The sequence below is a fragment of the Cnephaeus nilssonii genome (assembly GCF_951640355.1).
Source record: "Cnephaeus nilssonii genome assembly, chromosome: 16".
Classification (NCBI taxonomy): domain Eukaryota; kingdom Metazoa; phylum Chordata; class Mammalia; order Chiroptera; family Vespertilionidae; genus Cnephaeus; species Cnephaeus nilssonii.
Window position 1 is genome coordinate 30,707,327 of NC_137087.1, and position 72,089 is coordinate 30,779,415.

The following is a 72,089-nucleotide window of genomic DNA, read 5'->3' on the forward strand; positions in this document are numbered from 1 at the left end:
ATAACTGAGTTGTCACAAAAGATCTAGGTCTATTTGAAATTTTTTAAAATTATCTTTGATAATTATAACATTCTGATAGGGCAAGGGTGGGGAACCCTTTTTCTGCCAAGGGCCATTTAGATATTTATAACCTTTGTGGGCCATACAAAATTACCAACTTAAAAATGAGCCTGCTATATTTGGTCAAACATTTAATTAACTCACCCCTAATGCCTTGGCAGCGCTGGAGCAAATGATTTCATGGGCTCTTATCTGCCTGCAGGGTAGATGTTCCCCACCCCTGTAATAGGGTATTACTTTCAATCAAAAAGTGTCCAAGTGATAAAACCAGTAATTCTTTTCCTCAGAGGGATACTTGAAAAATCTCTATATATAAAAGCCTAAGCGACTGGCTGACTGGCCAACCGTTTGACCATCCAACCGGTAGCTATGATGCACACTGACCACCAGGCAGCAGCCGCTCAATGCAGGAGCTGCCAAGCTGCTGTGACTTGGCAGCTGCGGTTCTTGGGTGACGCCCCTGGAACCAGAGAGGAGGGAGCCCAATTCCAAGGTGCATCACGAGAACCACCCTCTTGCAATCCAGGACCCCTTGGGATGTTGGAGAGCTGGTTTCATTCAGCCCTATCCCCGCAGGCCAGGCCGAGTGATCCCCCTGGTGCACGAAACCATGCACTGGGCCTCTAGCCCATTGGCTCCCCACTTCAGGTCTGGCTCCCCACTGGGCCTCTAGCCCATTGCAGAGGTCGTGGGTCTGGCCCTTATAGAAACTTTTCGACTCGATTAGCTAAATGATAAGACGTGTAGGACCTACTGGCTGCGGCTCCGACATCTGATGCCCATGCCAGCCCATCGCTTAATATCAGTTTCCAGTGGAGGCAGCGAATTTTTCCCACTACAACTCTCAGCTGGGAAGCGGTTCACAGTTTCCCTTCTTCCGGGTGGACAGTAGTGCCAGTGGGCAACCTCCAGGGAGGGAAGGAGCCGAAGGAGCAGCTCAGGTGGGAAGAAGGAGGTCACTCCCCTCTGCCCCGCCCCGCCACAGGACTCTGCCTGGGCAGAAGTGCCTGGGCTGGAGCCTGACACTGAGCAGGGTCCTGTCCTAGGCAGACTAGATTCCAGGCTAAATAAATCCTGTTTGCTAAATAATTGCATTTTGCAGCTAAATGCCCACAAGTCGTCAGTTACCTCCAAACTTAAGATAAAGTGAGATGAAAGAAGCAAGACAGATACAGAGAGAAAGTGACATAATATTGGGAGAAGAGAGGAGGGAGCCTGATCCTGGGGTAGGTCACCTGAGAACCAACCTCTTGTAATTCAGGACCCCTCGGGGAAGTCAGAGAGCTGATTTCGACCTGATCCCCACAGTCCAGGCCTAGGGACCCCACCTAGTATTACAATAAAGACATGAGGGCAGGGGTTGTCATATTTTTCTTATGTGTTGCCTTGAAAAGGCATTTAAAAATATATGAGTATCTTGATTGCAGCAAGTCATGGAATTCCTCTAACCCAGCCATACAAACTTCCCATATTAAACAGGTAGGATTGACACAAATAAATGTGTGTTCTCCCAATTCTTTGTGAGTAGATATCTATTGCATTTCTGTTATTTGTGATAGAGAAAAGGGGAACTTAATATTTATTTCAGTTTTTAATTACAAAGATACAATGCATTTTTAGCAAATTGAAGTATAACCAACCTTAGTAAACATCACATATAACAATTAAACCAATAGTTGGCCTCCCTTTAGGGAAAAAAATTAGAAATTAGTGAGAACTATGGTAATATGGTGATTATCATATAGGAAAAAAGCCCAGTCCTATCATATTTAATTCTCTAAATAAAGAAAGAAACATATCAATTTATGAGACTTCTCCTAAAATTTCTATGTAATGTGCAGTCTTTCATCTATAAATCACAGCATAAAAAATGTGCTCAAGAAATTTCTTTTTTGTTTGTTTCTCATGTGGAGGTAATTTTTGGGCTCTGTCACTTGGAAGACAGAGATAAAACATGTAAAATTGATTTATGAAAGCTATTTTTAATATCCTTTATTGATTGGTTTTAAAGAGAGAAGAAGGGAGAGAAACATTGATTTATTGTTCCACTTATTTATTATTCCACTTATGCATTCATTGGTTGATTCTTGTATGTGCCCTGACTGACTGGGATTGAACCCGCAACCTTGAAATATCAGGATAACACTCTAATCAGCTGAGCTACCTGACCAGGATGATTTATGAAAGTTATTTTTCTTTGCCTTTTTTTGTTATAGATACAGAAGGAGTGATTGATCATTTACTCTTCACTTTAAACATGTACCTAAACTAGTTTATTTGGTAGAAACACATTAAATTAATAATCTTGAATGTAGAGGGCATTTGGATGGATTTGGCCAGAGCTACCCAGTCCTACCTCTCCTTTGCTCATTCAAGAGGAACAGGGCATCTGGGTTGTGAAGACAGGGCCTCTCGGGGTTATAGTAAGATCGCAGGACTGACTGAAGGTGAACCAGCATCTGTGCAAGCTTAAAACTACACAGGTGCCAAGTTGCAAAAGATAAAAGAAGAATCACAATATTGGTCAAATTAGGTTGGTCAAGGCAGTTGAAGAGGCAATTTTCAAAGCTGAAAGTGTAAATAGGTGAGGATCAAAAGGCAGATAATTCAGGAATCTGCTATAATCCTGAGTAAAACCAGAACTGTTTAGGCTGTTAAGAATGGACATCACCCAGTCAGATCAGGAGTATGGTGCAAGGCAGACCCAGAAATAAATGTGCAAATTAAAAACCCTCACATACAGGCTGATAAAGGATTTGGGACAAATTGTCAAATTTGAGCAGATCTCAAAGCATCCCCTGAGAAGCAAGATGTACACCCAAGGTTCTCTCAGGGGTGATGCCCTATTGTAGCAGAGATATGTACATTTTGCTTATTGGCTCATTACCAAATTGCTGTATTAAAAATGGGTTTATTTTTCGATAAACTTATTTTCTCTTTTAAGTTTCTGTCAGAGTGGTTCAAATACTTTACTTGACTTAAAAAATAAGCTTACAACATAAAATTCTCTTTAGGACTCACATTTTTTTTTTGGAAAAGTTATCTTTCACTCATTGTATATTTTAAATTTAAGGCTGCTCAATCCCTAAGCCTTAAACATAATAGCATGATTTTTTCTTTTGTGTTTTCCAAGAAGAAAAATCCTTCATGTCATCTAAAAGAAAATCCCATACACAGGTGGATATTTGCTTTACAATTTCCATCCCAAACTACATATAAAATCTGAAGAACTATTCTTCACATACGGAAATGAACAAGAGATTAAGCAAAGCTGATTTAGAAGGTGATTGTGTCTACGAAGTTATAAACATCCTACTTTTGAGTTGGAATCCTACATAATAAAAAGGCAATATGCAAATTGCATCACTCCGCTATGCCCACGATTGGGCCGGCTGGAGGCGCGGGGGGCGGGACTCAGGGTGGCCGATTGGCTGGCGGTAGGAGCGGGGGGCGGGGACTCGCGAGTCCCTGACTCCCGCTCCTCCCACCGGCCGTTAGGCCAACGCTGCGGAAGGACCCATGGGGCCTGCGGAAGACGCTGGTGGTGGCCGATTGTGTGGCTGCTGGCAGCAGTTTTCCGCCAGCACCAGTTTTCCTCTGGCCACCCGCCGGGGTAGCCTATCGCGCTGGCGGGAGGCGCTCTGATCGGCGGGTGGCCAGAGGAAAACTGCTGCTGGTGGAAAACTGCTGCCAGCAGCCAGGTGAAAGTCTATTGCACGAAACTTCGTGCAACGGGTTTCTAGTTACAAAATAATAGCATTGGAAGGAGCCTTGAATGTCTAAGAACTAGAAAGATGAAGTACTTAACCCATGATTACCCTGCTATTGTTAGTATTAGCAACTGGATGTCAGATTCCCGGTGTCCTAAATGCTACTCTGCTTTTCTTCTCTTCTTTATATTAGAGTTCAGTGAGGTGGCTAAGAACATGAATTGCAACTTCTGACGAACATGGTTCAGATTCGTTTTTTGTATCTCATGAACCACATGGATATGTTACATAAACTTTCTGAAATCAATCTATTTGTAAAATAGGGATAATATTAGTGTCTGATTTATTATAAATGGGATGTGCTTGATAAGTATCTGGCCCATGTTATGTAATTAATAACAGTTAGTGATTGCTTAATACAGCATGTTACATCATTACAAGAAATGATATAGCAAGAAATATCAGGGTATGACAATATTATTGTCCTCAAACAAGCTGAGTATACATGCTTGGGACTATATTCTTCTTAATGGCAGTGCAATTTGGATACCATGCTCAGATTATATCTTAGAGTCAGTGCTACATATTCAATTGGAAAAGTCAGAAACTCTGATTTAATCTTATCCCTCAAATCTCAGTGGCTTAAGATTGTATATTCTTCTCACGCAAAAATCCATAATCAGCATGTGAGCTCTTATTCATGAAGTTATCAAAGATTTAAGCTCCTTCAACCTGTTGTCTACAGTATCCCCTAGTGCCATGTAGACCTCCACTTACGTATAATAAAGTCTAATGAAGGCAACTGAGTAATCATAAAGAATTTTAAGTGTCTGAATGAACATTTGAATGCAATAGTTTGGTTTCATTTCCATTGCCAGAACACAGTCCCATAGCTCTTTAAAAATGCAGGGGAGGCTTGGAAATGTAATACTTTACTTGTCTACTCAGGAGGCAAAGGGCTTTAGCAAGCAACTTAAGATTGTCTCAATCACAGGAAATATTCAGAGTGTAAACACTGGATTGATTCTTGTAAAAGAAAATATCAAAAACAAAGTTGTGGTGAGGTTACCTTTATTGTTAGCTAAAGCTTGTAAAACTCCTCTGTAGGCCAATATTGATAGTTACTGATAAATAATGATGTTATAAACCTCAGACTCCTTGTGGCAAGAAACTGTGGGAGCAGCAGAATCCATGAAAAGCAGGGAACAGATAATAGCAAAACATTTTAAAAATGTATGTTGCGTCACTTTAGCATTTGACTTCAGTGGTTTTGTGCTTCCTTATACAGTTGGGAAGTAAAAATACATATAAAACAATTAGAACATATTAAATTTATCCTAATTCTTCTGCTTATTAAAAATCTTGATTTGTAGGTCCATGGATTAATATGGATAATATAGAACTTTAAGCAAATGCTATTTATGTTAAACTAATTATTTTTAAAAATGGAGATTTTAAAATAATAAGGTAGTACTTATGACGTTTCACATACCTTTTATTATTATTTATGAAATGTGGGGTTAGGGGTGCAGATTGTTCTCATGGGTTCTTGTCCAACAAAGTTGAAGAATAAATTCATGGACTAACAGATTTCTTTAATAAAAATGTAGACATTTATTAGAAGCATATACAAACTCCATCTGGACAGGGGTATCCCCAAAGGGAAACCCCTGGGGAGGGGCCCCCAAATGGGAAAGGCCTGCGCACGCGCGCGTTCTCTCTCTCTCTCTCTCTCTCTCTCTCATGGGAAAAAGTCTAAATAATCGGACTCTACTGAGTTTATTAGAAACTGTAACTCTTTGTCTGAACATGACCTTTTCTAATTGGTCCCTTTCCTGAATTTGGGACTCCCATGCTTTCCTCATTGGTCACTCTGCTACACAGTATTAGATTCAAAGCTCAAAGCCCACATGATGCCCCTTCTTTCTCTCCGCTTATCTTGCATCATTCCTCTATCCTCTGTGAAAATATGTTTCCTTCTTCCTGATATCCTGTGACTTTTCTTTATCCTTTGTGATTGTGTTTTCCTCTCCCATTATCCTGTGGCATTTCTCTAGCCTCTGTACAAGGAAGATAAGCATTTTGTTGTCTCCAAGCCCCCATCTATGCATTCCTCTCCCATGGACCCTCTCTCAGTTGTCCTGGCCGGAGATGTTTTATTACCCCTTATGACTCAGCTGCTCAGGTCAGGACTGCTATTAATTGCTCAAGTCAGAGATACCTCTGTCCTTGGTTTATGGATATTTCAATTGCTAAGGCCAGAAATGCCTCCATCCTAGCTGGATCCTTTCCCACCCCCTTCCCTGTCTGCCTAATTAATCTAGCTAGCTAACTCTTATTAAATTTTTTGCATCACCATTTATCTCCTCTATGCCCTCTTCCACCTCCACCCACCATCACCACAGTGTTGTCCAGGTCCATGAGTTCTTTTTTTTTATTCTAAGAAGTTTCACATATTTTTGGATGAAGATATTAGCACCTGACAACTCTTAAATTTTATGTCACAGATTCAGTCACACTTCCAAAAAAATTGTCTGTGTTTCCGAGTCTAATTTCCCAAAGTTTGGAAAAAGGACTGATTGGTCCAATTCAGGCCTAGAACTTAGATTAATACAAGATTTTTTACTAGACTATGGGGTTTATGTTGGAACAGAGATAGCTGGCCTACAAAGTGAGCAAGGAAAGGGGAGAGATTCAGAACAGGTTTCTATAGAGGAAAACATAGAAGGGGGTGGGAATGACAGCCACAGTTGTGCTTTTAGTATCTGGCTCTTGCTGAGGCACAGCTTCTTTGTTCTCCTCAGGTTATCGGAGATATAACAGCTTCCTTATAATTAACACTAGTGTCCTGGTGCCCCGACCCGCGGGGCAACAACACGGACACCAGAGACGAACCTAAGAGAAAGAAACAAACAAGGAACGCAAAGAATGGAGGCAAGACAAATGGGTTTCTGATCAAGCCTCGAAATTTTATTCTTACAGCGGTGCCTTATATCCAAGTCAGGAAGTGGGAGGTGGGGCGCGGGGAGTGAACTGTGGACCTATCAGTGCTTGCCAGCAGGGGCTGCAGGCAGGGGAGGGGGTATGAGGAAGTTCTAGAAGGGGAGATGTCTAGGAGGGATGGGGGCTGAGCGGATCATGTGGACTTAGATAATTTGGCTAAGGTCGTAAAGGGTGTTGACTAAAGATAAAGGATGGGGCGGTTGAAGGGCAGCTATGCGAAGAATGCTTTGTCCTCAGGCATGAGGAAATAAGCCAATGGTGAGGACCAAGTTTCCATGAGGTTCTGTTTCATTAGCTTACAGAAATAATGTTAGAATTAATTTGTCATTGACTCTTGGCTCCTGACATCCTGGGGCATGGATTCATGCACATTGAAAGGAAATTAATTAGAAGCAATATTTTAATATCACTATTCACCCTTTCTCTATAATAGAAGTGTCAACCAAATTCACAATTGACAATCACAAATCAAAACACACGCGTGCAATTAGCGCCAGCTAGAGCTATATAATAAGCACACACAAGTAAAATTAGCCTATTATATATATAGAATAAACTTGCTTAATTAGGCCTGCTTTCTGATTTAGCTAAACTTTTTCCGGCCCAGTGAAGCACCCCAACTTCACTTTCAAGTAATTGCCAGCAACACAGCAGTATTTAAATATCAACACAAAGCAGATTATTATTGTACTAGTAGATCATGCAGGGAGAACAAAGGGTGAAATATATAACTGCAGCAGTGTTTGACTATATTCTGTGCAGTGAGAAAACCTGAAGTCATTTTCAAGGTCCACAATTTCTTCTTTTCATTCAGGTCAAGTCTCTAAGCTTTCTAAATCTCTGTTTTCCAGCTAATGAAAAGAAAATACGATTCCACTGAGTCTCCTATCTACCTACTCCAGGACTTCTGTAAGGATCAAATGAGATGAGGCACATGTAAACACTTCACAGACATTTGGTTAAAGTGTAAAATGTTTGCACCTGGCTATAAAGCAAGTAGTGTTCCTGGTCTAAAGAAACTCCAAGGAGGCTAGTCATCGCTAGGGAGAGGAAGCCAGGTGTTGCTATGTGACATTACCCGCCACCCACAGCCACTGTTTCTAGGCTGGGCTGGGCTGGGGGCCGCATTTTGCGCCATGGAGTCTTGGCAGCATTGGCTGAGATTTGGTGGGCTATTGCTCAGGGGCAGGGGAAGCGGGGGTGGATGGCGAGACCTGTGTTGCTTTGTGGGCTCCAGGTCCGCAGTTCTGTTTCTCTGTAAATGGCCAGTGGGCTTCATGGCAGCTCCTGTGTTGAGCATGTGCCCCCTGTGGTCAGTGTGTGTCATAGCTACCAGTCGGACCCATGGACACTTAGTCCTTTATATATATATAGTTATTTTTGCCTAAGCAAAATGCATGCATGCCATTTGAAAACAAAAGATTATTTTAATATAGTTCCTATTGTATGTTTACCAACCTGTAGAATTCATTGTAATTATCTGCAGGATGAATATATCCCTTGTTTTGTACTTGGACAATATGCCCTAATTAGATCACCTCTTCTATCCCTTGAGGGAAATGAGTCTATATTAATCTGACTGAAAGAATTGCTAGTGTGGGAAGACCTTGGGCATTTTGCCTAGCCATTTGCCACTGAGATAAAATGATGATTTTCTCTTAAACCTTCAGAAGAGCATGTCTTATTTTGCTGAGAACAATTGGCACCATTGAAAATAAATATATCTAGTTGGAAACAATATGTTCTAACTATATTTGGAAACCAATATGTTTTATAAAATACTGCTACAAGTATATTGTGGCTGTAAATCCAGAAGGAGCTGCTCTCTGACACTGTATCTATATAGAATGAAGTTTTTTATAAGCTTTGCCCTTTTTATAGCTCAGCAAATCTAAATTCTTTTTTTCCTGCAGAATAAACCATTTCTGCAGAATATCAGGATTAATGAGTATGTTTTTATGAGCTCCAACATGAAGTTAGAATTGTCCATGTAACACAAAGAAGTGACAAAATTAGTTAGCCCACTTTCCATTTAAGGTGCTATAATATGAACTCACATGTTTTAAAACTACATATCTAATATGCTATCAGTATGTTTCATTAATGATGTGGGCACTTTTTACATGGGTAAACTAAAGTAAAACCTCTTGATCATGCATTAATTCTTAGCCCACTCATATCTTAGGTGAGAAAACAAATGAACACACTATAAAAATTGTATTACAGTTTTTAAAATAAAAAGTAGGCCTTTTAACTGAAATTTATGAGTTTTAATAATGGAAGACTTTAATAAAGCAAATGGCTAAATTAAATAAACATATAGAGTTACTGGAAAGTTTTAAAATCTATCTTTACTGTAGTTGGTTGAGAGAAAATGAACGTTTTCTCATAGATTCTCCCACAGAGTACCTTTCTTAAAGATGAATTAAAAGAGGCTTTTCCCAAAACCCAAACTTCAATCTAAATGCCTTTACGTTAAAAAATGAGATATTGTCAGTTTGTCAAATTCTACATTCTGAAGAGAGTATTTTATCTGGCATCAGGAAACTAGGGCACTAGTAATAAAATAATAGAAGACTAGCATTTTAGGAAATGTTTAAAAAATACTCTAGGTCAGTGGTCGGCAAACTCATTAGTCAACAGAGCCAAATATCAACAGTACAATGATTGAAATTTCTTTTGAGAGCCACATTTTTTAAACTTAAACTTCTTCTAACGCCACTTCTTTAAAATAGACTCGCCCAGGCCGTGGTATTTTGTGGAAGAGCCACACTCAAGGGGCCAAAGAGCCGCATGTGGCTCGCGAGCCGCAGTTTGCCGACCACGGCTCTTGGTTTATAAAGATAGTAAAATGTTTTTCTTTCTTTGCTCTCTCTAGCATACGTGTAACTTTATCCTAAAATCACAATTGGTAAATAACTTTTGGGCAGCAGCCCATGCTTTCAGACTCCTTTTCAGCAAAGAGGACCTCTATGTTTCTTTCAGATCCTGTCTGTTATATTTCTTGGTAAGCTGGGCTATCCTAAAGAGGTGATTTATAAGTTTGTTTCGGGTACTTTAATATTTCCACTTCTTGTATGTCATTTGAGGAATTTATTTAGCATATACCTATAGTCATATCAAAATTGTAATTTTAAAATTAAGATAAAACATTCCCATCTGAATCAGGCTGAATTTTACTTTCTTTTTCTGTTCAAGAAGTAATCCTGGTATCTTTTGATGATCCAAGCAGGTTTTTGCATAAAATTTGAAGGTTCAGGTGAAATGGATTGTGGCATTTCTTAGCTGTTTCTCCCTGTAAAAAATGGTTGATAGTTTGAGAAACTGAATGTTCACTGCATCAAATGATGATGAATGTTCTGAGTAATAACACTTCTAGGTTTCTCCCTGAAGAGTCCATGTTTATATCTTCTTTGTGCTACTCTTGATATTTTGAATCTGTTGCTGTCAGAAACAAACACCCCAAAAGCATGCTCAGAGACATTTTTAGTCTCTATTGTAAATCGTGTTGCGTTAATATGGTACACGCAGAGACAAGTGGTGTGTGGAGGGAATCGTCCTCAGGTCTTCAGAAAGAGGAGAAAGAAAAATGACTGGCGACTGGCAGGGATGCAGCACATTGATATGATTAATATGATTGTGTTTGCTGTCCACATAGCATTTTGCACAAATAACGCACGGGGAGAAAGGCATTGCTGCTTTAATTTTGAATTGGTAATATTACTTATTGCTTGTTGGCATTGAGAAAAAGGAATGAAATAAAAATAGAGGAACTATAAGCAAGTAAGACTGTCCATAATATACTCTAGTGTTAATACCGTAGAACGATGGTGAAGTGACTTAATATGTTCTTAGTGCAAGAGTCCTGGTATATATTACTATGCTATACTCACTTGAGTAGATATTTCTCCATATTAATAATTGTTTCTTTACTCTAGCTGAGCCCAATTCTTTAGGGAAGGATTGGAAATAAAACCACTTGAGGTATGAGAATATGGAGATCATAATAGTAACTAAACACTTTATATAATTAAATGTACATAAATATTGAAGCTGAATAGAAGAAATGATAATTCAAAACAAGAGGGATAAAATAAGCCAAACTATTCAAGAGACAAAATCCCCACAACTCTTTAATGAGTCAGAAAATTTTTGACATTACAATGAATTGCCATTACATACATTATTATTCTTATTCAAACAAGTTTTATATCAAAACATTTTCTTTTCTTTCCATGCGTATCTCTTTACAAAATAATATATATAAATGCCATACTGGCAGAATCAGTCAATTCATGCATTTAACTATAATTAGAAATCAATTACATTTTCTAATTCTTACTAATCACAGGTCTCATAAACTAAGCATAAGTGTAATCTGCTCTTATAAAGAGACAATTCAATTAAAATCGGTTACAGTTATTCCAATTATCGTGTTTTCTGAAATATAGCATCATTTCATTTTGGAAATCACGGTCAAAGCAAGCAAGCAAGATAAAACATACAAAATAACACATACAGATAAAAAGAGCTGGGTGAATTACTTGTTTTGCTTAAAGAATACAAGTTCCATAATAGTAAAAAATTTCTTGTCCACTATTAAACGCATATCACATCGATTGTGTGTGTCCCTCAGAAGATGCTTAAAATATGTTATAAAATTGTTTTCTTATTTTGTTATTTAATTTCATCATTAACTTTTGCAAGATATTTAGGATAGATATAGAATTTCCAGTTGACCTTTTCTTCCAGAAATTTGAATATATAGCAAAAGGCTTTTAGCTATTATTATTTATTTGAGAAATCAACTCAGTATTTTTGTTGCTCATTTTTAAAGTAATTTGATTTTGCTTTAGATTTAATTAATGTTTTCTATTTTTGTTTGATATTTATTCATTTATTTGATATGTATAAGTATATTTTTAAAAAATTATCTTGCTGTTTTCCATATTGCTTCTGTAATCTGGTAGTTTTCATTAGTTTTTGAACATGAAACCATGTCTTTTAATATTGCTCCTCTTCCATTTGATCTAACTTCTTTTGGAACTATAATTTCATGTATTAGGAGTGAGCAAGCTTTTTTGTATAAAATATGAAGCAATAAGTAATTTAGACATTTCAGGACTCATAAGGTCTCTATCACATATTCTTTTAAAACTCTAAAAAATGTGAAAAGCTTTCTTGCCTCAAGGGCTGTACAAATACAGGCCACATGCTGTATTTATTTCTAGGATTTTTTTGTCTTCCTGGTTTCTGAAAATTTTTGTGTTTTTAATGACTTTTATTTTTGTTTGAATGCCAAACATTGTTTATAAAAACGTAGAGATGATATAAAAAACCTCTTAATGAAATGCGTATACATGGAATGTGCCTCAACATAATAAAGGTCATATGTGACAAACACATAACTGAACTAATGCTCAATGATGAAAGTCTGAAAGCTTTTCCTGTAAGATCAGAGGCAAGATAAGAATGTCCACTCTCACCACCTTTATTCAATATAGTACTGGGAGTCCTGGCCTGATCAATTAGATGAACATAAATTGACAAATAAACAAACAAACAAAAACCATACACATCCAAATCAGAAAGGAAGATAAAATTGTTATTATTTGCAGGTAATATGATATTATATATAGAAACCCTAAAGACTCCTTACACACAAAAAATGCTATTAAAACTAATAAATGAATTCAGTAAAGTTGTAGGATAAAAATTTGATATACAGAAATCTGTTGCATTTCTGTACACTAATAACAAACTATCTGGGATAAAATAAAACATTTATATTTACAATTGCATCAAAAATAATAAAATAACTAGGACTATCTTTAACCAAGGAGGTGAAAGACCTGAAGACTGGAAACTATAGGACATTGATGAAAGAAAGAAATTGAAGAAGACACAAATAAATATAAAGATATTCTGTGATCATGGATTGGAAGAATTAATCTTAAAATTTCTATACCACTCAAAGCAATCTAAAAATTCAATACAATACCTATCAAAATTCTAATGACACTTTTCATATAAAATAGAACAAACAATCTTAAAATTTTTATGGGACCACAAGAGACCCCAAATAGCCAAAGCAATCATTGGCTTTTAATATCCCAATATTTATAACTCTATCTTCTTTCTATATTTAATATCATAAAATCAGTTCTCCTCTAAAGAAATTACTTGTGTGGGGCTCCTGATAGTAGTAGTTATTAATATCTCATCCAGATATTTATTAATCTCTACTTATAATTACCTCCATTTTGTTATAGTGTTTTAAATTGTTTTAAAAGCATAACAGAGAATTAAATAACATAAAATTTAATTTAAATAATGAGTTATTTAACTGACTTTATTTAAATGACTTATGAGGAAGAAAATCAAAGTTGGGATTTATATGAATATAAATAACACTAATGGAAGAAAATAATTGGAATGATCAAAGCAAATAATTAGCCAAAGGTGCAAAGGATTCTAAATTTTCTGGAATATTGCCTATTTTGCATTCAATCTGTTTCATTTGTATAACTTGTGAAGCTACACTCTGACAAAATTGCTTATGTAAGGAAATTATCATTAAAAAAGTAAATTTGTAAAATTTGAAATTGCAATGAAAATTCTTTTGATCAAACTAGTTCTTCAATCTGCTATGGCTAGATGAATTTGGCTCATGTTCTGAGAGCTGAGTGAAAGTCATACAAAAAAAATAAAAGCATTAATTAAATCAATGTTAATATAAACAGAAAGAGAGTGTGAGTCTAGAGAACCTTACAAGTTTTACTGGCATCCTGTAATGAAGTAGAATTCCAGCTGGTATCTTTTTTATCCAGCTGTGACTAATTATCATTCTTAATTATATTAAAATATTGAATGCAGATTCATTTTCAATGACACTAAAGGTCTAACTTAGCTATTAAAATCCCAATAATGACACCTACAACTGTCTAACAATCATGATATTCTCACAATGAAGGAGTAAAAGAGGTAATGGTACACAAAAGGTAATGAGTCACATATTCTCTTGTTCCTCCTAGATGGTTTCAGGCATAATACTTTCGTGAGAAATCCAGGGAAACAACAACATCAAATTCCCCTTCAAATACACACACACACACACACACACACACACACTCACACACACACACACACGACAAGATCTTGACTTTTAAATTCTAATGCTGATCTCTTTTAATAGGATGCTGATGCCTTTAAAAGCAGTCTTTATGTATCAATTGTTTATTGCAAGTATGAAGGAAAGTACATATGTGCATGCATTTGTGTGTGTGTTTGGGTGGACTTCGGGGTTGGAGGTTTTATGGAGGAGACTAAGACTTATTTAGAAATTTAGATATCATTTTTTATCTATATATATATAAAAGGCTAATATGCTAAGTGTTTGACCAGTTGCTATGATGTGCACTGACCATCAGGGGGCAGACATTCCACACAGGAGCTGCCGTGATGTGCTGGCCATTTACAAAGAAACAGCACCACAGACCTGGCGCCCACAAAGCAACACTCGGCTTACCCCAAGTGGGACACAGGCCCCACCACCACCCCAGAGCAACAGCCCACCAAATTGCAGCCAACGCTGCCAAGACCCCATGGTGCAAAATGCAACCCATAGCCCAGCCCAGCCCGGAAATGGTGGCTGTGAGCACCAGGTAGTGACATTACATAGCAACACCCAGCTTTTTCTCCCTAGCGACTAGCCTCCTTGCAGTTTCTTCAGACCAGGAACACAGCTTGCTTTATAGCCAGGTGCAAACATTTTACACTTTAACCAAATATCTGTGAAGCGTTTTCACGTGCCTCATCTCGTTTGATCCTTACAGAAATCCTGGAGTAGGTAGATAGAAGACTCGGTGGAATCCTGTTTTCTTTTCATTAACTGGAAAACAGAGATTTAGAAAGCTTAGAGACTTGACCTGAATGAAAACAAGTAAGAAATTGTGGACCTTAAAAATGACTTCAGGTTTTCTCACTGTGCAGACTATAGTCAAACGCTGTTGCAGTTAAATATTTTACCCTTTGTTCTCCCTGCGTGATTTACAATAATAATCTGCTTTGTGTTGATATTTATTGCTGTGTTGCTGGCAATTACCTGAAAGAGAAGTTGGGGTGCTTCACTGGGCTGGAAAAAATTTAGCTAAATCAGAAAGCAGGCCTAATTAAGCAAGTTTATTCTGTATACTAGAGGACTGTGCACAAAACTGTGCACTGGAGGTGGGGGGTCCCTCAGCCCAACCTGCTCCCTCTCACAGTCTGGGAGTCCTGCAATCGATTGCGCCAAAGAGGTAGGCCCTGCCCACCTGGCCGGGGCTCCACGATGGATCACCCCTGCAGAAGGAGGCCTAGGCTACCCACCACAGCGCCACCAGCGGGTAGCCTGGGCCTCCCTCTTTGGGGCGATCATGGAGCCCCCCAATTGATCGATCACCCCGCCAGCTGGTGGCCTGGGCCTCCCTCTGTAGGACGATCATGGGGCGATGGTGGGGGCCCCCCAACCAATCGCATCCCATCCGCCTTGGCTGGCCTGGCGCCAGGGCGTGTCATAGAGTGGTCGTCCAGAAAGTCATCTAGACAATCGTTCTGCTGTTAGGTCTATTTGCATATTACGCTTTTATTATCTTGTATAGTAAATATGTAATATGCAAATGGTTGTTACACCATGAAGCGTAATGACCGACTGCGTAATGACCGGATCACGGATCAGTAGGAGGGTGGGGCAGTGAGCTATAAGTGGGCTGTGGAGAGCTACAGGAGGGGTCAGGGCAGCAGACTATGAGGGGAGGGCGGGGTTGTGGAGGGAGCTACTGGAGGGCGGGGCAGCGGGCGGAGACCTACAGGAAGGTGGCAGCAAGCTACTGGCTACAAGCGGGCGGCAGAGAGCTACAGGAGGGGGCAGGGCAGCAAGCTATGAGGGGGGTGAGGGGAAGAGGGGGCAGGGGGAGCTACAGGAGGGCAAGGCAGCAGGCAGCGAGCTACTGGAGGGTGGCAGCGAGCTACTGGAGGGTGGCAGCGAGCTACTGGCAAACTGGCGCACAGATTCATGCACAGGGCTACTAGTTATAGATATAAAAGGCTAGGTTGACTTGCACATGTGCGGTACATATAAAGCTCTGACTGGCACCAATTGCATGCATGTGTTTTGATCTGTCATTGTCGATTGTGAATTTAGTTGACACTTCTATTATAGAGAAAGGGCAAATAGCGATGTTAATATATTTCTTCTAATTAATTTCCTTCCAGTGTACACAAATTTGTTCACTGGGCCTTTAGTTTTATATAAAAGAATATATTTTACATATTCATGAAATATTAAATAATTATATATAAATTATATATGCATATAATGAATATATATATCCATTCCATCATTTTGGTTAGTTACTTAGTTTTTCTTGATGTTGTAATGTATACTTTCTCCCCTCAACCCAGTTAGTCCTGTCATTGTTCCATATGGTTTTGGCCTTGCGTATAATCTCAACTGCTTGCATTTATATTGTAATCCGATAACATTACCCACTTATATTTATTATATTATTCCCAAACAAGATAAGAGCATTTTTTATCCTTTCTGTTAAACACTTGAATGTATCACTTGAACATACAATGTAAACACTGCAGAATAGTGCTTTGAAAGTTCCAATGAAGATGCTGTCTTTTAGTGAGACTGCTCTAAAAATAATGCCTATTAAGAAAATAAACACATTTGGAGTCATATGTATTAAGTTACAAAAAAAATATTCAGAAAAGATAAATATAATCCTATGTTCAGACATTCAGAAAAAAAAATGTGTTTTGTGGCTTAGGGAAGTCTAAACAAATTTTAGCTTTCAATATATACTGATGCTCATTTCAATATTTATTGAGTGCCTGCTATACATCAGATATGCTTTTATATAATGAAGATGGAGTAGTGGTCACATGAAGGATTATCTTTGCTTTATAAATGGAATTTACACTATAGAATATGAAATACTTATGGGTGAGTGGATAATGAAATTTATTTTTCCATTATCATTAAGCTTAGTCAGTTCAAAGAGAAGCATTCAGTAATGTGTTCCCAAGTTCTCCGTTTGGGTACAGCTAGGCAAGTGCAAGGTATCAATTGGAGCGTCTCGACCTGGGCTGGAGGATGCACTTTCAAGATGGTTCATTCACTCGGCTGGCAAATTGGTACGACTGTTAAAGGGATGCAGAGCTAAAGCTGTCAGTTGGGGACCTTAATTCTACTCTATGTGGACCTTTCCACATGGCTACTGAGGCTTCTTTATTGTGAGGCACTAACTTCCTCAGAGGAAGGAGAAGCTGCTAGATGTCTTTAGAGTTTGTCCTCAGAAGACTCAGAATATCCCTCTCTTTGCTTTCTCCTGATCAAAGCACTCTCAGGCTGCACATCTTGATGGTAGTATACATAATAGGGTGGGGGTAGGTTGAGTTTATCTTTGGAAACCAGCTATACCACTAACCTTGTCAGAAGAGTAGAAAGTTTTCATGAATACATGACATTTAAATGTGAATAGTAAATAGGAGATAGTTAAACAGATTATGTTTATTGGCTGTAGGGGAGTGGACTTCAGTGCAGCATATTCTAAGTCCTAGAGGCCTTCTGTATATTTGGGGCATTGAAAGATGTCTAACAGAGGTAGTGTATTGAGCTGATAGTGGATGTACTAGTATAAGCCACTGCAAGATCTGATAGGCCAGGGAAAGGAATTTATTCCTTTTTTCTGGGAACACTCAGAGCCATGAAATATTTAATTAGAAAAAATATATAACAACTATGAGAGTTCCTTTGAGAAAGGGTTGAAATCAGATGAGAAAAGATATGTGGAGTTGTATTGGGAAGATTTCACAGTTGGCTAATAGGAGATGAGGGCAGTTGAATGAGAATGAAAATAAAAGCCTATAGATTACACAATCATTGAAGTATTAGAATTGACAAAATTCAGTGATAATTTTAATATGGACCTAGGAGTGAATGGGAGGACTTAAGGACAGTTTCTGGGTTTCTGGCTAAAGAAGATGCATGGTATGGTACTGTTTGCTAAAAAAAAAAAAAAAAAAAAAAAAAAAAAAGAATAATTAGAATAGCAACTGTTCTTGTGGAAAATAATAATATCATGTTTGGATAGGTTATGGTTAATTATCTATATAAATTTGGTCTGGTTTGAAATATAGTTTTGAAAATTATAGAAATTTGCACTATATAGTAAACAAGTTATGGAAGTGACCATTATGAGATTATTTTGGGAGATAGGCCAGAGTGAACAGAAAAGAGAAAATAGGAAAAGTTCTGAGGAACTACAAAACTATTGTTAAGAGTTTAACAAGGCTGGACAACAATAGCATAGAAGTGATAGAAGTATTTAAGGAAACTACACAAGTTATTTTGTTTTAGTTTGAAAAGTATTTTAAATAAGGATGGATATACAAGTCATTTATGAGGTTATGCAAGTAATATCAGAATGGTATTATGGGAATTTTGCTAATAAGCATAGAGGATTAGAATGAAAAAATATAATGGGCCCACTGTATTTTATTTACTTTTCCTAATTATTTCTGGATAATTGCATTCCATACCAAATGGCTCTTTTTTAAGACAACTATTAGAAATTAGAGCAAGCCCAAAAGAAGGTGATTAGAAGTGAAGAAAATCTGAAATTTATATTATACAGGTGAAAGAAGTAGGAACACTTAAACTTGAGAATAAACATATAGAAAATATAGGAGATATTTTAAAATATTAGGAAAGCTGCTTTATGGGAGAAAGACTTATTTCATGCAACTACAAGAAATTTAACTAGCACTAAAAATTGTTGTCATAGGGGGATGGCTTATGACACATTAAGAAATCACATTTTTAACCATCTAGAATACTTTTATGATGCTATTTAGGTATCATATTACAATAAGTAATTTGATTTTCAACAAAACAGACTTTTAAACAAAGGCTTTTTCTCTTTAATGGAATAAGACATTGGGTTGAGCAAATACTCTGGCTTTCTTGATTAAAGATTAATGCATTATTGCATTTTGAAATGTGATACAAGATGGATGTCCTTAGAGGCAGTCACACAAAGTTACAACCAGACAAATACTGTAGTGTGATTCTTGCTGATACTGCTAGTTGTCAGAATATGGTGTTACTGCAAAATGGCAAAATCAAATATCCATATAATTTTGGTTGTGCAAAACTATTGTTTCTTAGGAGGTTAGGGAAAAAAGCATCAATCATGGTGTATACCTTCTTCTTTAGACAGGATTCCAAGTTTATCTGGTGGTGACTTTTGCCCACAGCAGAGGCAGAAGTTCTGCACCCTGTCACTGTAGTCGGGGACTGTAATTTGACAAGCCAGTAGTTCCTTTGGCACCAGTTTTAAGGCATGTTTCCGTTAGTCCATTAGGGAAGCCTAGATGAGATATTACTTCATTCGTCCCAATAATTCTACAATTCATTTAGAACCCTCTAATAAATTCTTCCTGTTTATGTTAATCAGAATGCATTTTGCTCTCTGAACATGATAAATCTTCCATAGTATATTTAATGGTAACCAAAAGCAAGGTATAACTATGAGTCAACTATTCATTAAGGACACATTGGTGGACACATAAATGTTTCACTTTTGACAGTTGTACATTAATTATTGCATTTTTGGCATGGAGAAATACATGCAGACTGAGGTGCCAGGTGTTCACTGGCTGAAGTATGACTAGAAGGGAGAATTAATTGTTTGTTTATAAAAAGATAGTCTTTAAAAATGTATTTTCTTTGTCTTGCTGTAAAAAATAGTATATACTCATGATATAAACTATTTGGGAAGTCAGGTGTGCTTTAAAATCCAGTTTTGGAGCTGCATTCAGACATTATCTTGCCATGTATTTTTGTTCATTTAAAAAAGACAGACAAATTAGAAGAAAGTAGTGGCTCTTGCACTAAAAAAAGTAAGTTATTGTATACTAGCTACATTGTCAGTGACTTGTCAAATTGAACTCTGTTTATATTTAAGCCCTTAGTGTTTCTACTTTTTCATGAAAATTATCTTTTGTACTAAGTATGACTTTTACATAACAGTATATACTGTCTCCCTTAGCTGGAAGCTCAACCACTAAATTAGGAAAAGGATATTATAACTTACTAGTGAATTACTTATTTCCACTGTGTCACCAGTAATGTGGTCTTGTCAGTATTCTGATGAGAAAGATTCTACAGAGAGTACTCTTATCCTATCTAATAAAGAGGGAATATGCTAATTGACTGCCACACCCTCAAAGATGGAGGCACCCACAGCCACAAGATGGCGGTGCCCAGTCCCCTCTGCCCTGCTGGGGTGGCAGGCATGCAGCACAGCTGGGCTCTCTCCCAGGCAGGTCCCGCCGCTCTGTGCGCCTGCCTCCGAAGTCCCCCATTCTCCTCAGCCCTCCAGCCACCTAGGGCCGACCTGAGGCGCAGGAGAGCCTTGCATGGCGGATGCCCAGCCGCCCAGGGCCGCCCAAGGCTCAGGTAACCAGGGCCAGCCAAGACTTGTGCTGCTGGCAGTGGCAGCAGCAGAGGTGTGATGGGGACGTTGCTTTCCCCTGATCGCCAGGTTGCCTCCCACCCCTGAGGGCTCCCGGATTGTGAGAAGGGCAGGCCGGGCTGAGGGACCTCCCCTCCAGTGCATGAATTTTCATGCACCGGGCCTCTAGTTATGCTATAAATTTCAATGTTATTTCAGAATGAATAATTTGATTTCCAAACAAAGCTTCCAGCAATGACTTTTTCTTTTGGATAGAATAAGGTATTGGGTAGAGGAACATCTCTTAACTTTATAAAGTAAAGGTTAACAAATTTTTTGCAGTCTTGAAATATGACACACACTGAATGTCCTTAGAGGTTGTCACACAAAATTACAACAAAAAAGTGACAGTGTGCTTCTTGCTGATATTGCCAGTGACTTGATTCCATTTCAGCTATATAAGTTTTCTTATCTCTCGGGGCAATGATATGCTTCAGTTTATACTGCAGATCTCCAAAAGTTGACTTTATTCATGCGTCTAAGGGACTGTCAGGAGTTACCCAACTGAAAAAATCACAGAAATACTGTTCCTCCAAGAGTTGTTTTGGTAATTCTCTGTGTAGCGGAAGAACTAACCTAAGGGACAAAGTTCTGTCACAACATTAATGTCATTTTGGAAATGAACAAAGAACTGAAATCATTGCGTTCCAGCCACATCTGTAAGTGTGGCCAGTGTAATGATTGATGTGTGCATCACACAAGTGATTTGGTGGCAAAGTTCTAGAAAAAATAGTAAAAATAAACACGATGGATACCTTGGTTATTTGTGCTGTGGTCATATACAAAGAAAACATTATTTTTTATCAATTTATTTGGAACATTATCAATTGATGAGTGCATTATCAATTTAGTGACTACTGATAAAGAGCTTGGAAGAGAGGCCACTGTGGACTTTGGCCTTTTTAGTTCACTTGATTTATGTCAGCAGAGATATTAATCAAGCACCAAATTTTAAAATTTAAATGCTCCTATTGTTAATAAAATAATGTTAATGGTTACATTAAAAGAAATTCTACTTTAGGTCCTAGCTATATAGCTCAGTTGGTTTGTGCATTGTCCCAATACCCCAAAGTTGAGGGTTTGATCCCTGGTCAGAGCATGTACAAGAATCAACTAATGAATGCATAAATAAGTGGAATAATAAATTGATGTTTTCCTCTCTCCATTCTTCTCTAAAATCAATAAATAAAATTTTTTAAAAATACTATTTTACATATGTAGAACATTTTCAAGTTACTTTTGCATTTTCATCCCCCATATGATCTTCATAGTAACTCCATGACATTGATAAAAGTATTACAGATATCTATCTTGTTTATTCCTCACTCACATACATAAAAAGCTATTTATCATCCTATTATCCTCCTCATTTTGAGGGGGAAAAAACATTCCTAAGGTCAAAATAGAGGGCAAGCTAGAATCACAGTCCAAGTAGTCTCTACCCAAATTTCTTGTTTTGACTACGTATATTGCTATTCAAGTGTGAGACTTGGGACATTACCGTATGATACCTATTAACCCAAAGGATTTTGTGGTGAAGTAAGACTGGAAATACTGATAACTATTAAACAGATCTCAGGACCTTTACTTTGCAATGGGCATGGTGAACCACTAGATTAAAAAAAAATAAAGTTAAAAACCAAAATTTTTCCAAGAAAGCGGAGCACCAGAGGAACTGGTTGCTCAGAAACCCAGTGGTGGTTGCCTTTGTGGCTTCAGTTCAGGGTCTGGATCACAGTTTTTAAGAGGGAAGCTGTCCCTGCGGACAGACTTATATTGACCAACTTCACAGGACTAATGGCTCTAAACCACTGATCTGTATAAATAAAAATGTCAGTGCTCATTTACACAGAAACAAAAAACCTGCCAAGTGAATCAGATTTAATTCTGCTTCTTTAGCATATTCTCTAGGTAAGAAAAGCACATTGGAAGAAAAATTTTAAAGAAGTTTGAATAGAGAACAAGGAATCAATGAGCTGTTTCAGTATCTCTCAACTTTTGCAATCTGATTACTCACAGTTGGGTTAGCCAGACTCCATCTACTTTGAACAATGTTAAAATGGGCAGAGTCAACAAACTCTTTGTTACTCTCACTCTTTTTTCTGCCTCTCCTGATTGCTCAATTTTCCACTGTTGCACTCTTTCTCCATGAAGAACATAAATCCGTTTTCTGCATGGCAATGAGTGAATTCTCGTATGATAGGGATTAAAGTCCTGAACTTTACCAAACTAGTCCATTGATCACTTACCCATAGTATTTTATTTTACTCTCACTTACGGCTAATCCTGTATTTTGGATACATATCTTACTAGTTTAAATTTTGGAGTAAAATCTAATTCTGCCTTTTGAGGGCACCTCAATTCATTACCACTTTAGTTATTATTCATCTATTAAATTGTGATTCTATTTCTGTTGATAATGAGCATCATCAGTGTTCTCAGAATATATTGAGAATTTATAGATTTGAGAAAAATATTCATGTTGATATACATCTACAGTATATATTTTAATGTAGACATATTTGTCAGGAAGTTTGCAGTGGGCATATGGGTGTACATATCAATTTTTTATATTGATTTAATTTGAGTTATTCAGTTAGTATCTGAAAAGTTAGTATGCATTTATTGAAAAAAATGGTCTTTGTTTAATGATAATTACATGCTGAATTAAATTATCTCTTTAATTCCTTTCTCTCATCAAGCTCTAATTAGATCAGCTGAACTATTTGAAATGCAAAGGAATATTATGTAAAAAAGAGGCAAACATTTTTATGGAGCACACTCTCCTGCTTTGGGATTCCCTCTGGTGAAGGTTACTTAAACTTAGCTTAGGCAAATAAAGACATTTTCCTTTGGAGAGATGCCATGTAGCTGGGTACTAAAGGTAGTTCATTTTTAATATACTGAAATGCCTCTTTGTTTCAACACTGGCTAGCTCCACAAATGAATCACACATATTGCTTTAAAAGTAGGGTAACAATCCCAAGAGCACCAAAGACTTAAAGAACACAAGTAAAGTTACAAAGATGATTTTAAGCTTATCCATTCATCTGTCACTTATTTGCTTCTCTGATTTAGCTATTTTGAATAATGCTGGTATGAACATGGTTGCATAAATATATTTTGATGTGGAGATCATGTATGATGTTCAAGAACATGCTTTTAATTATTTTGGGTATATATCCAGAAGTGAGATTGCTGGATCATATGGTACTTATACATTTTTAATTTTTGAAGTACTGCCATACTGTGTGTGTGTGTGTTTGTTTGTTTTGCAGAATCTGCAACATTTTACATTCTCACCACCATTACACAATAGTTTTCATTCCTCCAAATCCTTGCCAACACTTACTTTAATTTTTTTCATAGTAGCCATCCTAGTGAGTGTGATGTGGCATCTCGTTGTGGTTTTGATTTCCCTAATATGTCGAACCTCTTTCTAGTGTTTATTGGCTATTCATATATCTTCTTTTGAAGAAATGTATATTCAGTGTTTTTCCATTTATGAATCAGGTTGTTTGTTTTTTTGTTGAGTTTTAGGAGTTCTCTATATATTCTGAATATTAATGCTTTATCATATATATGATTTTCACATATTTTCCCCATTCAGTATGTTACCTTTTCACTCTGTTGATGCACCATTTTTAATTTTCATGAAGTTTAATTTTTCTTTTTTGATGCTTTGTGATTTTTCATTGAAAACTAGACATTTGAATTGAATACTATGATAACTCTACAAGTCAGATTTTCCTCCTTCCCCACTTTGCTGGGTTTGATTTCTTTTTGTTTTGTTTTGGATTGCTGAAGGTTGTCTCCATGCTGAGAATCAGCCTGCAGTATAAACATAAGGTCTTCTTCACTCCTTAACGTCTTAACTGAGCCTGAGCCTTTCTCTGGTCATGCACAATGATCTTCTATCTCTTCCATATATGCGATTGCTTTTGAATGTCCTAATTTTTAATGTCTGACTCTCAAAGCGGGGGAAAGAAAAAAATAAAGGTGGAGGGAAGGGCACCGGCCCTTTAAATCCCCTGGAAGTCACTTCAGTCAAAGGGAGGGATTTGAATCAATGTGGGGTAGTGAGTCCAACATGTCTGCCCACCTCTGTGAATGTAACTCCATGATCACAAGTAGCAATCAGCTATCAAAACAGATATTCCAATATTTGGAAGGCAAGATCCTTATTGCCCACCCTGACTCCTGCAAGCTGCATGTAAGCTGCTTTGAGAATACATGCACAGCTGCCAGCTATTGAGTTAGGAGGCAGGGCATGGTTAGCCACTGATGAGTTAAGAGCTGAAATTAACTGCGTGTACCACTTAAGCTTTCCTCTGGAAGTTGCAAGCCTTCAATGGACTCCAGAGTTCCAATGTAGTTACTTTAGACAGATCTTCCAGTGCTGTCTAGGTGGGGAGATGGATTGCTGGTGCTTCCTACTCCACTATATAAAATGGGGATAATGACAAAAATTGGTCCACATGGGATTAATATAAGAGTGAAATGAAGGAATTCAAATATAACATAGATAGTTTATAATGAAAAGATATATCTCTATGATATTATTCTTATAATGTCCAATGTGGAAGATAATAGTATTATTCACAAGTATTCACTTCCCTATTGCTATTAGGCTTGACAATCTGCCTTGCTTTGGCCAATACAATGTGTGGTAGTGGCACATGTTAATTCTGAACAGATGTTTTAAGAGTCAACATTTGGTCCTATTTCCAATTTCTTTCTGCTTATCATGACCATTAATGCTTAGAAGCCTGAGTCCTAGAATAAATATTACATGAAGTAGGGCCACTATGAACCTATAATAGACTGGTCACATGTACAAAGAGGCAAGCCTCTGTTATTGTAAGTCAAAGAGATCTGAGGGCTGATATGTTATAAAATCATAATCTAGTCTATTTTCACTATATATCATTTCTTCCAATTATCAACTTCTTTTCATTGCACAGTGACTGCCATAGTGTTTTAATTTTAGTGTATCTCCCACAAAAGAAGAAAGTAATAGGTCCTTATCTAAACCACAATATGGAGTTAAGAAGACCTTGTGTGGCTAATTTAAGAACATGTTGACCAATGAAAACATTGTTTATATGAACTATTTCCAAGTAGAATCAACTTAATCATTTGCAATTAGAAAATGTGGGTATATCCCTCTATTTTAAGAGGAGACAAGCTAAGTAAATCCAGTTAGTGGATATTCAAACTAGAAGGGGAAATCAGCACAATGAGGTTTTGAAATTAATACTGTCCTTATAATAAACTAAAGAATACTGTAAGCTAAAATATAATTTTAAGGTAACAAAGATAATTTCAATTTACAGACATAAAACTGAGTGAGTTGAAACAGCATAGTCTATGGAGAAATATATGGAAGAGATATTAATAACAAGAAAAATATTGATAGCTTTTATTGAGCATCTAGAATATGCCTAGTTTTCTCTTTCATTATATCATTCAATTCTCCCTTCAAGAACTAAATATGTTTTCAATGAAATTTTGTAGATGAGTCAAAGCTTAGAAAAGTTATGGAAGTTCTCTAAGTTCACATACTGTCAAGTACAAGGTTGAGTCTAGCTCACTTCAAAGTCAAGATCTTCTTCATTCATTTGCTATATTTACTGTCTCTATAATGTAGAATAGCAAGCTAGTCTGAGAATTCATACATTTCTTAGGGGGCCTTGATTAGTTTATTAAAGCTTGCCTTCAGGAGAAAAACTTATGGTTAATCTAAGCCTTGCATTTTTAGAAGGTCCTGTATAGGTGTTATAAAAAGGTGCTGTATAAGTGTTTTTTAAAAAAGTGACTCTATCTAGTGAAAAAGAAAGAGGAAACACATCATTAAGTGCTACATTTCATGAGTGATATTATATAATTAGGTATAGATATAAATGTAATATATAGGTAAAACTTGCCCTAAGAGTTCACTCTTGCCAAATATACATTTTATATAGATGAAAAATGTCAGATAATCCCTTTTCAATTTTACTGCACTCCATTTAAAAGTATTCTGATACCTAAAATATGTTAACTCTAAGTCACCTTAAAAGTATTCTCCCTGTTTTATTCATTGCTATAATTTTAATACTTTTAATAGTATCTGACATATAGTAGTGATTGACATTAATATTTATTGAATGAATGAAAAAATAAATAAACTGTGATGTTCAATTTTGTTTGCAATGCTTCCTCAACTATGGGATTTATTGGGTATCCATATAATATAAATCAGGAGTATGTATATATCAGTAGTAGTCTTACCCTAATTATAGTTGGTTATATATCTTACTTACCCAGGGAAATGGGCCCACACTAGCTCACAAAAATTAGATATAATATGCCTATGTTGTTGTTTTAAGTTGAAAAATAAGCATATGCACTTAAGGTCTAAACAAAATGTCTAAAACATATAAGAGAGTGATAAAACATAGACTGTAAGGAAAAATAGAGGGAGGTCAAGAGTGGGAAAAAATGTCCGTGAAAATCCAGGACAACAGAAAGCTTAAGAAAGCATGTTGATGGATGAAGCAGAGCTGAAAGCATGCACAAAGATTTGTCATGGGACCCTGTCTTGCCAGGAAATGCCATAGATAATCCAAGCTTAGAGTCAGCATTTCCTAGGGTGGGAATAAGAGATGAGGCTTAAAACAAGGTAGCTGAAAGTCTGTCTCAGAACACTCTGCTAATCAGCCATTTATTCCAATCCCTCTTTCCGCATGCATACTTGAATTTATCTCAAAATAAAATATTCTATAAAGAAAGGAAAATGACTCCCTTGCGGGAGCTAAGGGGTGGTGGCGGCGGCCGTTGCCATCACAAAATAGAATACTCTTCATGTTGTGTCAGGGATAACAGACACATCATGTTCAGGGCCAGGGACACGATCACAGCTTAAGACCTGAGCTAGGGGCCTTCGAACAGCCCAACAGCCTCTCCCTTGCTTGCCATCATTCCTTCTCTGAGCAGGGAGCCTCTGATTTCCAATTCCCTGCCCCTTCCCACTCCATTGAGTGGCTAGGTGAGGTGTTTCTCGGTTTCTGGGGCTCTGCCATCAAAACCAAGGCTTTAAGGGAACAGGAAGCCTGAGCGTCTTTCCCGGTGCTATTACACAGTGTCACTATTGATGTTAAAGTAATATTTGGGACACCCTTCCATCTGGCTCCCTGCTCCCATCAATAAAGTCAGCCTCCTTTGGAACAAGCACATCTCAAGTGGAAAGAGGAGCCGCTTAGCTTTTTTATTCAGGGAAAGACAGGCCTTCAAGAAAAGGAACTACATAGACCACAGTGAAGTAAGCACACATAAACTTCTCAGGTTAACCTACCTTTGTGAGCATGAGAGCAATTGAATACGATAAAAGACACTCGACAATGTTAAAAAGAGAGTTAAAGCAAACAAACTGCTCTGAACGAAGCATAATTGAAGGCACATGAGAAATTACATAAAACAAAACAAGAACCTAATTCTTATCCTTAGAGGAATTTGAAAAGGTATTGTATATATAATATATAATTAAGAATAATTAGCTATAAAAAGAACAATATATCAAAATAGTTATAAAAAATATAACTCTATTTTTTAAAATTAAGAGATGGATTGAAAGCTACAGATTCATACATTTCCCAGAACACAGATCAAATAAATGAAAACTAGAAAATAAAAATGATTTCCAGTAACTTAAAATTATATTAGTAACATTTCCATAAAGAAAGAACGGGGGGGGGGGGGGAAGGGGGGAGGTAAAAGCCAGAGAAATAACCAAATATATTTATAAAACTTAAAGAAACTTATACATTTTTAGATCCAGCCAATATAAAAATCATGTCTATACCCACTCTGATAAGATATTCAAATATTAAACATATTTTAAAAATCTAGAAATCCAGAAATACATTTACATTAAAGAAGATTAGAATTGTTCACATAGGATATTTGGAATGCATTTTTCCGTCTTTATTCTTGAAAGTATTACACATGTTCCCTCCCCCACACAATTGACCCCTTCTAGTCGGCACCTGACCCCCACCCCGGGCCTTCACCACCCTAAAAAAACCGACCTATGACCTGGAATGCATTTAGAGTAATATATTCAATATTTAAGTAAAGGAAACTTAATCTTAAACCTGAATTTATGTATACAAATAACTACTCAGATGTAAAGATAAAGTTAAGAGCATACAAAGAATCAGGAGATTAATCCTTTATATATATATATAAATATATATATATGTATGTATATATATATGTATGTATGTATGTTCTGAGAATGTAACTTGAGAATATGCTCCAGAAAAGCTAATAAAGAAAATCAAAGATGATTTGACTTTGGGTTGTAGACACACAGTGCAATATACAGAACATGCATCATAGAAATGGGCACTTGGAATTTGTATAATGTTATTAACCAACTAGAAGCCCGGTGCACGAAATTCGTGCACGGCGGGGGGTTGTCCCTCAGCCCAGCCTGTACCCTCTCCAATCTGGGACTCCTGGAGGAATGTCCGATTGCCCGTTTAGACCCGATCCCACAGGTGGGATTGGGCCTAAACGGGCAGTCGGACATCCCTCTCACAATCCAGGACTGCTGGCTCCCAACTGCTTGCCTGCCTGCCTTCCTGATTGCCCCTAACCGCTTCTGCCTACCAGCCTGATCACCCCCTAACCACTCCGCTGCCAGCCTGGTTGATGCTTAACTGCTCCCCTGACAGCCTGTTTGCCCCCAACTTCCCTCCTCTGCCAGCCTGGTCACCCCTAACTGCCCTCTCCTGCAGGGTTGATCACCTCCAACTGCCCTCCCTTGCAAGCCTGGTCCCTCTCAACTGCCCTCCCTTGCAGGCCTGGTCCCTCACAACTGCCCTCCCTTGCAGGCCGGGTGCCTCCCAACTGCCCTCTCCTGCTGGCCATCTTGTAGTGGCCATCTTGTGTCCACATGGGGGCAGGATCTTTGACCACATGGGGGCAGCTATATTGTGTGTTGCAGTGATGATCAATCTGTATATTACTCTTTTATTAGATAGGATAGAGGCCTGGTGCACGGGTGGGGTCCAGCTGATTTGCCCTGAAGGGTGTCACAGATAAGGGTGGGGGTTCCCTTGGGGTGTGGGGCGGCCTGAGTGAGGGGCCTGTGGTGGTTTGCAGGCCGGCCACGCCCCCTGGCAACCCAAGGGGAGGCCCTGGTATCTGGAATTTATTTTCCTTCTACAATTGAAACTTTGTAGCCTGGGGCGGCAGCCATTTCTGGGGCGGCAGCCATTTCTGTGGCAGTTAATTCACCTTCTACAATTGAAACTTTGTAGCCTTAAGCGGGTGAGCCCGGCCAGGGTGTGCGGAAAGGTTTGCTTCCCCTGTTGCCGCCGGCAACCCTGGCCTGCTCTCTCAAGCTCCATTCTGCCGCCATTTGTTTGAATTTGTTTACCTTCTATAATTGAAACTTTGTAGCTTGAGTGGAGGCTTAGGCCTGCAACAGCTATGGAAAGCTTGGCTTGCTCTGTTACCTGGGAAACCTTGTTCTCTGTGGCTGTAGCCATCTTGGATTGGGGTTAATTTGCATACTCGCCCTGATTGGATGGTGGACGTGGCTTGGCTGGTGGGCGTGGCTTATGTAGCGGAGTGATGGTTAATTTGCATATTACCATTTTATTAGAGAGGATGTCACCCCAATAAATTTAATAAAAAAAGAAAAATACATAAAGAAGAGAGACTTGGATTTCATATATAATAGCCTTAATGCAGAAGTGGAAAAAGTGAGCTCAAAGGTTAATTGTATGGTTGACAAGAGAGCAAATAGTCCCTTTTCAATCAAAAGATAAGAGAAAAATATGAGAGGTTTGTGGCAAATGATGAAGAGAAGGATAACTTTGAGAATATGGAAAAGAACCATTGTTTTTGATCAGTAAAAAGAAAGGACATTAGAAAGTCATGAAAAAATTTACAGTAATAAATGAAGTAATTGAAAACCAAAACAAATGTTAAACGGAAAACTTTAATGGTTGAATGCCAATTGAAAAGAAAGGGTTTATTGGACCATAAAGGTCCAGGCATTGGGCATGCAGTCTCAATCACCAGCAGCAGCACTGGGGGGGAAAGGCAACATGTCCTCCACCCTGGAGTTGAAGGGCTATTTTATACATCAAGTAGGGGGAAGAAAGAATTTATATTGGGCCGAGCCGGTGTATCTCAGTTGATTGAATGTTGTCCCATGCACCAAGAGGTCACCGGTTTGGATCCAGGTCAGAGCACAGGCTCAGGTTTCTAGCTTGATCCCCAGTAGGGGACATGTAAGAAGCAGCCCATAGATGTTTCTCTTTCTCCTCCCTTCCTCTCTCTGTCTAAAATAAGTAACAATTGTCAGATACAGCAAGAGCTCTGCACAAGCACTGCTGCTCTCATTTGCTCTGAGTCCATATAGTCTTCTAAATTCTTCCTGACTATGCCATGGCAGGTTCCTTCTCGAACCCTACCCACTGTATTAACTGTTGGGGACTTAGTCCAAGTTCCTCCTTTATCCTCTGCTCAGTAGTTACAGGTGTCGGGTCCAAGCCCCTCTGCCTGGGACTGGGCTTTCTTGGGACACTGGGTGGTAGATGGAGAAGCCATGAGAAGTTGTAAGTGTATAAGAATGAGTCTTTATTGTAGAAGCCAGTGGCCATAAGTCATCAGACAAAACAGTCCTTTACAACCACATATTGGCTGGTAAACATGGTAGCTATAGCTGAGCTCTCTATGAGCTCTTAGCCTTACATCGTAGCAGTACCAGCTCTCAGCTCCATCTAGTCTTTTCCCTCTCTCCAGCACACTCCTCTGCCCAGCACACTTCTTCACACCAGCGCATTAGCTGGCCAGTAATTTGTATATTATTCTAGAGACAAAGAAGGCTTTGTGCCAATAGTTACATCAATTATATTTCGGCTACAAGAGGGCATGCACGCGCAGTATACCGTGGGATTTGTGTCCCACACCTGCTTATGTCATTTTAGCCTAGGTGCATAGTGGCCTTGGACATTCAATGTATTGATAACAAGGCCTCTGTGCTTTAATTGGCCTTGACTATCAGGCGTCTCTGGCGTGGTTCCCACACATATTTGAAAAAAGAAGAATTTATATTGGGGTGGGATAAGGTGAAGTGAAGGATGAGGCAGTTCTATGATAGAGCACAGTCTATAACAAAGAAATATTTGGAAGGTGAAGGGATTAGCATATATGCATACCCCAGGGTTATGGACAAGAGTGTGGTGAAGGCCAAGGGAGGGGGAGGCAGGGGTGTGTGGAATTGGGCAATGAGGGGAGGAGAGGGGGACATCTGCAAGAGTGTCAACATTAAAAAATTTTAATAAAAATAAAGTTAAAAAGAATAAAAGGACATATTTACTGCTTTTGATTGGTTACAGGCAACAGTCCTGCAAGTTCATGCATATGCCAAATGCATGATCCACCTAGTGGAGTAGATGCCTGTATGTTGATTCAAAGCTCCAACATACGTTAGGAATGTGAGCAGTCTGTTGTCAGATGGCCCCAGCTACTTAATTAACAAGCTAACAACTGCTCTCTTTCTCTCAATCGCTGGCCTGCTTTAATTTAATTTAGAACATCTCCGGATTTATTTCTGTCACAAACATGGCATGAATTTGAGCAACTAGTGGAATATTTTTTTTTAAAAGACACTCTATTTGCTTTTAAGCCAAGAAACCTTTTCTTCCAATTGTCATTGGGTGCGTGACATTAGACTCTGAGCGCAGGAAATATAATCTTAATACCATTCAATTCTATGAGGATGGATATTTATATAGTCATGTTATTGTACTTCCTGTTAATTTTCAACTTTTAGAATCAAAACCAACAAAAACCCATACATAGTTGTGTTTACAAGAGAAATTATGAGTAACATTCTTGATGACAAAAAAAAAAGGGAAGGTACAATTGACAAATGAGAAGGTCAAAGTAGGAAGCAGCAATGACAAGAGAGAACAGAGATAATGTTATATTACTTAAAAATAACAGAGGCATAGTGTTTAAATTATTTAGCAAAAGAAATCAAATTTCAAGTTTCTTATTGCACTTGACTAATGTTACCAATAGTGGAACTAAAAATATCAATACTGCTCAAAAATTGAGGTGAGGAAGAAAGAATTCAAGTGAAATATAATAAACTAAATCCCTATATTTCATCACAGAAGTCAATTAAGATTATTGAAAGAAAAAAAAAAAGGAATAAGCATGATACTTAGCACTTGGAAGGTAACCAGGAGAAAATGTGAGTTGTTGCAAGCACTTGTCTCTGAGATGAGGCTGTATGTATAGAAGAATGGACTGACAAGTGGCATTTCTCCTTTCCAAACCAGTACTGCCTGAGTATTTGAACTGCAATGGGAATGCAGTTCTTCATTTAAAACTTATTATTTTTATCAACATGACCTTTTGATAGGGAATAGCTTGAGCACATTGAGTTTGGATTTCCCTCTTGGAAAACAGACATGGGACATAAGATTTTGTTTTAATGTAGAAGTGCCAGCAGGAAATATGCTACTCTTTATAAAAATAACTCTGACATGTTCATGAAAACCTCACCTGAACTGACTTATTACTCACTGGCTGATAACTGACAAAATGATTCTACTCCATATCTTTGGACAAGGCCAATAATAAAACCAGTAAACCAAGAGGACAAAAATAGCTTCTATGTCAGTGGTTTCTAATAGGCATAGCATTGGACTGAAGATGGTTATAACACTCAGGTTAACACTGTAGAGCAGTGGTTCTCAACCTTTCTAATACGGCTACCCTTTAATACAGTTCCTCATGTTTTGGTGACCCCCAACCATAGAATTATTTTTGTTGCTACTTCATAACTGTAATTTTGCTACTGTTATGAATCGTAATGTAAATATCTGTGTTTTCCAATAGTCTTAGGCGACCCACAGGTTGAGAACCACTAGCAGGGTCGCCTAAGACCATTGGAAAACACAGATATTTACATTACGATTCGTAACAGTAGCAAAATTACAGTTATGAAGTAGCAACGAAAATAATTTTATGGTTGAGGGCCACCACAACATGAGGAACTGTATTAAAGGGTCGCGGCATTAGAAAGGTTGAGAACCACTGCTGTAGAGTGTTTAAAATCGAAGCCCACACATTTCTAGCTTTAGGACATGTCGCATGTCGGTAACCGGCTACCTTAAACACAGCCTTTAAATTGGAAGGAATCTGTATCTTTAGACAGATAATTATCTAACTGTAAAGAGGAATTTACTCCATGTCTTTGAAAAGTTATCACTCTGAGGTTTTATATTTTTATTAGAATTTATGGGAGATTAAAAAAAACAACCTATGGAAATTAAGTTCCATTTGAAATTGCCTTTGAGTTGACTGAATACATTTATTATAGATTTTGCCCTTCTATAAGAATGAAAGGTTAATTAAAACCATTGCAGGGTTTTCATTTTTAGGTGCAGATTATATAATAACATAAATGTCTTGATAATGTTTCTCCCTCAAAATATGATAGTATTCAAACATCAACTTCATGCGCTTTTATGATTGGAACTATCTTATGCCATGATATCTTTGCTTTCAAGACCTTGACACATTCATAATACTTTCTATTTTGCATTGTAGGTTGTATTATTTAATATGGAGGACTATTCATTTGGAGGCTAAAGAAAAAAATTTCCATGTCAACTGGGATAGCTTAGCAGAAGAGGTTAAAGCGGTTTTACTTTGTGGTTTGTTTTTCTTTCTCTTTTATTGAAGGTAAAAAATAAAACACATATGGGAAGCTCAAGTTTACTATTAGCAATGATACAATGATAATTTTTGAAAGCATCTACGGGTAAATGATAGAAAGCCCCATGCGTTTTACTATTTGTTAGTGATGACTAGAGGAATTCTTGAATCAATCTGTCAAGATCATCATCAGTATATTTTACTTATATAAGTTTTCTCAACAAAGTTGCTCTATATTTTTTAAGTAAAGTTGGTGTGGAGTGAAATGAAAAACAAAAGTAATTTTTTAAGAGCTTCAGTAAAAGAAAACAATTTCCTCTGTAAATGCGCTAATAATTGAGGGAAGATTTATTTTTTTGGATATGTGTGTATAAAAGTATCAGTTAGTTGCAGGTTATTACAATTCTTCATTCTAGTTCTGGAAAAGACATCTTTCTAATTACAGCTTGCATTAGATATTTACATACTGTTCTTAAAATCATTATTTATATTTCCTCTTCTTTCACTAAAGAAATGTGCTACAGTAGTTCTATCAAATTTCTCTCAATCTGTAAGGAATAAAAAAGTAAAATTTACATTTTATCTTTGAAAATTCTTTTCCCAAGCTTGTGGCAATATCCCTAAAATGAAGTGAGGGAGGAAAGGTTAGAGGTAGATTATTCTTTGAGTGTGTGGAATACAGCTGCCCTAGGGGATTAATATTATTTTGTGGAAAATGTATTTTATTGCTATTTTCCCTCTTTTAATTAAATATGCTCTAACTTTGCATGGCCTGAATGGCTCAGTGGTTGAGCATCCATCTAGAAAACAAGAGGTCACAGTTCAATTCCTGTTCAGGGCACATTCCTGGGCTACAGGCTTGATCCCCAGTGGGAGGCATGCAGGAGGCAGCCAATCAATGATTCTCTCTGTCTCTCCCTCTCCTTTCCTTACAGAAATGAATAAAAATATATTTTACAAATGTAAAAAAATAAATATGCTCTAAGTTTTTACTTTTACACCTAAAAGCATTCCTGTGGAGCAGGGGAACCAGTTCACATTCCTCACAGTTATCAAACAGAATTCAATTGCCCGAACCCCCTTTTCAAATATTAATATTTAATTTCATGTAAAAAAATCAATGACCTCAGTGAGATATGTAATTGGTGGATACTGAAGTCCATGAATAAAAGTATCTAAGCATATACAAATCATGAATTATTGAGTAAAGTAAAAAAGTTATCTGGGTCAATATTGAAAATATTTACCCACAGAGTTCTTTAATTTATATTTAACTAAAGTTTGCCTTCTTAATACTTCAGAAGCATAATTATTGACTGAATTGACTATAATATTTGAGCAGACCTTAAGATACAATGTTTAAAATACAGTGAATCAAATTATAAAGTCAATTTAGTATTAAGATGTAGTGAAGGCTAGTAGGAGAATTGCAGTTACTTCTTTATTTATCAACTATTGTTTCCTGGAAAAGTTCAAGCTTATAAAGGGCATCTGTAGTTAAGTGAAAAGAGCTTTGATGCCATTATGATGTTAACATTTATTTGACAATAATGATGTGCCAAATACTTAGCTAAGGATTCTATACTACATATGTCATCTCACTTAAATCCTCCCTCAATTTTTTTCATCAGGTGGTTGTATTATTAGCTGTTTTATAGGTGACAATATTAAGTTTTATAGAATTAAGCAAATTAAAGACCACACATTAAGTATCAGAACTAGAAATTGAACCCATGTTTGTCCAATTTAAAGTCTGCATTTTTAAAGAGTATGCTGCTGTACCTTCCCTCCCACTTCCATCCCTCACCCTGAAGACACATCTGTTTCTAATACCTATTTTTTTATGAGTTATATTTGTCGTTTTGGAGAAGCACTTTACTATGGTTTTCAAACAATGATTTTATATATTCACTTGGGATCTAAAATTCTAGAAGTTGTCAAGCAAGTATATAGTTGCTTTAGTGAGGATGACTCTGAAATGCACGAATTTCAGTTATTAGCTTCGGCTATAGGGATGAACTTAACTCCGCTTCTGTCTTACTGAGAGCAAGCTCAGTTGCTTCAATTTCACTGTAGTGCTTCTCAGCAATTATTAAAGTGCTCTGCATAGGCAACACTTCGTCAGTCAATGCCATTGTTTAATTAGTGTACATGAGGAGCCTCTGGGGACTTTAGTAGCCTGTGTGATGTGTTTTGTTATATATTTCTTCTAGCATTATTTATTAGATTGACACAGCCATTAGAAAGAAAAATCTTTTCTTTTTTTTCTTTTTTTTTAAATATTTTATTGATTTTTACAGGGAGGAAGGGAGAGGGATAGAGAGCTAGAAACGTCGATGAGAGAGAAACATCAACCAGCTGCCTCCTGCACACCCCCTACTGGGGATGTGCCCGCAACCGAGGTACATGCCCTTGACCGGAATCGAACCTGGGACCTTCCAGTCTGCAGGCCGATGCTCTATCCACTGAGCCAAACCGGTTTCGGCAAGAAGAATCTTTTCTAATTTTCTCAATATTTTTAAGGACAAGAAAATTAAGGGTAAGGTCTAATAGAGTTGGGAATTAAGTGGCTTTGGAGATCTGTGTGCCTATACTGAGGTAGATGGATGTTTGACACACACTTTCAGAGTCCATTGGAAGAAGTGATGACTAACAATAATGGCCAGTGGAAAGGACTATAAAACGGAGAAGTATTATTTGGGTGTTGACTATCAGTTGGGCAAGTGAACTCTGCTCTTTTGATTCCATCCCATTTCTGTTTGCTTCCAAACAGCAGTCATCACTCATACTATAGCTTTGCTAATATCTTACTACCCCTATGGCCCCCATCAGCGGAGAAAAGTTCGTGTAAAGTTATGGCAAGAAATCCTATCATGGGAAGCTAAAAGCAGGCATGAGATAAAGTTACAGGCAGTAAAGGTGAGGAAGCCTGAATGAGATTGGGAAATTGTTCATAGAAAGAAAAATGGATTAGATCTACAGAAAGAAGTAGAGACAAAGAGATATGGAGAAGTCTATAATAATACCCCATTTCCTGACGAATTTCACCTGAGGCCCAACAATATGAAATTTCTTCTTTTGGGGGCAGTGGTATTTATGAGGCCTAATGTTGGAGTTGGGTGGTAACAGTCTAGGGTATTTGAAGCAAATGGAACTTTGATTAGAACAATCACAGTGTTATCAAGTTGCTTTTGTTTCTCTGCTGCCGCTCTGTAATAGCTCTACTTTGACTATGTTAATTCACAGTTTGAGTAGTCACTGTTTTCCCCTCCTCTAAGTGTTTTGGTGTTCCCTACCTCTTCTAAACAACCCTCTTGCCAACTTTTCTTTATTTGGATTCACAGATATTACTGTAAAGTAGTGGAAAACCGGTCTTCTTGAGTCTGTCATGCTCTGTGATCTAGAGTGGAGCACTGCATCAACAACTCGTCTTTCTCCAAGTGTTCAAAAAGAGCGTCATTCAGCTGAGTGACTGACTTGAAAATCTGAACAGTGTAGGAGTTCTCTTAATGGTTCTCCTTCATCTCTCATATATCATTGTTGTAAAAGGAATATGAAGAGTGAAACAGCCCTAACTGGTTTGGCTCAGTGGATCAGAGCGTCAGCCTGCGGACTCAAGGGTCCCAGGTTTGATTCCAGTCAAGGGCATGTACCTTGGTTGCGGGCACATCCCCAGTAGGGCGTGTGCAGGAGGCAGCTGATCAATGTTTCTAACTCTCTATCTCTCTCCCTTCAGCTCTGTAAAAATCAATAAAATATATTTTTTAACAAAAAGAGTGAAACAGGTGTAGGCAATATTCTATGGCAATAGACATGGAACTGACTTTTTTACTAGCTTTATGTCAGGATAATGAATCATAAGTCATTATATCAGTGATAACATGTATATGTATAATTAGGTTTAGTTGAAACACAATGTATATGTTGATAGATAGATATATAATACTAGAGGCCTGGTGCACGAAATTCGTGCATGGAGGGGCGGGGGGTGTCCCTCAGCCCAGCCTGCACCCTCTCCAATCTGGGACCCCTCGAGGAATGTCCAACTGCCCATTTAGGCCCTATCCCAGAGATAGGGCCTAAAGAGGCAGTCAGACATCCCTCTCACAATCCAGGACTGCTGGCTCCCAACTGCTCGCCTGCTTGCCTTCCTGATTGCCCCTAACCACTTCTGCCTGCCAGCCTGATCACTTCCTAACCACTCCCCTGCCAGCCTGATTGATGCCTAACTGCTCCCCTGCCAGCCTGTTTGCCCCTAACTGCCATCCCTGCAGGCCTGGTCACCTCCAACTGCTCTCCACTGCAGGCCTGGCTCCCCCGCAACTGCCCTTCCCTGCAGGCTTGATCGCCCCCAACTGCCCTCCCTTGCAGGCCTGGTCCCTCCCAACTGCCCTCCCCTGCTGGCCATCTTGTGTCCACATGGGGGCAGGATCTTTGACCACATGGGGGCAGCCATCTTATGTGTTGGAGTGAAGGTCAATCTGCATATTACTCTTTTATTAGATAGGATAGAAGCTTGGTGCATGGGTGGGGGCCAGCTGGTTTGCCCTGAAGGGTGTCCCGGATCAGAGTGGGGGTTCCCTTGGGGTGTGGGGCGGCCTGGGCGAGGGGCCTGTGGTGGTTTGCAGGCCGGCCACGCCCCCTGGCGACCCAAGCAGAGGCCTGGTATCTGGGATTTATTTATCTTCTACAATTGAAACTTTGTAGCCTGGAGTGAGCCAAGCCTCCTGCTTGCTCCATGGTGGTTGGGATTTATCTATCTTCTATAATTGAAACTTTGTAGCCTGGAGCGGAGGCCAAGGCAGGCCAGGGCTTCAGAGGCTTGGCTTCCTCCATCACCAGGGGCAACCCTAGCCCCCTGCTCTTTCCAGCTCCGTGGCTGTTGCCATTTCTGTTTGGATTTATTTATCTTCTATCATTGAAACTTTGTAGCCTTGAGTGGAGGTCTAGGCCGGCAAGGGCAGGCGGAAAGCTTGGCTTCCTCCATTGCTGGGGAAACCCAAGCCTCCCTCCTGCTCTGTGGCCGCAGCCATCTTGATTGGGTTTATTTGCATATTCGCTCCTGATTGGCTGCTGGGCGTGGCTGGTGGGTGTAGCAGAGGTATGGTCAATTTGCATATTACTCTTTTATTAGATAGGATAGAGTTTAAAAAGTACTCATCACAACTATTCAAAAATTATTTAACTTAAGAAGGCTCATACATCCTGGTTATTAAGAATTAGGTGCCCTACTTCTTTTTTGAACAGGAATTTTCATTTCTTAAAAGCCCCCTAGACTCTTACTATAGAACCGCAGACCTGAGAAGATTAAAGAAAAATATAATTCAGTCCTTAAGCTGTCAAAGAATGAGTGGGATGCCAGGACTCCTGTGTAATCATGTCATTAACTCTGCTCACATTTCTTTCAGAAAATGGATATGAGTTAATATTCACCATGTGGCCCCCTATTTAAGCAAGTCAGAAGTCATTGTTAGGCCTCATTGTCTACATCAAAGTACAGTTAACTTTTGTAGGTCATGGATTTCAGGCAGGCAGTACATAGTAGGCACGGATTAAAAGAACTCCCCTCCTGAGACTTTAACCTCACAGCAATGGACTGAATGTCTCTCTTCCCTCAAAATTTATATGTCAAAGCCTTAACCCCACATGTGATGGTATTTGGAGATGGCACCTTTGGGAGGTAATTCCACAGATGAGTTCATGAACCCTTACAGATGGAATTACTGCTTTTTAAAGAAAAGATACAAGATATCTTGCTCTTTTCTCTCTATCTGTGCTATGAGAGGACACAGCATAAAGCAGGCAGCCTGTGTGGCAGGAGGGAAGCCCTTACCAGGAATAGAATCGGCAGGCACCTTGATCTTCTACTTGCCAGACACCTGAACTGTGAGAAATAAACTGGTGTTGTTTAAGCCACTTAGTCCCGTGGTCGGCAAACTGTGGCTCGTGAGCCACATGCGGCTCTTTGGCCCCTTGAGTGTGGCTCTTCCACAAAATACCATGGCCTGGGCGAGTCTATTTTGAAGAAGTGGTGTTAGAAGAAGTTTAAGTTTTAAAAATTTGGCTCTCAAAAGAAATTTCAATCGTTGTACTATTGATATTTGGCTCTGTTGACTAATGAGTTTGCCAACCACTGTGTTATGGTAACCTGACCAGATTCACCAAGTTTTTTTTTTTTTTTTTTACCTGTGATATTCCTGTTAATTCCCTATGAATGATATAAACTCTTAGCCTTAAGAGTTTCTTAGAATTAGCCTCAGGTATTTTAACCATGATTCTTTTAGATTTAATCTAAAATGTAAATTTCTTTCTTTGAGCTTGTAACATGCATGGGACTATTCATATTAATATAAATTCTATCCCTAACCCTCTTGACTAATATCCTATTATTACCCTGAATGCTACAACATCTAGAGCTCTGTTGACATCTTTCAGGACCTAGTGCAAGCCCTGTGCTTTTACTGAATTATTCCAAAATGATTTTCATCCATACTGGTATAGCATGGGCCACGTGTACTAAATGTGTCATCTCTCTCAGGGTCATCACTGTCAGGATTTCAGCCTGGGGTCCTTTTTGTGTCACCTCAGTTAGGGTCGAGGTGCTTTACCTTCAGGGCATCTTCTCTCTTGTGGTGTCCACTCCCAAAAGATGACTCAGGTATAGCGCCTCTTCAGTTGGGATTATTTGTTTCTTTTGCTCACATTCTTCTTTCTATACAGTTTCTTCCCTTCCTATTTACCTCCACTTGCCATCTTTGAACACACGCATTCAAATCTTTCTGTCTCACATTTAGACCAGATTATTTTGAATTTACTTATCAAGAACTCGTGGCTTTTGTTTTCTAGTTTATTCTCAGGTTATTCACAAATAATCATAACTCCTGGGAATGGTTGAATGGAAATCTCTGGGAATGCTGGTTGAAGATTTGATGATCCCCAAATACTAATTAATAGTGGAAATATGAGTTCATCCCACTGGTATTTTTGTTTTCAAATATTTATAGAATTTGTCTCCACCATAGTTTTGACACTTGATAGTATGTTGTGCTTTGTTGGCTTGCATTTTATTTTTCCGATTGTCAGAGAGGCAACTGTGGCCCACACTGATATTGATTCTCTCATAATCTTAGCACATACCTTGTACATATAGCAGTTATTCAATAAATTATTTTCGAGTTGAGTTTTTCAAGGTGGGAGAATTTGGCAGTGTTAAGTAATAAATAAAGATTTATTACTACTGTATAACTTTTTATACTGCTACAATTTAAGAAACTAATGAAATTGAGCTAATAACCCTGAATATCTTAACAAATTTACTTCAATTTATTTTTAACATTAGTTAGAAGCTTAAAGGTTATGTTATTTCTCTCCACATATTTTGTTTCTGCCAAACTGAAGCCAAAATATGTGAGCTGGATGCTGAAGGGCTACAGTTGAGTAGTCACAAAATCTGGCCTAGAGCTTGACATTTTTTCTGCAACATTCTCTAACTGAAAGTCACATTTTAACAAGATAAGGAGTTATATCTCCTTGGAGAAAATTTAATCTAAAATTGTAAAGTGTCCCTATGGAGTAGATTTTCTTCATCTTGTTTCAGGAAAGTGACAGGATATGTATGAACAAATAATTAGAGTAAATACAGAAGCACATTCAGTGGTCACTCTTTCCTGCTATCTTACTCCTCAATAAGGAAGGAATGCATCATAAGAGGAATTCTACTTTGTAATGAACATATATTTCCACAATTCTTGTAGGAAAATTTTTTTTTTCTTTTGCAAGCAATCATTGGCAAAAGTTAACTTTGGATTTCAGAGATTATAATTTGATTACTACTATTAAATTATTAATAAACACCCAGGGTCTGATTTTCACCTCTGCTCATGAACAAATATATCAGTTTTGCACTATTGAACATATGTTTTGCAAAGCACATCTCCAGCTTGAGACTCTGATTTAAATAATTGCTTTACGTTTTCCTGAATCCAAAGATTAATCTCCCAGAATAATTTCACTGATATGAAGCTCAAAAATACTGGCTCAGCATCTTGAATCCATTAAAAATAATAGTCATGTAATGCAGAACTTAAAAGCGATATTGGGAAGATGTTATAGTCTTGAGGTCTCCCTTCTTTCATAAAAGTAGCACCTGATATTTATATTTCCAAAATGGTATGCTTCTTAGAGAGAAATGGTGTGCCTGCACATAAGGCGCATAAGGGAAATGAATGCAACACGATTATAGTAATCAGTCATTAGTGAACATTGTAGTTTGTTATTAATAATTATGTATAACAGGATATTGTAAAAATTAAGTTACGAAATTTTTATTAAAATGTTTCTTACATACCATTATATTAGCTGGGCTGCAAAAATGCGGCCCATAGGCCGTGAATTGGACATGCTTGATCTACCGAGTCTTGAGTGGATCATAGCTTCAGCTGGTGCAATACCATAAAGAATAGCAAATACTGGTAGACTCAATCAGTTCTACTCAAAGTGCAGTCCGCAGACTAGCAGTCTATGAACTGTCTGCTGCTGGACCACAATAAGATAAGATGCAACTCAAGAATGTGAATCAACTACATTATTCACCACAATTATTTCAGTGGACAATCTATTCTCAGTGAAAGAAGTACTGCATTGATTTGCATTATCCATAAATATTGTGTATTACTACTCTGAGGATTATTGATAGAAATTATACTTTTATTTCTGTGATCCAAAGTAGTTTCAGCAGTACACAGAAGGTTATCATTTTTATTTCTTGTTGTTTTGTTTCTGGGTTTTAAGCAAGGTGTATCAGGGCCCCAGCTAAAAACTCATGACTTAAAGTGTGCAGGTTTACGTGAACCAACAAGAGATAGTAAAACTCCCAGAACTATTAACAGTGGAGACCAGTTGTCGATAGCAGCTCCTTGGCCTAAAAAGTCAAGGGAAGCGAGATCTTCCCTTCCTGTTGAGTACTAGGGCTTAGAAGGACCACCCCATGGACTGGAGTTGTGGCTGTAGACAAAGGAAATAAGCCACAGACAACAGCAGCAAACCAGCAGGCAAGGAGCAGAGAAATAAGTCTTTAATGTTCTCTACCACAGTACAGGGCAATTTGGGGGGATCATAGGTAATTAACTGTATCTCAATTTTAATAAAGTATCTGCCAAAAACAGAGGGCTTACTGAATTTCTAAATCTGTAATTTCTAAGAATGTGCATAGCAGATGAAGATGGAGTTTGCAACAGATACTTTTTTAACATCTTAGTAAGTAAACACTACTAATTATCCCCCAACATTTATTCTTCCTTTTTTTCCTTTTATAAATAGAAATACCGTATTTTAACTGGGCAAATAGTAACATATATATATATACTTTCTAGTATTTCTGGATGCCCTTACAAATAGGCATTTTCATGTAGTGAAATTCTGTCCAGTTGGAGATGAACTAAAGCAATATGTATAACTTTAAATTGATGTCCTTAAAATTAAAAAATAAAAAGCTTGCCTTCCAGTTTTTCTTTCTTCCTTTTTATGGCCCAGAGTGTGAACAATTCCTCTGACGTGACTGAGAAGGTCAAGCAAGATAGATGATTGCACGGGATCAGAGAGGAGAGTCAGAGCCCACACAAGAAAGGATGGCATCCACACAGGGATAGAGCCTGGAGTGGAGTGTTAAAGCTCAAATAGGGAAGAGCAGGCATCATGTAGGAGGGCTGTCTGGCTCAGGGTGTCAAATCTCAGAGTGAGGAGGGCACCAGTGCAGAGGTGAGGGAAGCCTATCACATAGGTTCAAAGTATGCACCACGTGAGTAGATACCCATGCAGGAGGTGAGAGCAATGGTAGGAGCCCAGCCCTATTGTGGTAAAGAGGCCATCTCCATGGAGGAGGATGTGGCAGCAACCATGGGAGATTAATTACATGCAGGAGATTTGATGAAATAAATTAATATATTAAGAAAAAAAAGGCCAGATTTCTCAATATACAGCCCCCAAAATGTATACAGACACTTTGATTAATTATAAAAGCAGTGTTTATTAAAATACATTTCATTTTCAAAAGTGGGTTATCAGCTATGAAAATGTGTACACATTTTTTGGACACCCTGTATATACATAGAAAGGAAGAAAACTATAAATAACCTTATTATTTTTATATTAGAATTGGAAGTCTCAGGATGAACTTAAGATTTTCAATAGATAGATGATAGATAGATATTGAGATAGAAATGTTTATATAGATACTAGAGGCCTGGTGCACAAAATTCGTGCACGGGGGAGGGGGGGTGTCCCTCAGCCCAGCCTGCACCCTCTCCAATCTGGGACCTCTCGAGGGATGTCCAACTGCCCGTTTAGGCCTGATCCTTTCACAATCCAGGACTGCTGGCTCCCAACTGCTCGCCTGCCTGCCTTCCTGATTGCCCCTAGCCGCTTCTGCCTGCCAGCCTGATCACCCCCTAATCACTCCCCTGCCACCGTGATTGATGCCTAACTGCTCCTCTGCAGGCCTGGTCACCCCTAACTGCCCTCCCCTGTAGGCCTGGTCCCCCCCAACTGCCCTCCCCTGCAGGCCTCGTCACCCCCCCACCAACTGCTCTCCTCGGCAGGCCTGGGTCCCCCCCAACTGCCCTTCCCTGCAGGCCTGGTCGCCCCCAACTTCCCTCCTCTGCAGGCCTGGTCCCCCCTAACTGCCCTACACTGCAGGCTTGATTGCCCCCAACTGCCCTCCCTTGCAGGCCTGGTCCCTCCCAACTGCCCTCCCTGCTGGCCTGATCGCCCACAACTGCCCTCCCTTGCAGGCCTGGTTCCTCCCAACTGCCCATCTTGTGGCGGCCATCTTGTGTCCACATGGGGCAGGATCTTTGACCAGATAGGGGCAGCCATCTTGTGTGTTGGAGTGATGGTCAATTGCATATTACTCTTTTATTAGATAGGATTATCCCCCAGAAAGCCTAGGAGCAGTGACAGCTCAATACAATAGCTCAAAACAAATAAACATACCTACCTTGGTACTAAACACTATTCTCCACTCAAAAGAATGAGTGATTTAGGGCTATTTGGAGAAAAGACTGTTTCCAGAATTGAGGCAGGTAAAATAAAAATAAGCTTAGAATCTCTTTTTGAGTCAGAAAATCAGTAATCCCTTAAAGAATGATATTGATGTGAACACAGGAACTAACTTGAAAGGACTTCCATTGGCATTAGCATGGATGCAAAAGTACATAAGTGATCTTGAATAAAGTGTAATACCATGAGTCCAAGTTATAATAAATGAATGCATAAGCAAATAAATAAATGGAAGTTTGATGAGTTATAAGATATTTTCACAATTCCAAGCACTTCCTGACAAAATACTTATTTACAGTGGAGCGAAGAAAATGAAAATATTATCTTAAGTTATCAAAGTGAATATCATCAGTTATGAGACAAATTAAAATTGGGTGTTGATAGGATACAATGTAAAAAATATAGCATCTCTTCTATGGCCTTTTTACCAAAGATGTGTAACCCAAGTACAGTCAACAGAAAACATCAGACAACACTGAATTGATGCCAGCCACTGAATCTGAAATGGTTCTGTGGGGGAAAGTAAAAGTTCTTTGCATTCTACTTCCAATATTGCTGGGAGTTTTATAGTTTCAAAATAAAATAACACTGCTTTAACAACAAAAATACAGAACTGGATAAATGAAGGTGTAGAATTTACATATGTTAGAAACGATATAAATTTAAGTAAAAGATGAACAGAGGAAGAAGGAAAGGGAGAAAGTTAGGAGAAATGTTAAGAGTAGTACTGATTCAGAAACAATTTTTGGTTAGAGTACAAAAAAGAAGAACAGGGTAATTTTTAATCTTTGACTACCATATCTATAGAGAATATTGAGAGTAATAGAAATGCTGGGAATGTGATTTTCCATTCATTAAAAATGTATCATCTCTTTTGCAGAATTTTCAAGGGTTTGAGCAAATATCAGAAATGCTTTTCATAATATATTTTTGTGTACTAACCACATAAAGAAAATGAATCTGACTGGATATTCTCTAAGGTTCCCTCCAGTTCTATTAGTTCTTTATTTTATTCTGAAGGGAATCAAAGTTCTGCCACAGTGGGATCCTGAATATTTTGACTTGCATCTGCTTGTCAAACATTATATTTTATCTGGAAGTTCTTAGATAGTACAATAGAAAGTAATCTTGGTAATTGTGCTTTGACAACTGAATAAAAGTGTGTCCTGAACAAGATTTTAATATATATTATGTACTTTATTTATTCACTTTGTTTTGTATGTTTGCTTTGTCTGTTGCTAATAAGATTTTTCGTGTCAAAAGAATGTTAATGTCTACATGTATATTTGATTAATTAGTTTCATTATGGAGTTATATTTAGGCATAAGTTTATAAACATATTCAACACATGAAATGTTTAAGAAGACATCTATTAAAATTTTGACTGCAGGAATGATGGATAGACAGATATCCATATACTAAATCCGTGGTCGGCAAACTGCGGCTCGCAAGCCACATGCGGCTCTTTGGCCCCTTGAGTGTGGCTCTTCCACAAAATACCACGGCCTGGGCGAGTCTATTTTGAAGAAGTGGCATTAGAAGAAGTTTAAGTTTAAAAAATTTGGGTCTCAAAAGAAATTTCAATCGTTGTACTGTTGATATTCGGCTCTGTTGACTAATGAGTTTGCCGACCACTGTACTAAATCTATAAATAGCTAAACCTATATCTAGATACCTATGTAATGGTACACAATGTATAATAATTATATTCTTGTAGAGTGGCAAAAGAAAAAGAGCTAAATCTTACATGCAACTATACTCCAAGTATTTTGCAGAGTCCATTGCTGTACATGCAGCTAATTTTCACACCCCTTGGGTCAGAAATTGATGAACTCCACTTAAGGAAAAATAGTAGTAGAAAGATAAATGAACTTCCCAGCTACCCGAGGCTTTACTAGTCTGTGGCAGTCTGGAATTGCTAGATAATGTTAGGACCTCCTGGCATTAGATTGATAGGAACAGCATAAGGTCAGCTCCAAAGATACTGATTAAAGCGAACAAAATGGATAAGAGTGCCAAACGCATTTAAAGAGCAAGATTCTCTTGAGAAATGATGTGAAGCTCCCTGATAGTTAGAAATTTCTCTCTCATTTTAAAGTTAGAATTCAAAGCAGAAAAAAGATCTTAACAACTGAAAAATAGAAAATGTGGTGGATAATGTACTAGAAAAAATTTGATCATAAATTAATCAGCACTTCTGCAGGAAAAATTCATGAAGCACTTAAACAATTATTTTTGAGCTTTTAAAGCAAATTGCAAATTAGGAGAATGGATAAAGGAAAGGTTGGTAGGTGAGGGGACTGGTGGAGTTGAAAGAAACATTTTCCAGTTAGTGTGCCTCCTCACACAGAGAAGCCAAGAATGCTGGAACTGAGTCAATTCTGGAATCAGAGAAATGGGGTCCAAGAACGCCCTTCAACACCTCTCCTGGTATCTTTTCCCTAATGCCCTTGCTTTCCAAAAATGAGTTTCATAGCATTACTTTCCCACTGCAAGACAAGCTTACGATCCTTCTTCACTGAAACAGCTTTTGATGGGAAGTTTGGAGATGGTGAGCTGAATTGGTGAATTCATTATGGTTCTTGAATCTATCTACACTGTGTATCCAGGGTCCTCTTCGACAATGGTAACTGCCTTAAGAAGTCTAGCATATAACCCAACCATTTCCCCACTCCTAACCTAAGTAGGAGTGGATGATAGCTTACTGGGGTAAATGCCTTTCTCCTAGCTCCCTAATATTTTGGATTCCAATTGTTACTAAATAGTAATATACCAGTTGGCAAGAATAGATGGAAAAAGTGGCCAGAATAGATGAAAAAGAGTTATCCTGCAATGTGTCATAGTTTATAATAGTTAGAATATGTTGTATTGGCAATACACTTTATGTACCAAGATAGGATCCTGGGGGGGATTATGGTGACAATATTTTAAAGAATTGCTATTTGGTTGTTTGTTTTTTGTAGGCATGAGGAGTTCCCTATTAGAGCAATTATTTATTTGAAGATACAAATCCTAAAAAGTAATAGCTACATGGACAAAGAACTAAGTATAAATGGGATGAAATAAATAAAAAGCAAAGTGTTTGCTGACTCTGATGAAAAAAAATACCTGAATGATGAGAACTGTTAAGGAAGTTAGGCTTTACCAGGTGGGGCAAAAGTAGGTTTACGGTTGTTCTTATGGAAAATTTGTGTCCTCACAACTGCAAACCTACGTTTGCCCTGCCCTGTATTTTTAATGAATTGATTAAAATCCTACCACTTGAAGTTATGAAAAAAAGGGGGACTTTTAAGGGATGCTGCATAAGGAATAGCCCTAGGCTCTTCAGTGCTGTGAAAATTAATCTTATGTAACATATTTTCCCCCAAATACTAGGAATATAAAAGTCTTGATAAATATTAAACTCTCAGAAGTACTTTTGGGATCATAACACCTATAATCAAGGTTTGGGAACCAAATGACCAGAGCTTTAACTCACATGCAAGACAATACTCCTAATACTTTAAGCATCTAATATGCTTTTCTTTTTCCAGACTAATTTGACTTTCATCATCCCATCTAATAATCACTAAAACTGTGTAAACAGGATGAACGTGTTGGCATCATTATCATCTTGGTTACCTAGTCTAAGAAATTTAAGCACAGAGAGATTATGTGATTTATCTGACATCACGTAAGTGGTTGAGTTCACACCATGGAAACTATAACTGGCAAACACTGACAAACCACGAGGAACTGAAATAGAAATGGTGATAACAAGAGACAAGGCTGGGACAGAGGGTAAGCAGACAGTTATGTGGCGTGATCTAGGCCATGGTGAGGACCTGTTATTCTGAATATAATGTACTATATGTTTTATTTTGGGGAGGGGGAGTTCTTGATTCCCCCAAACAAATCAGGATATTTCTGTTTTGTGTCTAGTGCAAGATACAAAGGCTAGGGCATAAAATCTTGTTTAAAATGGGCCTACCTTCCCCTGATAACTCTGAGAATCTATTTTGAATACTTATCTCTGTGAATGGCAGCAAGGTGAGCAAAGGAGTTTTTTCTCTATTGTCCAACATGCATCTGTGTTGCTCTGTTAATCTCAAGGAAGAGTAGTGTTAGTCAAAACTTACTCATTGAGCCCTAGCTGGTTTGGCTCAGTGGATAGAGCGTGGACCCATGGACTGAAGGGTCCCGGGTTCAATTCCGGTCAAGGGCAAGTACCTTAGTTGCAGGTTCCCCAGCCCTGGTTGGGGATGCATGTAAGAGGCAACCAATTGATGTGTCTCTCTCACATCAATGTTTCTCTCTGTCCCTCTCCCTTCCACTCTCTCTAAAAATCAATGGAAAAATATCTACAGGTGAGGATTAACAAAACAAAACAATAAAAGCTTACTCATTGAGTGCTATTATATAAAGAAGACAATATGGTCACTCCCTTCAAAATATGATTCTTGTTACTGAAATTGGTAGTAAGCTTCTCTCTAACTACCCTGGGTCCAGCACAGAGTTATAGAAATATTGTGCTTTTGGTTACCTTTGAAACACCAATTAAATGTAAAACATTAGAAAGTTAATTCACCCTAAACCAACTGACAACATACTGTTGCCTTTACCCCTATTTCATCTTGTCTGAGGAACAGCTTCCATTGAGTTGACCCCTCTGCCTCTATTCCACTCTCTCAACCTAACAATTACCTTAAATAGCCTTTGTGTATTCTTTTGTCAAAGCTCAAAGTTTAATTACCAAGATCACTTTTTTCTTCTACTTTTTTTAAGGTTATATTATCCTGATTATTTCTTGTCTCTTTTACCTCTTCTTCAGAATAATTGATATTTCTGTAGAGTTTATATATTTTCTCCTGAATATATTTTCTATGGAGTAAAGAGGAAAACATTAAAGTCAGGGATCCAGGTTTTGAGAAGGATGTGGGATTCTATAGTAATATCAAGTAAATAAATTATAATTATACTATTTTCAAAAATAATAGGACACTTGTTTAGGAGAGCAGTCAATTACCACAAAAATATACAATAAATTACATCTTTGCACCTGTTGTACCCTCCTGTTAAAAGATAGTTTGTTATTCATGAATATTTTACCATTCTCTCACTTTAATAGAGATTCTACTATAAATAATCCGCAGTCTGGGTCCTGGCATTATGAAAAAGGACATGCAGTGTTGCAGTTGATTTACTCTACATTCTGCATATGTGTTGTGCAATATAATATTAACAAGAAAATAATTATACTATGTAAAATGCATCCGTAATTATTCCTATAATTGTACATTCATTTACAACCCTGTTAACGAGGCAATTAGAGGACAATTATTTATAATATTAATTTTAGCTACAATAATAACAACAAAAAGCCTCATAGATGGGAGAAATAAGTGATAAACCCTAGTATGAGGATTAATTTATAAGCTAGAGTTTCCTATGAGTATCAAGGGATGCTTAAGAATTGGACAAATGGAGGGAAAGTGAAATGTCCTCCCACATGAGACAAACATGAGAACCAATAATACTTTCCCCAGGGCCAAGACCAATTTTCACTTTTAGTTTACTTATGCTGCAAACTGGATTGTGTCCACTTAAAATGTATATGCTGAAGCCCTAATTCCTAATGGAACCCCATTTGGAGATGGGGCCTTTGGGGGGTAATCAGGTTTAGAGGAGGTCATGAGGATGTGGTCTTTATGTTGGGATTAGTGTCTTTATAAAACAATCTGGGGAGCTTGCTGCCTCTCACCTCCACGTGAGGTCATAGTGAGAAGGTGGCTCTTAACAATTCAGAAAGAGAGTCTTTACCCGAACCTGACCATGTAGACAGCCTGACCTTGGACTTCATTCAGTCTCTAGAACTGTGAGTAAAATAATTCTGCAGTTTAAGCACCTAGTCTATGGTATTTTGTTTTGGCAGCTTGGGCTAACAATACAACTAGATACATGATTATGACTTCACACACAGAGAAGGACCAAGTTGATGACAACAGCTCCTAATTTAAAACCTGCCCTTACATTGTACAGCAACATTAAACAACTTATTCATTTGATTTTTTTTACATTTGAGTGAAAGTTTCAAAAACCAGGAAAAATCATCTTGTCTAATAAACAGCCCATACCAATCTGATGTTATCCTTTTCCCCTCAGTCACACACACACATTCCTTCAGTTAGAATGCCCTCTGGATTATAACAATTTGGACTCAGAATAATTAATGGCTTTCAGTTGCCTTAAAAATAAAAAATAAAAAATAATTCTCATTCTGATGTTCAAAAAACAATCCATAATTTCATCTCAACATATTGTTTTAGTTTCCTGATTTTAAATAGTTTCCTGATTTCCCTATGTTGCTGTCTTTTATGCTAAAGCTATGTAACTAGCTCTTGACAACAGGCTGTGAGAAAAATCGCTTGTATAACTTTTAGAACAAGAATATTAAAAATGGTTTGTATTTAGTGTCCAGTCCCAAAAGTAACAAGATTGCAAGTCACTACTTCATCCTAGCAACCAGTGAAAGGCTGAATACAATGAAAAATCAACAACTTATTTTTGGATCTGTAAGAGAAGGGAGGATGGAAAATGAAGGACAGCCCCAAGACTGGAGAGATGGGTGAAGACTTACCAGAGCTGGCTCACAGGTGGAAACCATGAGAGAGAACCAGTGCTGGGGAGGAAAACCTGAATTGTGTAATTGGTGAATTGCTGGTGTGGACAACTGTGAGAGTTAAAAACTCCAGGGGGTCCAGTCTTAGAGACAGGGAGACTTGATATTATGAGATTTACCTCCAGGAGCTCAACCAGATTCCCATAGTAGATCTCAGAGAAAAATCCCCTTGGGCTTCCAGCAAAGGGAAGGGAAAAGAAACCATTTTACAATAGATCAAAGCACTTTGTTCTTAAATAGGTCTTCCCTTGGGGGAAGTAGTTAACAGGACCCTAGTGTGCTGGGATCTTATCAGAGTCCAACTTTGCTGAGGAAGAGAAATAACCAACTTGAGCCTGCTCTAGCCATTCTGTCCCACCTAAACGGGGAAAGGAAAACAACTGAGAAACACTTGTAAAGGTCAAGACAAGTGTAGGCTCACTAAAACCAACGCATTTCCTCCATCTCTCTTTCCCAGTGTGGTGAACACGGATGATGCATATTCCAGATGGCATAACCACAGTTTGTAGGAGGAATATCTAAACTTCATTTAGACTTTACCTTAGAAGCCTCCCTCACCTCATGTTAGAGGGCATGACTGATGTGTTCTCCTTCAGTAATATACTGCATTTCCTGTCTGCAACACTTACCTGGCATTCACTGTGAATGGCCTAGATTATAAGTATATAATTATTTACTTTATTGAATGTGTATGATGCCTTTTACCCCAGTACATCATAAGCAGACGTTTTTCTCAGATAATTTTTAATAAGATATTTTTCTTATAAAGTTATCTTTATTGCACCTTCAATCTCCCAAGCAAATATAAATTGATGCAAGAAAGCATGTTAAATGGTTAGAAATAACATTGATTTTCCTCATTGTGATTCAGTGGTAATTTAAATGATAATCTAGTGATAGTGTCTAGGGGAAAATGAATATTCACAGTTGTAATTATGAGTATTAAAATAAATAACACATCTCATTTATCATGGATATCTGAGTATGTGGTGGGCAACCTCATACTCATCTTTGTAGGTATGAAAACATTGTCCCTGTAAATAGTCTGACCAGAGATGTAGTAACCATGAGATAACTCTCAAAATGAGTTCTAACCATTTTCACCCCAAAAGTTATTCTGTAATTATACCAATGGCTTTGTAGAGAATAGTATTATACAGTATCCTAGGGCAAGCTTGTCTCTTAAATTATAGGGGTATTATAATAGCAGATAAATAGTTTTTAAATTACTAGCATTAAAATGTGTTATTTGCCCCAAATTCAAATTTGGAGATACTAAATCCCTTTGCACAGGTCTATTTCTATTTATGAGATCAACGTGTTTGGCTCTCCGTCTCACCAGGCTTTTCATGCTTATTGAGCTGATTATTTTTAAAAATCTTCTCTTTTGAATAAAACAGAAGTCTTATAGCTGACCCAACAGGGAGCCTCCTTATCTGGTCTTATACAGAGGTAGCCAGTTGAGAAGGAAGAGTGTTACTTCTTTTCAGTTCTGTCAGGTCACCTCTGGAGTTTAAGCCTCTGAATATCCAGCAGTGTCTTACTCCTACCCATTATATTTTGGTTGTACTCTAATGGAGCAGACAGAACACCCAGGGAATTCTGTAATAGCCCCACCAAGGTGGACTTTGGTCTGATGCTGATCATTAGGGAGCCTTGCTAATGAAATACTTATTTGAAAACATGTATTTTTTTCCAAACTGAATTTTAGAAATTAAGTTAACTGGAGGTTCACCATGTTTTAGTTCCTTGCTCTGAAAGGTCAAACATATTTGAAATGTATTAGGGGACTAAACTATGAGAAGAGAGCCTGAGCTAATACTTTCATAGAGTGGTTAATCATCATTGTTGCCAATATGACTTTTGTAAGTTGGTTTTTCAGAAAACAAGGACTGCCAAAAAGTGAGTTGCCAAGAAATCTATGACAATTGCAATTCTTTTCTGTACATATGCTAATATACATGTTATCATATGTCAACCTCCAATCAATCAATCAATCAATTTCCCATTTTCAATTGACAAATGTCTGAGTGATTATAATCAATTCATCAAAAATTACCAGGTTGTTTTAATTACCAGGTTGTTATTTACCATGGAGAATGATTTTGATAATGTTAATCAATTACAAGGAATTCCAAATTAAATTGCTGGGTACTAGTCATGAATCCAGATGACATCTTTGTCATGCGACTCCAAATGTATTTCTATTTAAACAAATCAATATTAAATAAGACTGAAGATTGTATAAAAATGGGCTAATGATTATTCCCATATTATCTTAAGCAGTTGTGATTTTTTATTAATGTAAGACCACAGATTTCTTGATTTCTGTGGCTTTGTGGAGTGATCACAGGCAGCATTTTATGCTTCTATATTTACCTAAATCTCAAACTCTGTTACCTCACCCACTCAGAGCATTATGGTTTTTCCCCTAAAAGAGAGAAATCTTATGAACTGAATAGTTTTCTGTAACTTTTAAGATAGCAGCAAAAGTGTTGAATCAGATCTTTTTGCGTGTTGGCTTTGATTAGACAAACTCAAAAAATGTGCCAGTCAAACAGGGAGGTTCCTACTGTTGTAGTTATCAAATGATCCAGTGTCAAAACATAAAAAATGTTCCATATAACTGTCTCTCACTTTGTAATGCTTATTTTCCCAAACAAGCATTCTTCCTTCTTCCAAGACAACATCTAGATTTTCCTGTGGCAAATATTGCAATTTGCTTCAGTGATTATATCAGTTTCAGTTAAGAAAATCTTTCTAATATACTACTGGATTTCCTTCCTAATATCAGGTGGTGCTATAACATATTAGAAAAACAGCCCTATAGTCAATGCCAAGGAATAGAGATGACCGGAATGCATATCACAATCTTTATGCAAAAGGATGACCAAAATGACATTTTTCTCCTTAATTATAGGATACTACAGGCCCGATGCATGAAATTCGTGCAAGGGTAGGCCCTCACAGCCCCGGCTGCCTCAACCCTCACAGTCCTGGCTTGGTCCGAAATGTCGTCCAGACGGTCGTTCTGCTGTTTGGCCGTTTGGTTAATTTGCATATTACGCTTTTATTATTATAGATTATTATAGACTAGAGTCCTGGTGCACAAAATTCATGCACTCGGGGGGGGGAGGGGTCCCCTCAGCCCAGCCTGCACCCTCTCACAGGCCGGGAGCCATCAGTTGGACATCTTTAGTGCTGCCGTGGAGGCAGGAGAGGCTCCCGCCACCGCCGCTGCGCTTGCCAGCCGTGAGTCCGGCTCTGGCTGAGCAGCACTCCCCCTGTGGGAGTGCACTAACAACCAGGGGCAGCTCCTGCATTGAGCGTCTGTCCCCTGGTGGTCAGTGCGCATCATAGCAACCGGTTGTTCTGCCAGCTGATTTGCATATTAGCCATTTATTATATAGGATAATCTTCCAAATAAAGGCAAAGTACTAACAACAGACAAATAAAAAAAAACACTAATTTTATTTTCATCATGATACTGATGATGGTGATAGTGACGGAGTCAGTTTATCTACAGTAGTTAAGTGTGATGATACCAGGGACAGGGATAGTTATCTGGGTTTTAAATCTAACTCTACCTCATGTTGCTCTGTGACTTTGATCAAATTCATTAAGGCTTGTATTCCTCAATTTTCTTATTTGTAAAATGGGAAATGAAAATAACTTTATATTGTAGTAGTGAGGATTAAATAAGTCAATACCTTAAAGTCTTTAGAAACTGTATCTGTTGCATATTAAATACTAAATAATTAATCATTATTATGAGGAGTGATATGAAATTATTTAATAACTGTTATGTCATACTGGCTGAACTTCAGCCTGTATTATCAATTTATTAATGATGATGATGACAATGACAGCTCCACTTATTGGGTGACTTCTATTACCAAGTATTGTTGGAACATGTCTGGCATTGAAGTTTCCGTAATCAGATCCTAAGAAGAGGACATGGGTACAAGTATTTCATTTGGGAGATAATCAAGGCAGCACAGTGATGGATAAGAGAACACAATGTACAGAAGGAGAAAAGGCTAATAACATGTTAATAAGTGGTCATGACTCTAAGCTCAGTCTGGCTTGGGACTCTGAGAGCTTAGTTGCACACATCTCAGAATAGTCCCCAACACTCACCCAGAATTTGAGGTTGGGGCATTTACCTACTGACTCCTGCTCCACAATGGTTGAAAGTTACTTCTGGAGTATGCTACTTCCTTGTAATTATGAATGCAATAGATCAACATTATTGAATTGGACCAAACTGGAGTTAACAATAGCTTAAAGACATAATATATCCAGAATGTCCAATAAACTAGAATATTTTATCACAAGGTAGAGAAATTATGTAAAGAACATCTTGAAATGCAAGCAATTTCAAGGAAGTGCTTTAATTAGTTTGCTTGTGAAGCAGCTCCACGTAGGAATAATATTGAGCAAGTACCCAGAAAATGTAAGCTATTACACGTTATAAAAGAGAACAGATCTGGGAATAGTCATTCTATAACAACAGTATCCCTTTCTCCCAAACTGTATAGAGCCCACATAGTCCTTTTTCTAAAATAGGTATTTGTCTAAAACTCTTTTTAAGAGCCTACCAGTTTTAATTGAGCTCATCCATCCTTGGTTTTGGGGTTCTTTTGTTGTTGTTGTTTTAGTTGCCTTATCTTCTCTAACAGATTGTGAGCTATTTGCGTGGAAAAATGAGTTTCCTTTCACTGTGCCACCACAGAACTTAGCAAGTACCTAGCCTGCTGTATTTATGTCAGGAAGAAAAGGAGGAAGGGAGCAACATATAAAGCAAAAGAGAAATGGTCTTTTAAAATAATGTTTTACATTTATTGAGTGCTTTATATATGTCAAGTGCTTTCTATTTATTTACTAGTTTCATCATGTTAAGCATTCTATGATGTAAGCTTTATTAGCTGCATTTTATAGGTGAGTTAATTGAGACTTATATAGAATGAATAATGTGCTCAAATTTTCACAGGTAGAAAATAGTAGACCCTGAACTTGAGATTGTGTATATTTCCTTTAAAAAGTCCAAATATTCATACACAACTAGATCTTTTCTCTAGTTGTGTATGAATAGAAAAGAAGGGGAAATGGGAAGAAAAAAAATGCGGGCCACGCAGGAAAAGAAGAAAAAGAAATGAGAAGAGAGATGGAAAGAAAGGCTGAGGGAGAGAAGGATTAAAGGATCAATTCTGAACTTGAGGAGCAGACAGGGCAATGTTTGCTCTCATGTGAGAAGCTGTCATAGACTTTATTGATGCTTTTGCATAGGAACTAAGAAGGTTTCAGGTCAAATCCTGTAGAAATGAGAAGAGTAGTTTCCTGAATTTTTTTGTATAGAATAGTTTATTTCTGGGATACAATATGATTTCTATATTTAATACAATTAAGATAATTAAATATTTATTTAATTAAGCTAGGACTGTAGCATTGTAAAGAGAGAAAAAAATAAGCTAACCAACTATGGGATTAAAATAGAAGTAATTTCAGATTTTTGTCTCTCTGATAGTTTAGCCCCAGGATTATTTTGGTAAATTTCTAGATATAGAACAAAGATTTAGATTTAGCACAAAGAGTTCCAAGAGTTCAATTCATTTCCAGAGTCTAAAAGTGCCTGTTTCACATTGTTTCCTGTCTTAGTATGATTTATTGTTTTAATTTTCACCTCACATTTTATGGTTTTCAGAAAAAGATCTTCAGTAAGACCCACCTGTGGGATTTGTTTTCCTTCAAACGTCATTGTGGCTTTAGGGCATTTACTTTATCGGAGAGATAAAACAAAACCAGTGTTTTTTAAGAGTGGATAACGGTTTCAAATGTATAGCTTTAATACATTCATGATAACTTTATGTGTCCACTGTTTGAAATAATTTGGAGACTGTAAGAACTTCACTTTTTAGAAAATTTTCTGACTTAGGAGCAAAATACTTATAAAATCATGATATGTTTGTAAATAATTATTTTCATAAATAATTCCTTCACAGTGAATACCAGACATTACGAAAAGTTTTCTACTCACTCCCACAGTCATCATTGCAGTAAAACCACTATATGAATTCTTCTAGTGAGAGAAAGAAAAACAAGTAGAAAGAAGAGGGGGGGGGGGGGGGAATAGAGAAATGTATAGGCAAAAATGAAAAAATGGCTTTTTGAAAATAGTTTCCCTCATTTAGAAGAAGACAAAAATATCCCTTAGTGTTTACAAATACAGTTCCTTTCCTTATATGTTATCATAAGTCTTTGGAAAATGATAGACTTCTTAGTAATTATGCAAGCTACTTACATTTATTTATTTTATAAAGATTTACTGAGGGCCTACTACAGGAAAGAGAGTGATGGCAGGTTTTATATAATCTTGTGTAGAAGACAAGTTTAGAAAAGTCATGAAACTTTCCTAAAAGCATATATTGTGTAAACTAGAGGTCCAGTGCACAACATTCAAGCATTGGGGGGCAAGGGGGTTTCTCAGCCTGGCCTGGGCCCTCTCACAGTCCAGGATGCCTCGGGGGGTTTCCGACTGCAGGCACTCGGGGGGTTTCTGACTGTAGCCTAAGCCTGCAGTCGGAAATCCCCCGAGGAGTCCTTAGCGTTGACACGCATGCAGGAGAGGCTCCTGCCATCACCGTTGTGCTTGTCCATGAGCTCAGCTTCTGGCTGAGCAGCCCTCCCCTTGTGGGAGCACACTGACCACCAGGTGGCAGCTCCTGTATTGAGCATCTGCTCCCTGGTAGTCCGTGTGCATCATAGCGACTGGTCATTCCGCTGTTCCATCAATTTGCATATTAGCCTTTTATCATCTATAATAATAAAAGCATAATATGCTAACTAGACCAGATGACCTTCCGGACAAAGCCGGAGCTGTGAGGGAAGCCCGGGAACCAGGTACCTGCCAGCAGCTGGAGGGAAGCCTGGGTCCCAGGTGCCAGAGGTAAGCCGGTGCCAGAAGTTGGGGGAAGGAAGGCCTACTTTTGCACGAATTTCATACACCGGGCCTCTAGTGTGTAAATAATGGTGCATGTTCAGATGTTTTTATATATGTTTTTATATGTTTACTTACCTAACCCAACTTTTATATATTTTTTCATATAAAATCTGTTTAGTGAAAGCTTGCCTGTCAGTTCAAAAGGTTGTACCTCTCTGTAACACAGTGACTGTGGAGGTCAACTATTAGCAATAAGAATGCCTTATGTGACTGTTCAGCTCTGCTGGTAGGCTTTATGTACTCATGCCTCCCACTCTTAGTAGTGTTTGTAAGATAACATGGGAGCTATGAGACCTTTAAACAACAGTGAACAATGAGCTTTAAAACGTTTCTTAGAAACACTACTGAGATGGGTCAAGGGCACCAAGAGTGAAGAGAGCAATAACGACTAAAATCTTAAAATATACTCCAAGAATAAGGGACAATGTTTTCTCTGCTGTTAGATTTAGTGAAAACTAATAAGTGAAGATGGTATAGTAAGCAAAAAAGTGAGTGTTTGGTGGTAATGGAGAAAAGAGTTATCTTGTGCTATTTAACATTTGTTAAGGAATTGCAGTGCCCTAGGGTACAAACTATACAAGAAATTACTTCTTAAGGGATTTTTAAAAAGGGATATGTTATTGAAACTTAATAGAAAGAAAAATATTCTAAATATCTTAGTCATGCTTCAGAAAAACACCACTTGAAGCTAATATACAACATTGATACGGATTAAATCCATTTGCCATGTTTCCTTGTGATCTTCAATTCTTAATCAGCTTCTTGTAAGGAACATTATGACATTTTCTGTTTTCTTTTAGAAAAAGCTTTCTGATTACTTAATCAGAAAGACAAATATCAGGAAAGCTACAACCACACAAAATTGGTCTTAGTGATTCCAGAAATTTAGAGCATAATCTATATTTGTCTTCTTTTCTTCTTAATTTAATTGGTGGTCTGTTTCTCTTTATTCGTTGGTATTTATTTAACCAACTAGTCAGGAAATAATTACTTATTGAGTAACTGTTATTCTTCTGGGAAAATATTATATGGTGGGATGTTCTCTAATACTTATTTCAAAAAGATGCTGCTCAATATTATTATTATTTACATTTGGATGTTTTAAAAACTTCTTAGAATAGTAGTGGTCATTTCATTTCTATTTCAGCCAAAACAAGGAAAAATTCTAAATTAAATACTTACGTATTGTTTTCATATCTTATTATCCCAGGATTATATTCTAATCTAGAAAACTGGAGCTGAGTCTATATAATTTTAATAATAGACATCAGGTAGATTTCCCTCAGTTACTTATGCAAATAATACCTAGATAAGGTGATGGCAATTGTTTTGTGATTTTTATTTTATTATTATTTATTTTTTTTAATATATTTTATTGATTTTTTTACAGAGAGGAAGGGAGAGGGATAGGGAGCTAGAAACATCAATGAGAAAGAAACATCGACCAGCTGCCTCCTGCACACCCGCTACCGGGGATGTGCCCGCAACCAAGGTACATGCCCTTCACCGGAATCGAACCCTGGACCTTTCAGTCCACAGACCGACGCTCTATCCACTGAGCCAAACTGGTTTCGGCATGTTTTGTGATTTTTAATCCATCTTATATTTTGCTTTTGCTTTTTGTCCTACTCTAATTCAGTATACCATAGTGATTGCTACGTGTGTTGGCAACCTGTGTACCGTATTTTCTGGCATATAAGACAACTGGGCGTATAAGATTTTCCTGGGTTAAAAAGTCGTTTTATACGCCAGAAAATATGGTAGTCCAATATATCTAATCCATTATATCTAATCCCATCAATATAGTCCAATATACTGTATTTTCCGGCATATAAAACGACTTTTTAACCCAGGAAAATCTTATACGCCCAGTCGTCTTATTCGCCGGAAAGTACGGTAGTTTAGGAGAAAATTCACAATTGTGCTATGGCTCAATTTTAACAACTCTGCAATGTCTATTAAGGTATGTGATCAAAGGATGGCTTGGAGGAATTAATGAGATAATGTGTGGAAAGCACCATGGCTACTATATAATTTTAATAAGCCAACTTATAAAGGCTTTACTAAGCCTTTTAATAATTAGCTCATAAACCATATTTGATATCTCAGCTATTTCTCTTTTGACTATATTTCTAGCCTTGAGATCCTCCAGTACTGGTCTCTTTCATTATTTGTCATTTTACATTTTGTAGACATTGAGCACTTAACTGTGCTCTAGGTGTGTGTGCAAAGTGCTTGATATAAAGAAATCATGGCTTGCCTGTTATTTATACTGTATTTGGTTTAATCCTTAAAGCTGATTCAGCTTAGATCAAAATATTACTGACTTTCTTGGATAAAACCTTATAGAAAGGGAGAAGAAAACATCCATCTTTCTTAGGACATTTTGTCTGTGGGAACAGTGACAGTCAAGTGCACATCTCTGAGTAACAAGATAACTTTACTGAAATTCTCTTCCAGCTTTAGTGATACAAATATGTAAATTATAGATTATTCCTAAGTCATTTTTCCTGAAAAAATGTTTTTCTATCTTACCTGAATTGGCTAGTTTTATAGGCTTCTCAGTTCCTTCTCATTACCTTAGGTTTTGTTTGTTTGTCTGTTTTCTGAATCAACATACAGGAAAACTTAACGAAACACAGGTGCAAACTATTTGAAAACTCATGAGATTTTGTTTTGATGGGTTCAGTTAAAGAAATCCCAGTAATTGTTGGATCTGGAAAATTCTGGCATCTACATTTGGCACAGCAAGGAGCAGCATAACTCACCTTGCACTTTAGTTCAGAAAGAAACACACACATAGACATATACACAAAGATGTTTAGAGAGGAAGCTCTCCAGATTGGAGAAAAGACCTCTTTAGATGAAGGAAATAGGCTTTATTTAGGTGTAATATGTTCTATTGATTTTTTATTTTTTATTTCCCATCACGCTGGATGTAAACATAACTTTTAGTTGCAGGATTATGAGAAATGACTGAATATTTCAGCATTCCTAAACATAAGCATATTTATAGATGTTAGCAACTTCGAAACTGTGAGGGGAAAGTGTCTTTGCATTATGCTCCTTGATAACTACATTCTTTTGCCATATATAAGGTCTGATGCTGCACACCAACTGTGGCGCATTTCACTTTCCCTTTTCATCTAAGATTACTCGTTATTATATTGCTTATTCAGAGTAGGTACTGGCACTTGACTCGAATCCTTCCCTATTTGTGGAGCAGGAGCCAACAAGGAGGCAAACAGGTGACTAAGGGCAGGGAAGAGTCATCAAATACAAAGACTCCTTTCAGAAACACATTCATTAATAGCAAATGTATGGCTGGTACAGACACTAACTCAAAGTGAATGCTGAATATTAGTAATTACTATGAAAACCCAGGTATCAGCCAGGACCCTCTCTGTTCCTTGAGATATAAATAAAAATATGTGGAATGCCCCAAATTTCGTAGCATTTGGATGTTCAAAACCCTTGAAAGGATTTCACACTTCACATATTATACATTTACACTTATATTTGAAGTCGAAGGTTGTTTTCTTCTATATTCTCCATCTTCATATATTTCAGAGCAAATAAGTTGCACTAATGGTAACATCTCAGGGTAAAAGCATGATATCTTGTGCATTTGTAATTGAATTGAAGTAAATCTTAAGAGATGCTAGATTTAATACATAAATTTAATAATAAATTATACAATTGTTATAAACTAAGAAGGATTAATGTAAGAAAAGCAAACAGATTTCAGTTTGATTTTGTACCTAATGTAAATAATGCAGAGAAATATCATGGAGTGTCTAGAAAATTTGACGATCAGGAGAGATTAAGGTATAAATTAAGTAATTAGAAAACAGTAAGTCTTCCGATTTGTTAGTGTATAAAGGGAAGATAGTCAAGACATAAAGGGAACATAGAAAATAGTTGAAATGAAAAAAAAGGCACCGGAAAAACTCAGAAACTTCCACAGCATGCGAGGCAATGAAACTGCTTCTCTCAAAGAGAAAATAGCCAATCTCTCTTACACCGGGGCATCTACTACTCTGAATTATCTTCTGATACCAATAGGTGGTATATATTTATTTTCATGTTGGACAGTGTGAGCAGAAATCAGAGATGCAGGTGACCTGCGGTCAGGCTGTCAGTGACAGCTCAGATCCTGCAGTCCATTTCCATCCCGCCTTATTTGTTTTAGAAAAGAATCACTTCAGTTAAGGGAGAGAAAAATGATACAATACTAAACTTATTCACTTGGTATATAAGATCTAAAAATTTAGATCATCTGATCTTCAACAGGAAGCATGGGGAAAGATGCCTGCTGGGGCGGCCTGCCTCGGCACAGTGATGTATTTTGAGAGTTTACTCTTGCATTTCTTAACTCCACTCCTATCACTTTAGATGAGAATGTTTTGAACCTACCATATGCATGTTGTAGGCAACATTCACTTCAATAAACTCAATAAAGTGTCACACTGATATATTTCTGATTCTGCCAGTAACCCAAATAAGCTATTTTCACCCTTAACTGTGTTTCAACTTCTCCAATGGTGAAATATATGAGTTTGCTTCTTACCAGCTGAGAATGATGTTGTGAGTGTAGAACATTGTGCTAAAGGTCAGAAGGACAGAAGTCAGACATGTCCCTAGCTGAATTTCAGAAGTTTAGACAGAGACATATTTTAATTGGATTGAATAGGTTTTAGTGCTAGTAAATCCATTTCAGATCCTTCATGGACATGCTGTATAGTGACTTGTGCATTTATTTAACAATGAAAGAACATCATATGCAGGTAACTCTAAAACGACCCCAAATTAGAGATACAAAGTTTATTGTATTTGCTTATTTATAGTTCATATACTTTATTTATTATGGTGGGTTTTTTTGTTCACAAAATTCATTGTTTGCAAAAGTGAAAGTACTAAACATAAATATTATAATTTGGGAGACTTTGTCTTATAGTGACTTGCATAGGGATTATCCCAGTGATGTTTTTATGTTTCCTTGTAGTCTACTTTGAGGAAAACTTTGGATTTGGTTGGCGTGGAAGGCAGAATAGCTCCCAAATACTGTAATCCCTGGAACCTAGGGATATGTTACTTTATGTGGCAAAGGGGTTTTGCAGATCTGATGTGAATTCTGATGAGCTTGCTTCTTACCAACTGAGAATGACTTTGTGAGTATAGAAAATTCTGCAAAGATCAGAAGGAGGACATGTCTCTAGCTGAATTTCATAAGTTTAGACAGATACATATTTTAATTAAATTGAATGGGTTTTAGTGCCAGTGTGGTTCAGTTGGTTGAGCATTGAGGTCACTGTTTCAACTCCTGGTCAGACTACATGCACAGGTTTTGGGTTCGGTCCCAGTTAGGGTGTATATAGGAGGCAAATGATAGATGTTTCTCTCTCTCATTCTCTCTCTCTCTCTCTCTCAAATCAATAAAAAACATATTTCTATTAAAAAGATCTAAAATGGGGAGATTACCCTGGGTCAGTGGTCGGCAAACTCATTAGTCAACAGAGCCAAATATCAACAGTACAACGATTGGAATTTCTTTTGAGAGCCAAATTTTTTAAACTTAAACTTCTTCTAACGCCACTTCTTCCAAATAGACTCGCCCAGGCCATGGTATTTTGTGGAAGAGCCACACTCAAGGGGCCAAAGAGCCGCATGTGGCTCGTGAGCCGCAGTTTGCTGACCACTGCCCTGGGTTATCTGGTGGGTCCAACATAATCACAAAAGTCCTTATAAGGGGAAAAGGGTGATAGAAGATTTAGAGGACATGTAACAACAGAAGTAGAGGCTGGTTGGACTGACATGACTGCTGAAAGAAGGCCAGCAGCCAAAGAATGTGGACAACTTCTAGAAGCTGGAAAAGAAAAGGAGTGATTTCTCCTTTAGATCCTCCAAAAGGGAAGCAGCCCTGCCAGGATGTTTATAGCCCCATAATATGCATTTCACACTTCTGACCTTTCAGAATGAGACAATAAATTTGTGTTGCTTTAAGACACAAATTCATGGTAATTTTTATAGCAGTGATAGGAATCTAATACAATGGGCCCAAAGAGTAGATTGTACGTTAGTCTTAAAAGAAAAAAGTGGCTCGCATGTGTGTGGATAACTTAGAGAAATATTTTTCCTCATAGAGAAAAATCCAGTACCATCTGAGTTCTGCTTAAGGAAGACTCGCTTTATTCTATGGCAATATCTATAAGTCACTATTCCCCATTCTTTAATTTTCCCCCTCATTTTATAACGTGAACAGAAAATCAGGCACACCTCAGAGGAAGCAGTATCTAAAGCAGAGATGTTAGCAGAAGGCTTATTAACACAGAGTAAGAATGTTCTCACGTACACTTGGTGACAGACATTTCACATACGCTATTGGGGGACTGGGACCCTAAAAGGACCATTGTGGTTCAGAATACACAGGATAGCCCCAAAATGTATACACACTTTGAATAATTATTAATTCTAATGGGTTAAATCTACAAAGAAAGAAATATCAATTGAGCCATCAGTTATTAAAGCCTGTATACATTTTGGGGGACACCCTATATATTTAACATCTGAATTTTGAGCAGTAGATAGAGACTCTGCTTCATAAGTAATGCCCTTTCATAAAGAAGTCCTTTCCCACTGCTGACTGCAGTGGGCCAAGAGGAGCGGGAGACAACATAGCAAGCAGAAATCCTTAGACAAGCAAGGGAGGGACATCCACATTGGGCTGAGCAGGGAAATCATTCTTTTCCACACCTGGTTTGAGATTTTTACTAGTTTCTTCATTGCAAAAGGATTAGAGTTTAAAACCAGGCTCCTTATTTATTTTTAATATTCATCAGTGTGGACTTTGGATTCTTATTTTATTTCATTGATTTTAATTCTTTACTATCATTATTTATTTTGACATTTAAATTCTTCCAGGTTTGGAACAGGATAAATTTGCTACCTTCTACAAAATAATTGCCTTGGACTTACTTGAAAAATAATGATATATTGAAATGAAAAGAAATGAGTAATCATTTTAGACTTGAAAAGATTAAGAGAGTTACAATATCTGAGTACAATGCATGCTCAAGATTTTATTTTTGCCATAAAGGTTGAGACAATTAGTAAAATCTGAATAAGATCTATAGATTAGGAAACAGTATTGAATCTCTTAGCAAGAGTGAAGGGGGAATCAGATGGACAGGGACAGACCATATAGCTCTGATACAGAATTATAAAGAATGAAATAAAGATCTCTTTCAGTCTCTGATAGTCATCTATGGGCCTTCCTTTAGTGTGAAAAAAAACCTACACACACCAAAATAAAATGAGAAGAAAGTTAGAAAATTGTTTAACAAAAGTCAGACCTATCTAATTTTATACTCCAATTATACTAGTGTGTAGGCTTATCAGATTTAGCAAATTAAAATACAAGAAGCCCAGTTAAATTTGAATTTCATTCTGCCACAGAAAATGAATGAAGTACTGACTCATAGTATAGAATAGATAAAACTTGAAAACATTATGTTATATGAAAGAAGCCAGACACAAAAGGCTGCATATTGCTGATCTCATTTACATGAAATGTCCAGAATAGGAAATTTATAGAGATAGAAAGTAAATTAGTGGTTGTCAGGAGCTGATGGAAAAGGAGGCATGGGTATTGAGTGCTAACTGGTACAGGGTTTCTTTTGGGAGTGATAAAAAATGTGCTGGAATTAGTTAGTAGATATGATTGCAAACTTTGTGAATATTTCAAAAACCACTGAATTGAACACTTTTGAGACTGAATTTTAAGGTATATGAATTATATCTCAATAAAACATTATTATAAAATTTTAAACAAAACAAGACAAACAAATACACAAAACCTGTCACATGGCCAAATTTGGTCAGCAGGCCAGAGATCGCCAACCCTTGCCCTACACCAATGGTACCTTTCCCAGGCTTCACACTGGGGTCAATTCAAGAACTTCTAAATAAAGAATGCTGACACTAGATCCTCCCCTCTATGAAACGGACTCATTTGGTCTAGGATGGTGCTTATTCTCCTCTCCGTGTGATTCTGGTAACCATGGATGAAAAATACTACTGGTCTAAATCAGTGTTTCTCGCTTCAGATTTAGCCTAGATCTTTTGTAACCCATTGCTGTAGGCAACATAATGGCCCCACCAAAGATGTTCAAGTCTGAATCCCAAGATCCTATAAATATGGTACCTTTTATGGCAAAAGGGATTTTGCAGGTGTGATTAAGAATGTAGGGATACAGACTTTTCTTGGATTATGTATGTGTGGGCCTAAACTAATCTCATGAATCCTTAAAAGCAGAGCCTGGCCAGGTGTGGCTCAGCAGTTGGGCATCAACCCAGGAACCAAGTCATCAGTTCAATTCCCATTAGGGGCACATGCCCAGGTTGTAGAGCTCGATGCCCAGTGGGGGGCATGCAGGAGTGATCAGTGATTCTCATCATTGATGTTTCTCTCTCTCCCTCTCCTTTCCTCTCTCTGAAATCAATAGAAACATATATATTTTTTAAAAGCATAATTTTTTCTTGTGGCTGTGGTCAGAGGAAGATATGAATTCAGAAGAAAGGTTGATCAGATGCAACTTGGGTAGATTTACAGTGGAATAAAGAGGCCAAGAACAAAAGAATGTGGAAGCTGGGAAAAGAAAGGGAGAGATGGTTCCCTAGCCTTTAGAAAGGAACATAATCTTGGTGGCACTTTGATTTTAACCCACGTTGAACTTCTAACCAATAGGACTTTAAGATATTAAATTCATATTGTTTTACGTCAAAATAAAGCTGAATTTTAAATGAACAATGATTGCACTTTTTAAAAATAAGTATGTCATTTGCAATATTTGGGGCATATTTATAATAAATATTTATGTGTTATTTATTTTCAATTCAAATTTAATGGAATTTCCTGCATTTTATCTGGTGACTCTATTAATGTGTTTATTGAAAAATATCATCTTAAAGGTTAATGTCTTTGGAATATGAATTTATAATATCTGTGGTGAGTCTTACATATATGTACATATAATACACATAGAAACAATGTTTTTAAGTAGCCTTTTTTTTTGGTGTTATGGAAAACCTTGTAATGACTTACTTACATGAGCAATTTAAAAGATTGCATGCTCAGCTAAAATTTAGTTTAAAAATTTTTTTCTTGTGTAAATAGATATTTGCAACCTCAAAAATTTGGTGAAAACACATTTCACTTTTTTTTCATAAATAATGATAAAACCACTTAGCAATTATATGTTGTTATTCTCTACTACTAGGAATTCTGGTATACCTAGCATTCACTTTTGCCAACACAAAACTCCAAATGAGACTGAGAGTAATTAATCACTAACTTCATTAACGTGTACTCAAATTTGTACTTTATTGCTCAAAAAATTAATTAAGAGAGCGAAAAAACTAAGGTAATATATAATGTAAATGTAGTTTCTCTCTGGAGATTTAAACCACTGCAATCTTTTTACCTTTAGGGAAATGGGCGATGGAATTCTAAAAGCAAGAATATAAATCAACAGCTTTGTCATTTCTTTGAAAGACTACTACACTAATGACAGCAATTACTTTTAAAGGACTGTTTTGAAATGTGTGGAATTGAATCTTAATAATTTAGCTTTCTCTTTATAAATGTGCCCAGCTTCATCTATGAGAATTAACGTACTTCTCCAACCTCATCTGTGCGATGTGTCTGTACTAATTCATTCCTGTTGACTATCCCAGTTCTTCTGATGAACAGCACTCAGGGTGCACAGGGTTGCTGAGGGTAGCTAGGTCTGTTGCAAGCCCCCAGATAAATGAAAGGAGGTGCTCCAAACCTTTATCCCTGTAGGATCACATTTTTCCCTGCTCACAGATTCATTAATTGCTTCCAATTTGTCAGAAGTCTTATTTTGTGTGATTTAGCAAGTAGTTTGAAATAAAGATGCATGAATGTGTTGATCTTCTGATCCCAAACATAAAATAAACACAAGCAGGTTTTATATTTTCAGCTTGGAAATGTAGCTTTTCTTTGACTTTATATTATATACCTGTTACTGAAGACTGCATTGTATCTTGTATTCGCCTTGTAAATATGGGAGTGGCTCTTGGCCCAAAACAATAATAGTTTCTCTTGTTACTTGGTGTGGTCTAAGTTGTGCTACTAAAAATAAGTTTTAATAAGGAAAAAAAAGTATCTCCCATTGGTCCTGCTCCAGAGCCTCATATGTTACTACTAGTATTATAATTCCATCCTATAATTTAAGGTAGGGGCCAGCACACATTTTTATAAGGCAGATTAGTAAATATTTTCAATTTTGTGGGTATAAGAGCTCAGTCAATTACTCAACTGTGTCACTGTAGCACCGAAGAAACCATAGGGAATCTATGGCTGTTTTTCAATAAAGTTTATTTACAAATACAGGCAATGTATTTGTAAATTTGACCTGTGCCTCTGGTATTGTCTCAGTATAGAAGGCCCTGCTAAATTTCAAACCCTTTGAAAAACAACCATATTAAGTCATGACTTCCACAATTTATTGTAAATTGTCTTAACAAATTTTCTATCAGTTGTCTGAAGACTAGGAAAAATACATATTTTTTATAAAGGGAAAATAAGCAAGGACAAAACAATATTCTACAAAATATGTTCTACAAAAAGCTAATTATGTGCCCTCACGGGTATGGCTCAGTGGATAGAGCACCGGCCTACAGACTGAAGGGTCCCAGGTTCAATTCCAGTCAAGGGCATATACCTTGGTTGCAGGCCCATCCCCAGGAAGAGGTGTGCAGAAGGCAGCTCATCCATGTTTTCTCTCATTGATGTTTCTAACTCTCAATCCCTCTCCCTTCCTCTCTGTAAAAAAATCAATAAAATATATATATAAAAAAAGCTAATTATGCAGGAAATGAGTAGATATTATAATTAAAAGGGTCAATTATGATTGTGAAACTCTGATTTTAAAAAGTTAATTAGATTTCATTGCTCTAAGATTTATCAGTCCTTAGTATGCTAATGTGTATTGTAGATCTCCAAATTTGGATTATAATATCAATCATTTCCCAAATATTACCTTAATTTTGCAATGCACTTAAAAACATTGATCATTAATAACAAAAACAGTCCATATGGACCACCATGCTTAGTTCATGCTTAGGTAGCCAGGGAAGTATAACATGTTCTTGAGTGTGAGACCCAGAAGAAATGAAGAGAGAACAGAAGAGCCAAAGGTGGATAGTGAACTGTTGTGTTTTTTTCCTACCACAGAGTGAAATTGCTATTTCAATAACAATGATATTCTGAGCAGTGAATAAAATAAAAAGTTATAGAAATATTTGTTCTGTAGCTGCTAAGTGGAAAAATATTTGCAAAATAAGCATATGTGTCATTAGAAGAACTATCACATACTCATGAAAATAAGACACAAATTGGAAGAAAGTATATCCTGACTGGGCCATTAAATATAAAATTACATGATACTAATACTTAATATATTGTACAAGAAACTGTTTATTTTTTGATATATTGTACAAGAAACTGTTTCCTTTCTATCTATAGCATCAGCCTTTTTTTTTATTCTTGGAAGAACTTTTGCAATGATATTCTTTTAGCAGGAAAATGAGCCCACAGTTTAATGATGTAATCAACCCAGGTTCAGCTGCCTGTCATAAGGAAACCAAACTTGTGAGACAAGTGTTGGTGGAAAAGGAAAGAGGTTTATTCAAGTGCTGGCATCTTGAGAAGATGGGAGACTCCTGTCCTCAAAAACCAGTCTTAATATCTCAGTTCAGGCAGATGATTTTATTAAGAGGAGACCTGCATGCTGATATCCAAAAATATTCCAAGGGTTAAATAAAGCAGACCTAAATAAAAATTATCATGTTCATAGATTGGGAAAACCAATTTTCTTCAGGTGTCAATTTTTCTAAAATTGATCATAGCGTGTGTGTTTTTTGTTGTTGTTGTTTTATAAATTGAATTTTGTTTTAAAATTTGTGTGGAAATACAAAAGACCTAGATTAGCCAAACTGTTTTGAAAAAGAACGAAGTCAGATATTAACACTACCTAACTTTGAGACTGTATAAATTGCTATAATATCAATATAATGCAGTATTTGAATGAGGATAGGAGTATAGATGAAGAAAGCAGAATAGACTACACAACATTAATTCTTTTTCAATATATTAATAGAGTTGTATTTTAAGATAATAAACAATGCTGTTTTTCACACTATAATCTACAGATAGTTTGCTTACATTGATAACATAGACTTAATATTAAATATCAATAAATCTTGAGAGGAAAGTAGGAAAAATATACAGAAATGGAGATTTACTCATTTACAGAAAGCTCTCTATTGAGTTAGAAGCAAAGTGTGGGTGTCTACACAAGCCTATTGACTTGACCAACCATTTGGGATGAGCTACAGTCCCGGAACTATGATGGGACATAGGAAAAGGAACAGGCTGGAAAAATGACTACTATTCAGGAGAAGGCAAAGTGGTAGGCAAGATCCCAAATGTGTTAGTTGAGATGAGGTGGGAATGTAAGTTGAGCAACACCAAAGAGGAGATGTCTATGAAGACTTAACAAATCAATCTGAAAGTGCCCTTTTATGGATGATGTGCATATGGTTCACAGGAATGACAGCCTGATTTGAATTTTAGAGAGTCAAGACTAACAGTCATGGATTGAGGATGATCTAAAAGGGAATAAAGATACTCTGAATCATGGGAACACTGTTAGCATCAAAGAAATTTATAATCTATATTAATAAAAGAAATGTGCAAATTGACCATACCTCCGTGGCACCAACCAGCCAATCAGGTGTGAGTATGCAAATTAACCCAACAAAGATGTAGGGTTAATCTGCATATGCAGGCACAGAGTGGCTGGGCGGGGTGGAACGCCTGCTATGAGGGGGAGGGCGGGGGGTGGAGGGAGCTACAGGAGCGGCACTCCAGCAGGAGCGGAGAAGACTGAAGGCTCCGGCTGGAGCGAACACTGAAGGCTCCAGCCCGAGTGAACACTGAAGGTTCTGGCCAGAGCTAAGACTGGCCTGAGCGAAGACGGAAGGCGATGGCCAGAGCGAAGGTCTGGGTCTCGGTGCCAGAGGAAAACTGGTGCCAGCAGCCAGGGGAAGGAAGGCCTATTGCACAAATCTTTGTGCAACAGGCCTCTCGTTAAGTGTTATAAGATCAGTAGGAAGTTAAGGTTTCTCTGAGAAAGGGTCATTATTGAGACCCCGGTTATAATCAGTGGATTGGGAGAGAAGGAGACCCTCAACAACATTACAGCCCAGGGAGAGAC